General features: G+C 41.2%; 1 protein-coding gene across 1 annotated transcript; it reads left to right on the plus strand.

Moving 5' to 3' along the window:
• Positions 1 to 11,344: 11,344 nt before the first annotated feature.
• Positions 11,345 to 27,717, plus strand: LOC144285133 (uncharacterized). The gene is made up of 9 exons (XM_077850382.1): positions 11,345 to 11,414; positions 11,726 to 11,787; positions 16,220 to 16,396; positions 21,673 to 21,801; positions 24,210 to 24,297; positions 25,627 to 25,710; positions 25,946 to 26,145; positions 26,533 to 26,643; positions 27,241 to 27,717. The coding sequence occupies exons 1-9, from the start codon at positions 11,345 to 11,347 to the stop codon at positions 27,685 to 27,687; spliced, it is 1,368 nt and encodes a 455-aa protein (XP_077706508.1). The 3' UTR covers positions 27,688 to 27,717.
• The last annotated feature ends 44,372 nt before the right edge of the window (positions 27,718 to 72,089 follow it).

Raw genomic sequence — 72,089 nt, forward strand, 5'->3', positions numbered from 1 at the left:
TGCCTGTTTCTCTGCCTCTCTCTCTCTCTCTGTCTCTCATGATTGAAAACAAAAAATTAAAAAAAAAAAGACCACTGGGCTGAAACCATCCTAAAGGGAATATTCCCAAAAAATGTGACCTGCTCAATCAAAGAGACTCAGTAGTAAGTCATTTTTGGATACATTGCTTGGGTGGAGGGAAATTCATAAGATCAACTAGAAAGAACATCAACCATTCACGAAACTGTGCAATGCCATGAACCAACAGAAACCTTGTAAGAACACATAAATGTGCTCCCCCAAAGAGATCTACCTTGGAAGACTGCTGGACTCATTTATTTCACTGTGTCACAAGGTACCACAAAAGTTAGCTGCTTAAAACAGCACACACTCTCTCGCAGTTCTGTGGGTCCAAAGTCCAGGCATGGTGTATCTGGAGCCCCTGCTCAGGGTTTCAGGAGACTGGCAGCATGGGGTCAGCTGGGACTTTGATCTAATCTGAGGCAAGAGATCCCCTTGCATCCCCCTGGGGCTGTCGGGAAAAATTGTGTCACTTGTGGTTGTTGGCCTGCACTGGGTTGCTGTCTTCTTGCAGGATGTCGGCCAGGTATTATGCTGAGCACACAGAAGCTGCCTGGCATTCCCTGACCTGTGGCTCTTTCCATAAAATGGCAGCTTTCTCCTCAGGGCCACCCAGAGTGTCTCTCGTACTTCAAAACTCCTACTTCTGTCTAACAGCACAAAAGAAAGAGGAGAAAACCAAGCTACACAGAATAATGATTTTTTCGCCATTGGAATCTAGTTGTTTAAAATTAATTGCAAATTCATTTACAACATAAACATACATAGTGCCATAATTAATTTAAAAAGGGAAATATCAGTAGAGAACAAAAAATAGAAAAAAAATATTGCTATTGAAAGTTATAATACCTGAAAAAGATTCACTGAATAGATGTGAGAGTATAGAAAATATGACAGGATCAAGAGTCACTGATATTTGACAAGGAAATTCAAATGGTACCTCAGGAAATATCTGTTTAACACAAAAGAAGTCAGTAATGCAGGAAAGGTGGGTGGAGGAGAAATTTAGGAAACAAATAGCAGGGGCACCTGGTGGCTTAGCTGGTTAAGTTTCTGACTCTTGATTTTGGCTCAGGTCATGACTCAGGATTGTGAATCTGAGCCCAACACAGAGCCTTATTGGAATTCTCTCTCTCCCACTGTCCCTCCCCACCCTCCACTTTAGCTCTCTCTCTCTCTCCCGCCCCCCCCATAGATAAATAAATGCTTAATAATAAAAAGAAAAGTATAATAGCAAATGGCAGATGTAAATCCTACCTCATCAATTATGGTATTTTTTTTTAAATTTTTATTTTTTTATGATAGTCACAGAGCGAGAGAGAGAGAGAGAGGCAGAGACACAGGCAGAGGGAGAAGCAGGCTCCATGCACCGGGAGCCTGATGTGGGATTCGATCCCGGGTCTCCAGGATCGCACCCTGGGCCAAAGGCAGGTGCTAAACCGCTGCGCCACCCAGGGATCCCCTCAATTATGGTATTAAATGCAAATGAATTAAATATTCCAGGTAGAGTCTAGCAGAATGGTTTTTAAAAAAAGTTTTTAAAGATCCAACTATATGCTGTGTGCTTGTGTGAAAGGGACATGCTGGATTCAATGAAATGAAGAGGTCAAAAGTAGAAGGATGGAAAAAGATGGAGCGAGAGACAAGAGAACCCCGTATAGTGGTAGACACGTCAACCCCTTAAGAACACATGACCATTATAAGCGTGTATAAACCTAACAAGAGCCACGAAATACATGAAGTGGGAACTGACACACTGAAGAGAGAAATCAATAGTTCAACAAAAGTATATGTGTTTTATAGCCCAGCATGTGATCTGTGTTGATGAATGTGTCATATGTACTTGAAAAAGGTGTGTATGTGTGTTTTGCAGTCATTTTGGGTTGTATTCCATAAATACCAATTCACTCAACGTGGTGGTAGTGTTGTTTACATCAAACCCGTGTTTGTTAATTTTGGTTCTAGCCTTTGCTGGAAAGAATGACATCAAAATCTTCTGCTCTCATTGTAGAACTGTGTTTCCCCATTTTAATCCATCCAGTTATTGTGTAAAAGTGTTATGCAGCATCCCACTCTCCATTTGATAATATTCTTTTTTTATCTGAAAAGAATATTGGCACTCCAGCCTCCTTACTCTAGATATTTTCATAGTCTATGCTTTTCCATTCATGTGTTTTCAGCCTTTCTTTGTATTTTTATATTTAATGCTTTCTGTATAATTTGTGATCTGAGGTTACTCTGCCACTTTATTTCCTAGCTTTGACAATTCACAATTATGGACAATGTCCCCATTGCAGTAGGCTGGGTGATGGGTGCCTAAGACCTCTCTGTACCATTTTTGGAACTTATTGTGAGTCTATAATTATCTCAAAGGAAAAAAATGTTTGGAGAGAAGATTCCTTTATGAATAACATGTAGTTTTGTCTTCCTATTTAATCCATATGATTATCTCTGCTGTTTAAGGAGAATATTCAGTCCCTTAACATTTTTACGTAATTAATGATAGATTAGTAGGATGTTGGTCTATCAATTGACTATTTTTGACATGTTTGTTCTCCTTGATTTTGTTCCTCTGTTCTCTCTCTCTTATCTTCTTCAGATTACTGGGATATTTGTGTCAAAATTTGCATTATAATATATGTATTATAATTAATGGCTTCACTGGTATTATCAATACACATCCAACTTAGGGTTGATGTTAATTCATTTTCCTTAAAATTTGGAAGGCTTGTAATCATATAGGTAGACCTATTTCTTCCTATTCTCATAGTCTTTTTGCTATATTTTTTGTATGTATCACATCCACATACAGTATAAACCCACAAGGCAATGTTACAGATTTTGCTTTAAGAAGTTACATAAATTTCAAATAAATTAAAAGACAATGTATTTTTTAAGTACTTACACTGATATTTATCTTTTCTGATCTTTTTCATTTTCCTTGAAAACCACATTTCCTTCTGGTATTTCCCTTCAGCCTGAAGAATTTCCTTTTATAGTTACTGTAGGGAATCTCTCCTAGAGAAAAATGCTTTCAATTTTCTTTTCCCTGAATATACGTTTATTCTATCTTCCCCTTTTAAAGGAATCTTTCCTGCAGATAGAGTTTGGGGCTGTGGCAGTGGTGTGCTTGTTTTCCTTCAGCTGCTGCAAGGTGTGTGCACAGTCACCTGACCTCATTCAATTCTGAGGAGAAGCCAAATTCTATTTCCCTATCTCTGGTCACAGAGACACACACACATGCCCACGCTCATAGTGACTGAAGTGGTCTCATGAGGACATTCATTAGCATCCTCGCAGCTCCCTGCGTGATTGCTGCTCGCAGCTCCCACGGGAGTTTCTGCAGTGCGCTCCACCCACACCTCAGGAAGTCCACACTCTTGGCTTCATGCTGTCCAGGGAGGTCACCAGGGGGCATCGTGCAAGGAGCCCTTGGAGCACCAGGGGCGACGTGGGCAACCAGAGCCATTTCCTACACTTCCAGGAGGCTTTGACTCTGTGCAGGTGCCCAGGGAGGGAGGTCTGCACCTCCATGGCTTGGGCTGCAGTGTGAGCATTTCCTAGGGCCCTAAGGGGACAGTGGATAATTACAGAATATCTGGGGACCTCAAATTCCCCCCGGGGACGCTACTTTGAAAACTGTGGACCCTGGGCTCTGCGCTCAGGTGAAAGATTTGGAGGAAGCTCAGGCAATGGTATTACATTCTCGAGGTTTTCCAGGAAATTTTCTTCCCAAATGTATATGCAGCTCAGTCAAGGCTTTGGATAATACCAACACAATGACTGGCAGGGTGACCCTGGTTGTGGGCACACCAGAAGGTGCCCTCACATGGACCACTATTTGAGCAATTACTGATGCCAAGTCAGTGGATTTGGTCTTGCCCCTTGCAGTCATCCAAACACCCACATTTCTAAAGGAAATATTCACAGAAATAACACTTCTTTTTATAAGAGCATTGATGTGACTATGGTCAGACAATGTAACATCTCATTTAATATCATGAGTAGAAAAGATGCTTTTAGGGAAGGCAAGTATCTCCTTGTCCTTCGGTTTCCATCAAACTCATGGAGTCATGTTTGGAAGGATATGTTAAAATAGAACACTGTTCTTGCTGAAATTTGTCAAGAGAAAATGAAGAGTTATCAGATGAGTGTTAATATTGCTTCTCAAAAAAAAAAGATGTATTAACATGTCACATCATTTCTCTTTCCAGAGTAATCCACAGACACATCCAAGTAACTAACCACTTGTCCTCTTTTCTAATATGTGTTAGATATGAGTTGTTTGCTCCAAAATGTGGAACAACATTGTAGCAAAAAGTGATGGGATAAGAAAACGTCAGGAAAACTATTTGTCTTTCAAATTCAACAACATTATTATTATTTTTTTATGGTAAAAACTGATTTTATTTTTATTTTTTTTATTGGTGTTCAATTTACTAACATACAGAATAACACCCAGTGCCCGTCACCCATTCACTCCCACCCCCCGCCCTCCTCCCCTTCTACCACCCCTAGTTCGTTTCCCAGAGTTAGCAGTCTTTACGTTCTGTCTCCCTTTCTGATATTTCCCACACATTTCTTCTCCCTTCCCTTATATTCCCTTTCACTATTATTTATATTCCCCAAGTGAATGAGAACATATAATGTTTGTCCTTCTCCGACTGACTTACTTCACTCAGCATAATACCCTCCAGTTCCATCCACGTTGAAGCAAATGGTGGGTATTTGTCATTTCTAATAGCTGAGTAATATTCCATTGTATACATAAACCACATCTTCTTTATCCATTCATCTTTCGTTGGACACCGAGGCTCCTTCCACAGTTTGGCTATCGTGGCCATTGCTGCTATAAACATCGGGGTGCAGGTGTCCTGGCGTTTCATTGCATTTGTATCTTTGGGGTAAATCCCCAACAGTGCAATTGCTGGGTCGTAGGGCAGGTATATTTTTAACTGTTTGAGGAATCTCCACACAGTTTTCCAGAGTGGCTGCACCAGTTCACATTCCCACCAACAGTGTAAGAGGGTTCCCTTTTCTCTGCATCCTCTCCAACATTTGTTGTTTCCTGCCTTGTTAATTTTCCCCATTCTCACTGGTGTGAGGTGGTATCTCATTGTAGTTTTGATTTGTATTTCCCTGATGGCAAGTGATGCAGAGCATTTTCTCATATGCATGTTGGCCATGTCTATGTCTTCCTCTGTGAGATTTCTGTTCATGTCTTTTGCCCATTTCATGATTGGATTGTTTGTTTCTTTGGTGTTGAGTTTAATAAGTTCTTTATAGATCTTGGAAACTAGCCCTTTATCTGATATGTCATTTGCAAATATCGTCTCCCATTCTGTAGGTTGTCTTTGAGTTTTGTTGACTGTATCCTTTGCTGTGCAAAAGCTTCTTATCTTGATGAAGTCCCAATAGATCATTTTTGCTTTTGTTTCTTTTGCCTTCGTGGATGTATCTTGCAAGAAGTTACTATGGCCGAGTTCAAAAAGGGTGTTGCCTGTGTTCTTCTCTAGGATTTTGATGGAATCTTGTCTCACATTTAGATCTTTCATCCATTTTGAGTTTATCTTTCAACAATATTATTTTATTTGTGTGTGTGTGTGTGTGTGTTTGACTGTGAGTGTTTCCCAAGGAGGGAGGTCTGCATGGAAGAAGGTCGGAGGCAGAAGGTCTACATCTGGACTCCTGTTGTGATTCTGAGTCTAGGGTTATGGTTTTGCTGCCAAATGGGACCCTCTGTGCCCTGTGACCCTGGGTCAGGTGTTCAAAACTGCAGCTATTTCAGAAAACCTATCTTTTCCTCACCCTTCGATTCATGAGTTACACATCCAAGAAGACTGACTCCACACAAATTATTCCAAATTTAATGATATCTATGCTGACACGCATGTTAACTATCTCATGTGCTATTTAGATGAGTCCAGAAGGGGGTGGTTGTCCTATGTCTTCTGGAACGCTTGCTTTCACAGAACTGAAGCTCCAGTGCAGCTCGTGTGTGCTGACTGTCACAGCGATGGGGAAGGCTATGGGCCATGGGCCAAGCGCTCAGGAGGACAAAGGATCAGGCTCTGGGCCAGGCCATGTGCAGACATGTTCATGACCAGGTTAATGGAGGACATTGTGGTGTTTGTCCAAACGGGGGCTCCTGTATTCCATTTTTCTCTTCTCTTGGACATAGAGCTATTCACCAGGAAGCAGCAGCCTTGTAGGCAGGACTTTCAAGGAGAGAGAAGAGTTAACATGCCTGTGCCAATGTCATTTTTGCTAGATTTATTTAGAGGCTAAGTCATTTGAAAACACAAGACAGTTACGTTTAAAAACTACCGTGTACTGGGCCAAGAGAGTCTTGCCTTAGTAGTTTCTGTGAAATCAGGTGCAGAGCGGCAGGAAAGTCATCTCATCTCCTATTATGTGAAAGTGAATATGTGCATTGTGAGGAATGAGAAATTTCTAGGTGTATGATGTAGAGATGATGGAGGAGAGATGGATGACAGGGAGGCTCGTCAGCGATAGATGGACACACAGTTGATGGAGAAATAGATAGGGAGTAACATTGCTCGTGAGAGCTATTCCTCAGCCCTCCTTCCCTGCTTGGAAGGTCCTGGCCAGGGGTGAAGCAGGAGGAGCAATTGCTCGCAGGGCAATATTATCAGAAACTTCCTGGCACTTACAGGGTCACAAGATTATCTACTCTTTTCCAAACCAATATTGACCTTCCAGTAGGGTCTCCAGGCTTCCAATGAAAGCCATGGCTTCCCCAGGTGCAGGGGCTGCACAGGGGATGAGCAAGGACTGCAGAGCATTGGAAGCACAGCACAGGAAGGATTTTTCACCTTTCCTCAGCAGGCAGTGTCCAGCTGTGGCAACATTAGAGTTGCAAGGTGGGAACCACGTCCCCAGACCTTCTGTCAATACTCATCGTGCCTCTGCAGCTCTAGCAAATGCACACGCTGCAGCCCAAAGCGTGGAGCTGCACACCTGCCAGCCTGAGCAGCTGCACAAAGTGGGGTCCTCCTGGAAGCCTAGGAACAACTTGGGCTGGCCAGCGTCGCCCTTTGCTTGTCTAAGCTCACCGTGCAACGCTCCTTCCTGTGACCTCCCCTATGGAATGGAAACAGATGTGTGGACTTGCACAGGTGTGGGTAGCACAGGTGGGTGAAGGTCATCCAGGATACATGCCCTGTGAAGATAGGCCTTCCCACCCTTGGACCTCTGGGATCTTCATAGGCTTCCAAGAAGTAGGGAACATTTCTATTACTGCACACATCACATGAGAGCCCAGGAAGCTGCATTTTCCTCAGAGGCCATGAGATAACAATAGGACAGTGTTCATCGGATGAGGACAGGGCCCGAGGCTCAAGGAACCAGACTGTGATCCGGGTCACATAAGGATTGCATGAGTGGGAGTTCCTTAGGGCTTGGGGGTGGGAGAAGGATCCCACATCGTGGCTTCTGTACTGCCCTCTGACTTTTAAAAGCTCAGTGTGCTCATGGCAGAGCTCCTCTACCCTCCACCTACAGGCATCTGCACAGAGAGAGGGAACACCCTTAAACAGGTGCCCTGGAGTGAGGAAAGAGCAGTCAGTTGTTTCCCCTAAAAAAAGAAATTCTCTTATCATGACTATGGATGTGCTTTGGTTTGGTTTGGTTTGGTTTGGGGTCATTTGATTTGGTTTCATTTCGTTTGGTTTCACATGGTGTTGTATGGTTTTGTTTCCATGAGCCCACATCAGAGATATGCCTGAGTATGAGGGACAGAGAAAGAGAGAGAGTCAGAGGGAAGCAACCGGTCCTGGGTCTCATGCTATTGGACCACTACGTGCCCACTTGTCAAACACTGCCCCCTTGGGAAATCATCTGGAGGGTGAAAAATCTCCATGCCCAGGCCTCAGAAAGGACGTATCATGATCCAGCATTGAACTGGGTTCGGGATATGTATAGAGGGCAACCGTCAACTCATCCCATTGCAGACCATGTGCAACCGCGACCCCATGTGGGGCACATGGAACCCACACTGGATACTCAGGGATCGATGTTGCCTGGGTAGTACTTCATGCAGAACACTGGGTGTGCAGGAGACCCTCAATGTCTACGTATCCCCTGAACCTATCAAGCTGCTGTCTCCCATCAGGTAACTAAGGCTGGAGGAACTAATATAACTATGGAGAGGTTCAGAAATGCTGAGCAATAAAAACCCCACAAAACAAGATCAAAAGAGAGCCTTGCATGCTATTCATCGGTGCTAATATTTTATTAAGGAAATAAAACTCTACACACAATTCTAAATTAACACTAAACAATAAACGAACTGAAAGGGTTAAATATCAACAATCACAGTTCCCGCTAAGCTACTACCATTGATACAAAACAACTCATCTCAGGAGAAAAGACAATGTCCATTTGCAGGGCCCACAGGGGCTGTTCGAGCTGAAAACCCAAATGCAGACATGTGTACTCCAATGAGAGCTTAAAGTCTAAGTTTCTATTTCCATTGGAGTGACAAGTGCTCATTCGGAATTCCCTCCATTTCTAGGAGAATCTATTTGCAGAAGTGAAAATTGACATTCCAGAGGGAAGAGTAGCCTTTGCCACAGCACATGGATTTCCTTAAGGTAACTGCAAGGTGTGTCTTTGGGGTTCGGTGTCTGTGCACAGCCCCAGCAGCATGAGAGGCAGCAGGCTGTGGACCCAGGAATTCCCATGCAAAGCAGCAGAGCAAGTGCTGATTCCCCACATGAGTCCAGGAGGGGCCACGTCCTGAGGTCTGCAGTCAGCCCGTCAGGGTGCAGTGGGGTGGAGGACAATGTCTGAGGCCAGGAACTGGCTCATTCGCTCTCAGTGTCTTCTGAAGATGAGGACACCTGTAGGTCACCATGGAGGACACTCCAGGGGCCACAGACACAGGCTCTCTCTGACATGTGGGGGGCAGGAGGGCCCTGAGCAGGGCCTGGCTTCTCGGGAGGAAGGAATGAGGGAGCTGCGAGGAACCGGGAGCTCCAGCAGCTTCTGTTCAATCTGGTGAAGACCATTCTCAGGGGCTGAGTGGGGTCCCGTGCAGAGGGCGGCCGTGGGGGCTCGGTGCACAGCTGCAGTGTCTCCAGGTGAGGTGTGGCAGGTGTGGGCTGGGGGCCCTTGCTTGGACGGAGGGCAGGTGTCTTCCTGGTCTGCGGGGGCCCAGCTGTGCATCCACGGGCACGTCTGCTTCCTGGAGGACACAGACTCCCTGAAATCCCCAGAGGTGCTTCTGCAATGATCCCGGAGGTGTGCTGGCTGGGGCTCCATCACGGTTTCTTTCAGGGGTTCTGGGACCTGTCTAGGGGCATCTGGGTACATTTCTTGCCTGGAGTCTGGAGGGGCATTTGGGAATTGTCTGCCAATGCTTTGCTGACAGCGGGACGGGTGTTCTCCTCAGTATACTTGGGTGGTGCCTGGGTGTGTCCCAGCCCATGGCCCTGGGAGCTACCCTGGGAACCCTCGAGGGAGACTCTGCAGGGCCTCTTGGCTCTCTGCTGCACAACCAGGCTATCAGCCCTGTCACAGGGTTGGTGAGCCGGCTGAGGGGTGTCAGCGATCGGCACTTCCTGGGCACCAGGAGGTCCACCAGTTGGGCTGAGGCTAACTTGAGGGCTTCTGAGATGAGATGTGGAATGGGACCGGAGTCTCATGTCAGGGGTCTCAGTACGTGGCTGCATCAGCAGGGCAGGCTCAGGGATAGAAGGCCCCTGGTGGTGTAGACGGGCATCGGCATGTGTGGACGCTGTGGGAAAAGAAAAGACACAGGACACCATGAGTTTGGCCTCGGCACCAAAGCAAAATGAACATTTGTGCAAGAAAGAGATCAACAAATTCCCAAGACCTCCGCAACCTCCCTAGACCAGGGAAAGACAGAAATGGCAACTGTTCACCTAGGAGTGGGGAATCCGGCTCCAGGGTGGTTCCAGAACAAATGCATGACAGGATGTTGATGCACATTTGACATCAGACGGTCCGTCGACACATCTATGCTTACTCCGTTGGACCGGCTCTTCCATCCAATCTGCTCTGGAGGCGATGGGAGTCCTGCTTCTGGAGAGTCATAGTGGGAGCTCCTGAGTGAAGATGGGCTGGGGGTAACCTGTCATGAAGGACAGAGGCCTGTTCTTATCTGAGAATGGTATGTGCTCCAGGAGTGCCCGCCAATGACCTTCACACGTCAAACAGCCACTGTTCACACACATACAAAGCATTCTAGGCACCAAGGAAAAAAAGGGTGCAAAGACCACACTACTCAACTGCCACTGGTCAGCGAGAAAGTGGAGCCCCACCTCCCCCAGGAGGCCCTTGGAGCCCAGCGAGTCCCCAAGGGCACAGCCCGGGAAGCAGTGCACACTCACCCTCACATAGTCACAAGATTCTGTGTCTTCCTTCCAGGTGTGCTTCTGCCTATCCCGGGGTCTCCTGGGGAACCTGTGGAGCAGGGCCTTCCTCTGCTCGGCTTCTTGCCTGCACGAGAAATCAAAGCATGGAAAGGAGAAGGAACTCCCTTCCCTGGCTTCCAGCCGGACACTGGCTCGGGGCTTGGGCCAACCTGGTCCTTTCCTTCCGCAGCCACTCTACACACACCTCTGCCCCTCATCCTAACTACAGGGAGCTGAACAGGTCGTCCAGGCAGTTTCTTGCATGCAGAGTCAGAAAGGGTCTGCCTTGGCATGTGCCAAGCCCCATACATTCACTGGTGCAGGGACACGTGTCCAGCCACAAACCTCACACCAAATTAGCAGGGACAGCTCCATCACTGAAATGTGGACCCTCTTAGCCTGGGAGCTCCTCTGCCTGCCTCGCCCAGCCTGGCTCTGCCCACAGTCGCCCTGCACACTGTGCATGCACACGGACTCGGGGTCTGTCATATCAGCCCTGGCGTTCGGATCACAAGCCCCATTCCTCACCTTCGTCTCTCTGCCTTCTCTCTCTCAGCCTGGTCCAACAGCCCAGCCTGGTGCCGCTGGTCCCACGGACTCCCCGGCTCCACATTCACCCTCAGCCTCTTGGAAAGGAACCACAGGGAGGAGTATCACACCCCACTCTTTTCTGTGGCATCTGATTCTTGATGGCTTGTGTCCAAAGACCCCACAGTCCCTGCACTTTACCTTTGGAGGAAAGGGGAGTGGTCAGTGCATCCACTCAAATGCCAGTGAACCTGCCAAGCACATGAATGGGAGGCCATCCCCAGGAGTGGCACATGGGATGAGGACAGGGACATCCTATCTGGCTAGTGAGGTGCCAGCATAGTGAATACCTCAGGATGCATCCTCCCACAGCCAATGGGCTGGCAGCGCGGGAAGGAGGGATTGCAGATGTCAGGTTGAAGACAGGTAGAAACATCATTAAGATTTGGGACAAACACAAGCATGGATCTGATCTTGTGATGCTCTGGGGCTGATGCTCAGAACCTCTGAGTGTCCCAATGTGTAGACTGCTTGGATTCCAGCCCATGTCAGGATGGACAACAGGGTCTGGTCAATGATCTTCTGTGAGCCTAGCCTGTCTCAAGACTCCTGGCAGAGCTCCTGCTTCAAAACCCATGCCAGCCTCCCCACTCACCCTGGGGTCCTCCTCCTCTGGTCTGGGAACTCTCAGGGCCAGTTCTGCTGTCTGTGGCCTCTTCCCTTTCTGGGGTCTCAAGGGTCAGTCAAGCCCAAGCTGGGAGTGACAGGCCACCATCTGTCCCACGTCCTGGAGGGACAAGTCAGTCTGCTTCGGGGATGGGTTTCTGGTAGCCTGAGGGAAAAGAAACAAAAGAGTCCTATTCACCATGATATAGGGCTCCTCCCTGTACGGTCTTCCCAAGGAGGCCTTAGCGAGCCTAAGCCTCTCCACAGGACAGTGGTGCCAAACACTCGTTTCCCCCAGTCACTTCCCTTTCCTCCTTCCTGTCTATGCCCTCCTGGCCAAGCCACATCCCTGCTCTGATGGATGCCACCAAGAAGGACGGTTGTTCAGTCTGCCTTGAAGGACCCTTGCCAACACTATCATTAAGTTTCTCCAAAATCCCTTTGGAAGTAAAATCAGGGACAGCACCTCTTCTAATTGAGGTCCAGAGGGATCCACCATGGAGGACTCAAAGTGAACAGACTTCGAGAAAGTGGACTTCCCTCTCTAATATCTGAATGCCCCTCCGGGGCAAACCATGATTAAGTCCAAAGTCACTTGGGAAACACATTCTCCTCTACCCATGGGGAGCTGCCCACCTGAACCTATGAACACTTCCATTTCATGTGTTCTTGGCAATGTCCCCAATACAGCCCCACCATATTTGAGAAATATATATATTTTTTAGCTTGTGGGAACTAGGAAATTCTTGTTTTGAAAAATGTAAGTTATTTACGAGAGAGAGTGTGTGCATGTGTAATCAGAGTGATCATCTGAGCTGTAAGAAGGATAGAGGGAGAAGCAGAAACTCAGTTATCAGGATAACCAGTGAGGGCCTGGATCCATCTCCAGACCCTGAGATCAAGACCTGATCCAAGTCATTCCCTGAAAAAAGGGAGCTGCCCATGTGCCCTGATCCTTTGTCTTCTCTAGTCCAGCAGGGCCCACTGAGACATTTAGGGGCCTTCTGTCCCTGCTCGTCCACCACCCCACACTAATGTGACACCTGAGGCCCCATTCCATTGGTATTAGAACCTCCGGGTGTCCTGGGCATTCACAGCCATGCCTTGGCTCAGTCTCTTTTCTCAGAACATGTTAGACCAGAAAGAGTCCTTAACCCGTGGAGGAAGGGCCAATCCCTCCATCATTTCCTCACTGTCCCATTGCTCGGTCAGAGAAGGTAGGACCAGTGGCTCAAAAACTCACCTGGAGTGCAATTGTGGTCCTCACACCCATCAGGAGAGGCTGAGAAAGGTCCTGGACAGACTCCACTGCAGTAGAATGGGTGTCCCGTGGGAGAGAGGGATGGTCAGGAATGGCCAATTCCCTTGCTCCCAGACTTTTATACTGCCCCAAGGTCATGTGACATTTCAGCCACTTGAAAAACATCCACCTAATCCTCTTAGCTGCAGCAGGGATTGAGCCAATCAGCAGCTGCAAGGAGGCTAATGATGCCCTCATGAGAACGATTTTTATGACTGTGTGTTTGTGCCTGTGTGTGTGTGTCTCTGTGAATGGAGGTGTGAGTCCATGCGGATTTGGTGGAGATTGAAATTTCTGCAAGTGAAAAAATATTGGTACATTTCAGCATGGAAATTAACCTCAGGACTCATGTTTCCTGACTATTGGTATTTTACCAACACTTCTGCTGAATTTAGACCTAATGTTAATAAAAACGGGGTCAAAGTTTGAGGATAATCATGATGTAATATTCATTTTGTCAATTAAAACTTTCAGTTAAAAATGGAGATATCATACAGAGCATCCTACACATGTTTTTTAATTGGACTTTTGGGTACAGAATAAATATCCGAAAACATGGTGGCTTCAGAGATGACACTTTTATTCTCTTAGTGTCCAGGGACGACAAGTGAACATCAAGAATTCAGCAGGGCCCCAGGGCTTGTGAAGCCCAGTCACTGACCAAGGCCTGGCAAAATGTTCCTGTTTCTCTTGGCCTCTGGTCAGTAAAGAAGACACATAGACTTAGGTTTCCACCTTTCCTAAGACATACGATTTCCTAAACTTCATTATTCTTCACTATTCTATCCTGCACAAAGATGCCTCCTTTTCCAATGCAAAGGATCATGGTCACAAGTAGGAATGAATTGTCGTGTCGACTCAAAAATGTTTCAGCAGACACTACCAATTCTGTGGGCGGAAGAAGCCATAACGACACTTTCAAACCACAGGCTAACCCAGGGCCCTCCTACCTGCATCTACACCTGCCAAGCCCACAATGTGAAAAAAGGTACAAGCCTACAACATATTCCAACTGAATCAAGAGAATATAAAGGATATTGTGGTGGAATTCCCTGAGGAACAGTTAAAATGAGGCATATAAACACTGGATTGAGGATAGAGACTCTTGTAGGAAAGGGAGTTTCAAAGGAATGTTTCCCAAAAGCATAAAACCAGCCAGAGAATTTCTCTTGTGGAGGACCCGGACCACACCTAGGCAGAAACTGGTATTCATCAAAACCTTCACAATCTTTGTAGATTGGGATCATAGTCCAGAGAGATGGAAGTGTAGAAGCCAAGCAATGGATGCCATATTCCCAAATGATTGGTTACAGCTACAAACATTCTGGCTGGTGAGGAGAACCTGTTCCTATGTGATACCTGCGCACCTTTCGGAGAGTGATCTTCCTTGTCCTAGAGCACTGACGTCTAACACTCCTTGGCTCGCTTGAGGTTACTGAGGAAGAAAAAGGACATTCATAGAGATATCCATTGAACATAGAAACTGATCAAATTCTGTTCAGAAAGGAGCAGGGGCAGTTAGGGAGGTTGAGAAAGACCTGAAGGTGCTGTCTGATGAGAGAGCCACCATTAGGACCTGGAATGGACTGAAAGGTCTCTATGAGAAAGGGACCACACCCAAATCCCTTAATCCAATCAAGCAATTATAGCCGATTGGAAGATCTTGCTCTTCATGATATTTCAGTTTTTAACTGAAAGTTAGTTGACAAAATGGATATAACATCTTGAATAACCTCAAACCCTGACCCCATTTTTAATACCATTAGGTCTAAATTCAGCAGAAGTGTTGGTAAAATACCAATGGTTCAGGAAACATGAGTCCTGAGGCTAATTCCCACGCTAAAATATACCAATATAATTTCACTTGCAGAAATTTCAATCTCCACCAAATCCTCATGGACTCACACCTCCATTCACAGAGACACACACACATAGGCACACACACGGAGTCATAGAAATCGCTCTCATGAGGGAATCATTAGTCTGTTGAAGCAGCTGAGTGGCTCAATCCCTGCAGAAGCTAAGAGGATTGAGTGGATGTCTTTCAAGTGGCTGAAATGTCACGTGACCTTGGGGCAGTATAAAAGTCCGGAAGCAAGGGAAGTGGCCATTCCTGACCATCCCTCTCTCCCACGGGACACCCATTCTACTGCAGTGGAGTTTGTCCAGGACCTTTCTCAGCCTCTCCTGATGGGTCTGAGGACCACAATTGCACTTTAGGTGAGTTTTCGGGCCACTGGTCCTACCTTCCCTGACCGAGCAATGGGACAGTGAGGAAATGATGGAGGGATTGGCCCTTCCTCCACGAGTTAAGGACTCTTTCTGGTCTAACATGTTCTGAGAAAAGAGACTGAGCCAAGGCATGGCTGTGAATGCCCAGGACACCTGGAGGTTCTAATACCAATGGAATGGGGCCTCAGGTGTCACATTGGTGTGGGGTGGTGGACGAGCAGGGACAGAAGGCCCCTAAATATTTCAGTGGGCCGAGCAGACCTAGAGAAGACACAGGATCAGGGCGCCTGGGCAGCTCCATTGTTTCAGGGACTGACTTGGGTCGGGTCTTGATCTCAGGCTCTGGAGATGGATCCAGGCCCTCACTGGGTTTCTGATAACTGGAGTGTCTCCATCTCCCTCTGTCCTTCCTGCAGCTCAGGTGATCACATTCCTTCATACACACACACACACTCTCTCCCATAAATAATTAGCCTTTTTTTTCAATAGAAGAATCACCTGGTTCCCAAGGTGAAAAGAAATTCACCTCCCAAACCTTCGATGGCAGTTAATTGGGGGCACTGCCACGAACACATGGAATGGAAGTGTTCAGATGGGCAGCTTCCCATCGAGAAGAGGAGAATGTGTTTTCCCAATGAATTTGGACTTAACTATGGCCTCCTTTGCTGTCACAAGGGGCATTCAGATATGAGAGAGGGAAGCCCACTTTCCTGACGCTTTTGCCCCTGCGTGCTCCATGGTGCATTCCACTGGACCTAAATCGGGAGAGGTCCTGTCCCTGCTTTTGGTCCCACAGGGGATTTGGAGAGACTTAATGATAGTGTCAACAAGAGTCCTTCCTTAAGGGCGGCCTTCCTCAGAGCGGGGATGTGGCTTGGCCAGGAGAGCATAGGCAGGAAGGAGGAAAGAGAAGTGACAGGGGGAAATGTGTTTGGCACCACTGTCCTGAAGCTCACTAAGGCCTCTTGGTAAGATGGTATAGGGAGGACACCTAGGTCAGGTGAATAGGACTCTCTTTTTTCTTTTCCCTCAGGCTACCCGAAACCCATCCCCGAAGCAGACTGACTTGTCCCTCCAGAACGTGGGACTGATGGCGGCCAGTCATGACCAGCTTGGGCCCGACACTCCCTTGAGACCCCAGAAAGGCAAGAAGCCAAAGACAGCAGGACTGGCCCTCAGAGTACCCAGACCAGAGGAGGAGGATCGCAGGGTGAGTGGGGAGGCTGGCATGGGTTTTGAAGCAGGAGCTCTGCCAGGAGTCTTGAGACAGGCTTGGCTCCCATAAGATCGTGGCCCGGACTCAGTTGTCCATCGTGACATGGGCAGGAAATCCCCCAGGCTACACACTGGGACACTCAGAGGCTCTGAGCATCAGCCCCAGGGTAACATAAGATCAGATCGAGCCTTGTGTTTGTCCCGAATCTTAATGATGTTTCCACCTGTCTTCAACCTTACACCACCAATCCCTCTTCACCTTCCCTCCCTTCCATGAGATGGGGAGCAAGCATCCAGAGGTCTTCACTGTACTGACACCTCACTAGCCAGATAGGATGTCCCCTGTCCTCATCCCATGTGCTACTCCATGAGGATGGCCTCCAATTCGTGTGCTTGGCAGGTTCACTGGCATTTGAGAAGATGCACTGACCCCTGCCCCTTCCTCCCCCAGGTAAAGTGCAGGGACTGTGGGGCCTTTGGACACAAGGCATCAAGCACCAGATGCCCCATAAAACACTGGGGCATGACCCTCGTTCCCGTGGCCTTGGGCTCCAGGAGGCTGAAGGAGAATGTGGAGCCATGGAGTCAGTGGGACCAGTGGCACCAGGCTGGGCTGTTGGACCAGGCTGAGAGGGAGAAGGCAGAGAGATGAAAGTGAAGAACGGGGCTTGTGACCCAATCGCCATGGCTGATATGACAGACCCCGAGTTCGTGTGCATCCACAGTGTGCAGGGCGGCTGTGGGCAGAGCCAGGCTGGGTGAGGCAGGCAGAGGAGCTCCCAGGCTAACAGGGTCCACATTTGGGTGATGGAGCTGTCCCTGCTGATTTGGTGTGGGGTTTGTGGCTGGACAAGTGTCCCTGCACCAGTGAATGTAATGGAGCTTGGCACATGCCAAGGCAGACCCTTTCAGACTCTGCGTGTAAGAAACTGTCTGGACGACCTGGTGGGCCACTGTAATCAAGGTGGGGCAGAGGTGGGCGTAGAGTGGCTGAGGAGGGAAAGGACCAGGTTGGCCCAAGCCCAGAGCAGGTGTCCGCCTGGAAGCCAGGGAACGGAGTTCCTTCTCCTTTCCCTGCTGATATTTCTCGTGCAGGCAAGAAGCCGAGCAGAGGAAGGGCCTGCTCCACAGGTTCCCCAGGAGACCCCAGGAGGGGCAGAAGCGCACCTGGAAGGAAGACACGGAATCTTGTGACTATGTGAGGGTGAGTGTGCACTGCGTCCCAGGCTGTGCCCTTGGAGACTAGCTGGGCTCCATGGACCTCCTGGGGGAGGCGGGGCTCCACTTCCTTTCTGACCAGTGGCAGTTGAGCAGTGTGGATTTGAACGCAGTTTTCCCTTGGTGCCCATGATGTTGCGTTATGCCTGTTATTTGTGCGAACACTGGCTGTTTGACGTGTGAAGGTCATTGGCGGGCACTCCTGGACCACATACCAACCTCAGAGAAGAACAGGCCGCTGTCCTTTGTGACACATCATCCCACACTGCCCATCCCCACTCAGGAGCTCCCACCATGACTCTCCAGCTGCAGGACTCCTATCTCCTCATGAGCAGAGAGGATGGAAGCGCTGGTCCAATGGAGGAAGCATCGCTGTGAGGCAGGACTTTGCGTGTCCCCCCCATGTCTCAAGGGTATCAACAGCATCCTGTCAGGCCTTTGTTTGGACGAGCCCTGCAGCCAGATTCCCTACTCCTAGGTCAACAGATCCCAACTATTTCTTTCCCTGTTCCGGGGGAGGGGGTGGTTACTAAGGTCGTGGCCTTTTGTTGGTTTCTTTCTTTCCTGAATGTTCATTTTGTCTTGGTGCCGGGGCCAAACTCATGGAGTCCCATGTGTTCTCTTTTCCCACAGCGTCCACACATGCCGATACCCGTCTACACCACCAGGAGGCCTTCTATCCCTGAGCCTGCCCTGCCGATGGAACCACGTACTCAGCCCCCTGACATAAGACTCTGGTCCCATTCCACATCTCATCTCAGAAGCCTTCAAGTTAGCCTCAGCCGAGCTGGTGGACCTCCTGGTGCCCAGGAAGTGCCAATCGCTGACACCCCTCAGCCGGCTCGCCAACCCTGTGTCAGGGCTGATAGCCTGGTTGTGCAGCAGAGAGCCAAGAGGCCCTGCAGAGTCTCCCTCGAGGGTCCCCAGGCTGGCTCCAAGGGCCATGGGCTGGGACACACCCAGGCACCACCCAAGTATCCTGAGGAGAACACCCGTCCCGCTGTCAGCAACGCATTGCCAGACAATTCCCAAATGTTCCTCCAGACTCCAGGCAAGAAATGTACCCAGATGCCCCTAGACATTTCCCAGAACCCCTGAAAGAAACCGTGATGGAGCCCCAGCCAGCACACCTCCGGGATCATCGAGGAAGCCCCTGTGGGGATTTCGGGGAGTCTGTGTCCTCCAGGAAGCAGATGTGCCCATGGATGCACAGCCGGGCCCTGGCAGCCCAGGAAGACACCTGCCCTCCGTCCAAGCAAGGGCCCCCAGCCCACACCTGTCACACCTCACCTGGAGACACTGCAGCTGTGCACCGAGCCCCCACGGCTGCCCTCTGCGTGGTCCCCCACTCAGCCCCTGAGAATGGTCTTCACCAGATTGGACAGAAGCTGCTGGAGCTCCCGGTTCCTTGCAGCTCCCTCATTCCTTACTCCCGAGAAGCCAGGCCCTGCTCAGGGCCCTCTTGCCCCCCACATGTCAGACGGAGCCTGTGTCTGTGGCCCCTGGAGTGTCCTCCACGGTGACCTACAGGTGTCCTCATCCTCAGAAGACAGTGAGAGCGAATGAGCCAGCTCCTGGCCTCGGACATTATCCTCCACCCCAAGCACCCTGAGGGGGTGACTGCGGACCTGAGGACGTGGCCCCTCCTGGACTCATATGGGGAATCAGCACTTGCTCAGCTCCTTTGCATGGGAATCCTGGGTCCACAGCCTGCTGCCTTTCATGCTCCTGGGGCAGTGCACAGACACCAAACCCCAAAACACACCTTGCATTTTCCTTACGGAAATCCATGCACTATGGCAAAGGCCACTCTTCCCTCTGGGATGTCAATTTTCTCTTCTGCAAATAGATTCTCCAAGAAATGGAGGGAATTTCGAATGAGCACTTGTCACTCCAATGGAAATAGAACTCAGACTTTAAGCTCTCATTGGCGTACACAAGTCTGCGTTTGGGTTATCAGCTTTGAATAGCTGCTCTGGGCCCTGCAAATGGACACTGTGTTTTCTCCTGAGATGAGTTTTTCTTGACTCAGTGGTGGTAGCTTTGCCGAAACTGTGATTGTCGATATTTAACCCAGTCTGTTCATTTATTCTTTAGTGTTATTTAGAATTGTGTGTAGTGTTTTTCTGTTAATAAAATATTAGCACAAATGAATAGTGTGCATGTTATTCTTTTGATCTTGTTTTGTGGGGTTTTTATTGCTCAGCATTTCTGAACCTCTCCATAGTTATATTAATTCCTCCAGCCATAATTACTTGAGAGGAGACAGCAGCTTGATAGGTTCAGGGGACACGTAGACATTGAGGGTCTCCTGCACACCCAGTGTTCTGCATGAAGTACTACCCAGGCAACGTGGATCCCTGAGCATCCAGTGTGGGAACCATGTGCTCCACATGGTGCCTCGGTCACATGTGGTCTGTAATGGGATGAGTTGACAGTTTCATTCTTTATATATTCTGAAACCCACTTCCATGTTGGATCATGATGCTTCCTTTCAGAGGCCTGACCATGGAGATTTATTTCCCTCCAGATGATTTCCTAAGAAGGCAATGTTTGACTAGTGGGCATGTAATGGTCCAAATAGCACGAGACCCAGGACTGGGTACTTCCCTCTGACTGTCTCTCTTTCTCTCTCTGTCCCTCATTCTCAGGCATATCTCTGAAGTGGGCTAAAGGAAACAAAACAATACAACACCATGTGATACCAAACCAAATGAAACTCAGCAAAACCAAACCAACCCAAACGAAACCAAACCAAAGCACATCCATAGTTGTGTCGTGAGGATTTGTTTTTTAGGAAAAACAACTGACTGCTCTTTCCTCACCCCAGAACTCCTGTTCAAGGGTGTTCCCTCTCTCTGTGCATATGGAGGGTAGAGGAGCTCCTCGATGTGCACACTAGGCTCCTAAAGTCAGAGGGCAGTAGAGAAGCCACGGTGTGGGATCCTTCTCCCACCCTCAAGCCCTAAGTAACTCCCATTCATGCAATCATTATGTGACCCGGGTCAGAGTCTGATCCGTGGAGCCTCAGGCCCCTGTCTCATTCCATGAAAGCTGCCCTATTGCTACCTCATGGCTTCTGAGGAAAATGCAGCTTCCTGGGCACTCAAGGGATGCATGCCACAACAGAAATATGAGGATCCCAGAGGTCCAAGGGTAGGAAGGCCTATCCTCACAGGTGATATCAGGAGTGGAGCTAGTGAAGTAGCCTAAGGATTCTTGGTCCTGCAGGTATATAGGGCACAGGGGTGAGGAGGCAGGCAGGCTTGAGCAAAGGGCCTTCAGGCTGGGCTCTCCAGCAGAACTGGCACTTCATGTCCTTGGAGGGGATTTAGTCCATGTGCCCAAGGAGACCAGGGAGAAAGGCTAGCGGAAGAAGGTCTGAGCAGGCCTGTGCTCTCCCCTCTAGTCACTTCACGTGTCTTTTGCTTCCCTGCCATCAAAACACCAAACCAAAGCAAAGCAGACCAAATCTATCTTCCCAATGGAAAATCCACTCTCATCCAGATATGGAGGAAGACAGAGTTATCTGGACAAGCTGGCATAGGTTATGGATATACCATGAGCCTGAGACACTAAATCTCAAATTGTCAAGAAGCAAAACTTATATATGGAGAACAATAAAATTCATTCCAGTGACAAGAAGCCAAACATAAAGAATGTATCTATAAAATATGAGTGTAAAAAATTGAAGTTACCAAATGTTTTAAAATCAAAGAGTTGAGAAAACACGAAACCAGTGGAAAAGGGGAAAAAGACAAAAAAGCATCACGGAATTTTAAACTGCAGATATAGGAATCATTAGATGAACAGTCAAATTCTCTATACTGTGTTGTCCCACACCTGGAATATGCAGCCCTTTGATGTCCATACACATGGTGTTCATGGCATCTTGGGAGTTGATCTCCCGGGGAGGGGCCTGCTGCACTGATGCTCAGGGTCTGTTCCTGGTCCGGTTTACACGTCCCGTTGCCTCGGGGCTGGGCTCACTGTGAGCTCTTTCTGGTTTTCCTGTGTGGCTTTGTTCCCTGAAAGCCCCCTGTGCCCCTTTAGGAGACCAACACGAAATGGCTGGAATCTGATCTCCAGCCTGAGAGCAGAAAGATCAGGTCTCGCTCTTCAGTAAGCACTCAGGGCCAAGCAGGAGTCACTGGGGTGTGCCAGATGCTGCAGATGCCTGTGGTGGGCGCCCAGACCAGTCTGCCAGGAGAAGAGAGAGGGTTGCCCTGTTACTGTTCCTTCCAGGGTCTCTGCACTGAGACCTGTCCCCCGGGGGTGCACCTACACTCTCTGCCTCTCCCACGGGAAGGGGCAGTGTCCCCACTTCCCTGTCCTTTGCAGGATTCCCATGTGGAGAGTGGTCAGCCGATTAGGCAAAGTGGTTCCAGTTTTAGGGCCAACTGAGCTGAGAGGCCCCTCGCACTCTTGTTGGCCATGACCAGTGTCCACACCCCAAGGCTTGGGAACTCCACCCCCGTGGGCACCCCCATTCTTTCTGGGGCTCTGAGAATTCTTAGACACTGTGTCCAGAGTAGTGTCTGCCCATTTCACCACCTGAGCTCATTTCAGGCAAGGTTGTGTCTCACCGGATCAGATATCCAAAGCAGATGGCAATGTGGGCTCTGTGGCCCTTCCCTTTCCCAATTCTGGGGTGCGTAAACTGCCTGCCCTGCCATTCACCTAATATATCACTTTGGATTCACGTCTCGAATCTCCCACCTTGCAGAGGGTGGTCGCTTTCTACTGAAGAGTTCCAGCAATTCTTTTATTAAATATCAGGTGGGATTCCTAGCTGTTCACAACGATCAGATAGCATCTACCTACCATCAAGGATCCAGCTGAGCGGAGGTCCCTAGTTTTTGGCAATCTTGCCCCTTCACTATCTTATTTCTTTGCAATTGTAATTTTGCCAGTGTTTTGCACAGTTGACCTCACTGAATTTTTAAATATATTTATTCTTGCGATAACAATAATCAATTATCTCAGGTTCCTCGGGGAGTTGGTACATACACAATGCCTAATATATTCAGTAAGTTAATATGAAAATACAAGTATTGTGATGAATCAATTTTGAGTTTATGATGTGCATAGGAACAGGGTTAGAGGATGACAATACCTTAGTTCAAATTCAACAGTAGATACGGATGCATTTATGGGAAGCCGGAATGCCCACTGTCCTCCTAATTTCTGTCAAATGCACCGAGTCCTATTTGGGAATTTTCAAATCGGATATAGAATACGCTTCTTGCTCAAATGTTGTTTAACTGATGTAGCAGGATCTGATGACTCTACCTTTGCTTATTTAATAGAGGATGCTCAGGCATAGCTGGTGGTTTTCCTATCCTGAGGAATCCACACACATGTAGAGAAAGTATCCTCTTCTCTTTTATAACATAAAATAAATATGTGTCATTTGCCTCAAAAAGTTAAAATACATTGGAACCAGATCTAATGAGGTATGAATACATGTGGAAAACCATTTGACTTTCTAAGACAGCATTTATAATCATTCCTTTATGTATGGATGTGTGTATTCTTTGAATATCTGCATGTGTTGGGAGTTTGTTTCAGGAAAGAGGGTCTACCTGGAGGAAGAGCAGACCTTGCCCATCCCACACCCCTGTCCTCCAAAGCCCCAACTGCCCTGAAAATTCTAGTGATGAGTGACCTGTCACTCTTCCTGAAATTTTCTCTCTCCGATAACAATCATGTCTAAGTCGAGTTGTGACTCAGCCCGGGCTGTGGATCTCCTCCTAAATAGTTCCCTCTGTGCCCTGAAATCCTGTGTCAGTCATTATGGCTAGAGCCACTTTGGAAAACCAACCATCCTCTACAGCTCTGTATCCAGGAATTCTAGATGAATGAAGACTGACAAGTATTTTTGGAATTAAAGGGTTTAAATTCACAAAGTGGAGTTAGATTTTGAATGACTACATCCAATGAAGTGTCTTTTATTGTTTATTTTATCTAAACTGACAAGAATCTTAAGTGAAATATCAATAGGGCAGGACACATGAATGATGATGGAAAAAGCCACAGAAAAATCCACATATGCAAGTCAATCTGTGCAAATTTCGGTATCCAAACCCATGCTGGATTAACATCTGCATTCAGACACACACACACACACACACACACACACACACACACACTATCACACTCACACTATGAACACCCACAGAATCATCCATTCAGCTCCATGCACGCTGTGGCCAGCATCTCCTGCATGACCTTCTCCCACCTGTGCTACCCACACCTGAGCAAGTCCACCCACCTATTCCCATTCCATAGGGGAGGTCACAGGAAGGAGCCTTGCACCGTGAGCTCAGACCAGCAGAGGGCGACGCTGGCCAGCCCAAGTTGTTCCTAGGCTTCCAGGAGGACCCCACTTTGTGCAGCTGCTCAGGCTGGCAGGTGTGCAGCTCCACACTTTGTGCTGCAGCGTGTGCATTTGCTAGAGCTGCAGAGGCACGATGAGTATTGACAGAAGGTCTGGGGACGTGGTTCCCACCTTACAACTCTAGTGTTGCCACAGCTGGACACTGCCTGCTGAGGAAAGGTGAAAAATCCTTCCTGTGCTGTGCTTCCAGTGCTCCGCAGTCCTTGCTCATCCCCTTGCAGCCCCTGCACCTGGGGAAACCATGGCTTTCATTGGAAGCCTGGAGGCCCTACTGGGAGGTAAATATTGGTTTAGAAAAGAGTAGATAAGCTTGTGACCCTGTAAGTGCCAGGAAGTTTCTGATAATATTGCCCTGCGAGTAAGGGGTCCTCCTGCTTCACCCCCGGCCAGGACCTTCCAAGCAGGGAAGGAGGGCTGAGGAATAGCTCTCAAGAGCAATGTTACTCCGTATCTATTTCTCCATCGACTGTGTGTCCATCTATCGCTGATGAGCCTCCCTGTCATCCATCTCTCCTCCATCATCTCTCCATCCTACACCTAGAAATTTCTCATTCCTCACAATTCATAAATTCACTTTCACATAATAGGAGATGAGATGACTTTCCTGCCGCTCTGCACCTGATTTCACAGAAACTACTAAGGCAGGACTGTCTTGGCCCAGTACATGGTAGTTTTTAAACGTAACTGTCTTGTGTTTTCAAATGACTTAGCCTGTGAATAAATCCAGCAAAAATGACATTGGCACAGGCATGTTGACTCCTCTCTCTCCTAGAAAGTCCTGCTTGCAAGGCTGCTGCTTCCTGGTGAATAGCTCCATGTCCAAGAGAAGAGAAAAAGGAAACACAGGAGCCCCCATTTGGACAAACACCACAATGTCCTCCATTAACCTGGTCATGAATATGTCTGCACGTGGCCTGGCCCAGAGCCTGATCCTTTGTCCTCCTGAGCGCTTGCCCCATGGCCCATAGCCTTCCCCATCACTGTGACAGTCAGCACACACGAGCTGCACTGGAGCTTCAGTTCTGTGAAAGCAAGCGTTCCAGAAGACAGGACAACCACCCCCTTCTGGACTCATCTAAATAGCACATGAGATAGTGAACATGCGTGTCAACATAAATATCATTTAATTTGGAAAAATGTGTGTGGTGTCAGTCTTCTTGGATGTGTAACTCATGAATCGAAGGGTGAGGAAAAGATCGGTTTTCTGAAATAGCTGCAGTTTTGAACACCTGACCCAGGGTCACAGGGCACAGAGGGTCCCATTCGGGAGCAAATCCACAACCCCAGACTCAGAATCACAACAGGAGACCAGACGACACCTTCTGCAGGGTTTGCCTTGGATTCAGGAGCCTAGGATCCTGGGAAGCTGTTGTCCATCCCTGCCCGGGGGGACTGTCATTTTCTGGGCCTCCAGAATGAGGGTACCGGTGCCCACGTGTGTGCACAGAAGACCTCGTGGACCTGGACGCATGTACACACCAAGGAAGAACGTGTGGGTGGAGGTATGTCCTGCAGGTGACACCCACCTCCAAGTTCATAGATATGAGGCCAGAGTGGCCTGGGGACATCTGGGGGAAGCACCTGCTAGGATATTCCCTGTCCCACAGGCAAGACGCAGACCATCCCCGACAGGCACAACGGCTTCTCTGGGGTCAAACCGGGGAAGACTGGAGTTTCGTGTCTGAACCCAGGTGTGTGTCCAGGCTGGGGCCCTGGGGGCACAGAGTCCTTCCCTGGGGCCTGTCGATAGGGGTGCGGTTGTGTCCCTGTGTACAAAGGCCATTGCCTGCGGGGAAGGGGGAAGCATTGGCAGCATGATCGCTGCCCCTGCAGCTTCCTCCAGGAGTGGGTCAGGGAGGTGGTCCCAGGCAGTGAGCTCACTTCCGTGTCACAGAGCCCGACAGAACTCGGAACCCCCATAACCAGGCACCCGCATCCAGTGCAGCCCCAGCTCAGGCTCACTTGGCTGGAGACATCTGCTACTGGAGGATGTTCTCTTGCTGCCGGCCCACCTCTGGGGGCTCTGGCTCCCAGGAACCCCAGGGGTGCGGCTTGACCATTGCTGTAGGCATTGGTTCCAACATAGATACCAAGGCATCAGGGCGGTGATCAGGAGGCGCCGTCAGGTAACACAGTGCAGGCCAGGCCAGGCCCCCTGTGCCACCATCCTGCGAGCCCCATTCCTTCCTCCTCAGTTTCAGGGAACCAGGGATGTGTGGGCAGGTCCCATGCAGGCTGGGGGATGCTGCAGGGCGGCAGGTTCCCCGGGGATCCCTTCAGGGTCACCCTGATGTCAAGGTGGGCAGGGGGGAAACAGGGTTCCTGAGGTCCTCTACCCGCCCCAGAGTCACTCCGAGGCCCTGCAGCCGCATCCCTTTGCTGTCCCCGGGGACGGTGGTTGCCACCTGCGCTGTGGTGTGTCTGGGTGGAGGCAGCTGGGGATGCGGCCCAGCCGAGGGGGCCAGACCGGGCGCTGAGGCCTCCTGCCTGGCTGCCGGGCACTGTCTCCACAGAGCTCCACCCGGGACGTGGGGCGCGAGCGGGAGGAAGGGGTCATCTGCTCCACCGCCTCCAGGAGCAGGGAGGTGCCCTGCACAGCTAATGGAGGCCAGCGCGTGCTCAAGGTGAGTGCAGGGGCTGGGACCCTTGACACCCGGGCCCCGATGCGGCAGGAAGGGCACCGGGTCCCAGAAGCCAGCCTGCTACCCCCTGGGGCCCCCGACACTCCTGCTCCCACAGGAGTCTGATCCCCCCTCCCCACACCTGCCCCCATGGCCCTGCCCCAGCCTGGGCCAGATGCAGAGTCCCTGCGCACAGATGTGTGGGAACATCAGAATAGAGCCCTCAGGGGAGGCCTGGTCGCCCGGGGGTTAGCGCCTGCCTTCCCCCAGGCCTGATCTCCGAGGCCCAGGATCGAGCCCCGCCTGGGCTCACTGCAAGGTGCTGCTTCTCCCTCTGTGTGGCTGCCTCTCTTGGTCTCTCTCTCTGTGTCTCTTGAGGTCCTTGTATTGATCCAAATATTTTGAACATTTATCCTCTGAGATTGTTTCTTTATTGCATAGTTGGTCCTGTTTGTGTAAGAGACAGGCAGGGAGCTTGAGTGGGAGAGGGAGCCCCAGCTCCTCAAGCCCACGGGGCCCCAGCGCAGGGCCTACCGGGGCGGGATCCCAGGCCTCCCGGCGGCTCCCTGCAGGCTACACGTCCCCTCTGTCCCACCTCAGGGTTCAGGGGCCTCGGCCTGGAGGGGGCATCGGATCGTCCCGAAGAAGCTCAGCCAGACGGAGCTGCTGGAGTACAAAGTCCGACAACTGCTGCTCGCCTTGCAGTGCAGGGATGTCACCTACATCTTTAGCTTTTTGGAAGATTACCATGAATTCGCCACCACGGACGAGGTGCTGGACCTGCTGTTCACCGAGAGAGCACCTGCCCCTCCGCAGCCCAGGGCTGTGCCACCTGCTGCTGGGGAGGCTGGGGATGGTGTGAGCTTCCCGGCCTCGGGCTGCTCCCCCGCCTGGAGCAGGGTCCCCCAGGGCCTAGGGGGGTCCTGGAGGGCAGCCCTGGGGCCTGCCTGTGGCGGGTCAGCCAGAGGGGCTGTGCCTGTGCTCAGCAGCCATCCTCCTCCCCGTGACCAGGCCTTTGCCTCCTCCCCCCCGTCACCAGAGTCCTGAGCGGCCTGTTTCCCCATTGAAAGGGAGGTTTCAGAGTCCATCAGGGGTCTGTGTCCTGGGGCAACCAGACCCGGTGACCCCGGGGCGCCCCGGGCCCACTTGGATATGGGCCATGGGCCTGGCCGGAGCCCTTTCATGCTCAAGCCTTCAGGAGGCCCCAGCAGGTGCGGGGCCACACGCACAAAGCTGACGGCCCCCAGGGCTCTGGCCTAGTCGGGGTCAGAGGGTGACAGCCCCCATGATGAGAGGTCACGTCCACAGGACGATTCATGGGATGCCCCCGCCCTCCTATAGGTATGGGTGCATCATAGATGCGTGGGGTAACAATGACGTGGTCCTGCAATGATGGAAACTGTGAGTGACTCCGGCTCCTGCAGGAGGGCCTTCCCTCTCCAGGAGGGCAGCGAGGGTGCTGTGGGGTGGGGGGGGCTGCACCGTCACCCCACACATCTGCAATTCCTGTGACAGGGTAAAGGTCTAAGGCCCCTTCTGGAAAAGAGCGAAGGAGAGCGGTAGATGGGGTGCAGGCTTGGTGGGAGGCACTGGGACCCCTAAGGAGACCTTCTCCATGCACCCCCAACCCTCTCTCTGCCCCACACCTGGGACAAAGAGCAGAAGGGGTGGGTAGCATCGCACTTCCCAATCTGGTGGCACCTGCACCCGGGGGCACAGCAGGGGCTCAGGACGGCCGGTGATGGCTCCCGGACCAGGTGGCCCCCGCCCCGTGGGACATGGGATATTAGAGTCAGTAGAGGGACACCCCCGGGGGGCCCCTCATGAGGGAGGCAGCCCAGAGCCACAGGAGGGAAGGTGGAGGTCCCGGGCGGCTCCTGGCAAGGCCTGGCAGGACACAGAGCCCGAGCCCTCCTGCCTTGGAGCTTCCAGAGCGACAGTGTGTGCAGTGAGGGCAATGACAGGCCAGATGCCCCCCGTCCCCGGACGCCTGCCGGTGGACTCAAGGGGCAGGTGGGCAGGGACCAGGCTGAGGAGGGAGCCCTGCTTCTCCAGGAGAGATGCTGATGGTCACCCCGCTGGGCCTGGGCTCCCCGCACAGAGGCTGTGTGCCAGCCCCTCCTCGGGGAGCAGGCCTGTGGCAGGCAGGACCGCCAGGTGGCAGGGGCACGAGGAGCAAGACTGGCTTCTGACACCCCGCGTGGGAGGCCGGGGCCCCGGGTCCTGCAGGGCTTCCCTGGGACACCTGCATGTGACAGAGCCCTGTCTTCTGATGCCTGTGCCCACCTGTCCCTCCCCATGGCCATCTCCTGCATGCTGGAAATATGGCTGGATTATTATGGGGACGACTTTTGTCAGTTCCCAGAATTTCCGTCCCTTATGAAACTTCTGCAATTGCTAAGACAGCACATGCCAGGCACAGATGTGCATCTCCGGGCCCTGCGTTACCTGAGGCAATTCAGACACCTCCAGGCCCATCCTTCTCTGTTGGTAACCAATGTATGTCCTTCTGGTCAACCTCTGCATGCAGAGGTGAAGAGACCCTCTTTGTGTGCTTCCTTTAAGTATAATGAGTTCTTCTGAAGAATGTGATGAGTTGAAATTGTATTTTCAAATCATGAAGCCAGAGCCTGTGCCAGACCTTCTGCTACCTCTGAAAGATTTGCTCTAATTCTAAATGTAAAATTAGGAGAAGTGGAAAAGGATAAGATAATCCATTGCCTTTTTACCTCTGAGAATTGGATGCTATTTCTATGTAATTTTCTTCTGAGACAGCCATTGAGTTGGTTAGAAAAAGGCTTTTACTGATGAGATATTGTTAAGCATTCTTGTATCAATATTCTCAATTTAGCAACCAGAAAATTTTTCCTCAGGAAAGGAGTACTATGTGATGAAAACCCAGTAATCAGCATATTTTCCCCCATTTTTTGGAAGTGACATTTCACACTCAGGTGCCAAAAGTGAATTGGGGTGGGAGAGTGAGAAACTTTCAAATTTATAGTTATTACAGAAATTGTGGAAATTATGATCTGACTGGAAAGCAATCTTGTATCACCTCCCAAAGAATCATGGTCTTTTTTTTAATAAAAAGCAGACAAAAAAATTGTTTCCTGCCTTGTTAATGTTCTCCATTCTCACTGGTGTGAGGTGGGATCTCATGGTGGTTTTGATTTGTATTTCCCTGATGGCCAGTGATGTGGAGCATTTTCTCGTGTGCTTGGTGGGCAGGTCTATGTCTTCCTCTGTGAGATTTCTGTTCATGTCTTTTGCTCATTTCATGATTGAATTGTTTGTTTCTTTGGTGTTGAGTTTAATAAGTTCTTTATAGATCTTGGAAACTAGCCCTTTATCTGATAGGTCATTTGCAAATATCTTCTCCCGTTCTGCAGGTTGTCTTTCAGTTTTGCTGTGCAGAAGCTTCTTATCTTGATGAAGTCCCAACAGTTCATTTTTGCTTCTCTTTCCCTTGCCTTCATGGATGTATCTTGCAAGAAGTTACTGTGGCCAAGTTCAAAAAGGGTGTTGCCTGTGTTCTCCTCTAGGATTTTGATGGAATCTTGTCTCACTTTTAGATCTTTCATCATTTTGAGTTTATCTTTGTGTATGATGTAAGAGAATGATCCAGTTTCATTCTTCTGCATGTGGATGTCCAGTGTTCCCAGCACCATTTATTGAAGAGACTGTCTTTTTTTCCAGTGGGTAGGCTTTCCTGCTTTGTAGAATGTTAGTTGACCATAAAGTTGAGGGTCCACTTCTGGATTCTCTATTCTGTTCCATTGATCTATGTGTCTGTTTTTGTGTCAGGACCACACTGTCTTGATGACCACAGCTTTGTAGTACAACCTGAAATCTGGCATTGTGATGCCCCCAGCTCTGGTTTTCTTTTTCAATATTCCCCTGGCTATTCGGGGTCTTTTCTGATTCCACACAAATCTTAAGATGATTTGTACCAACTCTCTGAAGAAATTCCATGTTATTTCGATAGGGATTGCATTGAACGTGTAAATTGCCCTGGGGAGCATTGGCATTTTCACAATATTAATTCTTCCAATCCATGAGCATGGAATATTTTTCCATCTCTTTGTGTCTTCCTCCATTTCTTTCAGAAGCGTTCTGTAGTTTTTAGGGTATAGATCCTTTACCTCTTTGTTTAGGTTGATTCCTAGGTATCTTATGCTTTTGGGTGCAATTGTAAATGGGATTGACTCCTTAATTTCTCTTTCTTCAGTCTCGTTGTTAGTGTACAGAAATGCCACTGACTTCTGGGCATTGATTTTGTATCCTGCCACACTGCCAAATTGCTGTATGAGTTCTAGCAATCTTGGGGTGGACTCTTTTGGGTTTTCTATGTAAAGTATCATGTCATCTGCGAAGAGGGGAGTTTGATTTTTTCTTTGCCAATTTGAACACCTTTTATCCTTTTTGTTGCCTGATGGCTGAGGCTAGGACTTCTAGTGCTATGTTGAATAGCAGTGGTGAGAGTGGACATCCCTGTCCTGTTCCTGATCTTAGGGGAAAGGCTCCCAGTGCTTCCCCATTGAGAAAGTTGCTGTGGGCTTCTCATAGATGGTTTTTAAGATGCTGAAGAATATTCCCTCTCTCCCTACACTCTGAAGAGTTTTGATCAGGAACGGATGCTCTATTTTGTCAAATGCTTTCTCTGTCTCTATTGAGAGGGTCAGATGGTTCTTGTTTTCTTCTCTTGCTGATATGTTTAGTCACATTGATTGTTTACGTGTGTTGAACCAGCTTTGCATCCCAGGCATAAATCCCACTTAGTCATTTTGAATAATCTTCTTAATATATTGTTGGCTTCTATTGGCTAGTATCCTGTTGAGAATTTTTGCATCCATGTTCATCAGGGATATTGGTCTCTAATTCTCCTTCTGGGTGGGGTCTTTGTTGGGTTTTGGAATTAAGGTGATGCTGGCCTCATAGAAGAAGTTTGGAAGTACTCCATCTCTTTCTACCTTTAAACAGCTGTAATGGAATAGGTACGTTTTCTTCATTAAGCGTCTGATAGAATTCTCCAGGGAAGCCATCTGGCCCTGGACTTTTGTGTCTTTGGAGGTTTTTGATGACTGCTTCAATTTTCTCCCTGGTTATTGGCCAGTTAAGGTTTTCTATTTCTTCCTGTTCCAGTTTTGGTAGTTCGTGGTTTTCCAGAAATCTGTCCATTTCTTCTGGATTGCCTAATTTAATGGCGTATGGCTACCCATAATAAGTTTTTAAAATCGTTTGTATTTCCTTGGTGTTGGTAGTGATCTCCCCTTTGTCATTCATGATTTTATTGATTTGAGTCTTTTCTCTCCTTTTTAATAAGGCTGGCTAATGTTTCATCTTATTAATTCTTTCAAAGAACCAACTCCTGGTTTCGTTGATCAGTTGCACAGTTCTTCTGGTGTCTATTTCATTGAGTTCTGCTCAAATCGTTTTTAACCGTCTTCTTCTGCTGGGTGTAGGATCTATTTGCTGTCTTTTCTCCAGCTCTCTGACCATTGGCTTTCTGACATTGAATTGTAATCCAGATTTTGTAACTCTGTGGGAGAGAGGACTGTTTCTCTTTCTTTTGAGGTGAGTTTTTCCTTCTAGTCATTTTGCTCAGTGCAGAGTGGCCAAAAACAAGTTGTATTGGGAAAAGGAGAAAAAGAGAGGAGAGAAAGAAGGAAAGAAAAGAGAAAAAGAAAAAAGAAAAAAGGAAGAAAAAAGAAAAAAGAGAAAGAAAAAGGAATAAAGGGAAAAAAAAGGTGGGGGAAGCAAACAGAAATCAAAAAGCAAAATAAAACGAAACAAAAAAAAAAACAAAAACAAAAACAAAACCACGGGGGAGTATCTTCTGATTCTACTTTAAGTCCCTTGACTTACCCTGGAACTTGTCTGTCTAGCTGGTGTTCTGGGGAGGGGACTGTTGTGCTGATTCTCAGGTGTTAGCACTTGGGGGAGCTGCTCTGCCCCTGCCTGGTGCTCAGTGGGGGTTGTTTACCCCGTGAGGCCCCAGGAGCAACAACCCCAGTGGCAGCGGCCGGTCTGGAGCCCTGGAGTCAGCTCCTGCAATAACTACAAAGCTCTCGGTCTGCAGGGCCTGGAGGCTCCGGGGCGTGGCCGCTGATCTGCTCAGCTCGGGGCAGGAGCGTCCTTGCTGTCCTGGGCCCTCCCGGCCTCTGCCTGTCCCGGGGGGAGGTCGGATCCTGGGCTGTGTCCCGGCGCCCTGTGCTCCCGGTCTGCGCTGTTGGATTCGCGCTCCCGCCCCGCAGCCCCCTCCGCGGAGCCGCCCCCGAGCCCCCCCGAGCTGCTCCCGCCCTGCAGCCCCCTCAACGGAGCCGCCCCCGAGCCCCCCGAGCTGCTCCGGGTCCCCCCGTGCGCGCTGCAGCCCTTAGGGAGTTCGGCGCACTCTCCCGGGGCGCAGGTGTCTGTTAGTGTCCCCGGGAACCCGAGGGCATCCCTGCCCTCCTGGGTCCTGCTCCAACTCCCTGCGAGGCCCTTTCCGCCCGGGAAGGTCGGTGCAGCTCCTGCTCCTCCGGGACGGGGCTCTCCTGTCCTGGGCACACTCGCCCCGGCCTCAGCCCGGCTCCTCGCGGGGCCCCTCCCCCTTGGAGGCCTTTTGTTTCTTTATTTCTTTTCCCCCGTCTTCCTACCTTGATAGAAGCATGAACTCTTCTCACTGTATCATTCCAGCTGGTCTCTCTTTAAATCTCAGGCCGAATTCGTAGATTTTCAGGATGATTTGAAGGTTATCTAGGTAATTTGGTGGAGACAGGTGATTTGGGGATCCTACTCTTCCGACATCTTGCCCCTCTACTCGCACTTTACAATTTTAAAAATATACTTAGATTCTTGAATGTAGAAAATCATAATATTCATTAATATATGAGAGCCCACTATCTAAATATGCCTCAATTACATGCTGATGAACATTTACTTATTTCCTGGTTATCACAATTACAATGTTCATACACACTTCTACAGGTTAAATACCAAGAAATATAATCTATGAGCCATACGTCATATATATATTCACTTTTATTGAAAATTTATATTTTTATTATTGAAATTTATATTTTATAAATGCTTTTGAAACACATTGCCACCAGCAGGATATTAGAGTTCTCTTTTCTTGGTATTCTCACCATCATTGATAGTACCTGACATACTAGTTTTTGTCTATTTTTTTGTCAAAAAAGTTTGCCTATTTTGGGGATATGTAGTCTTCACAGCTTCTTGCATTCCCATGATTAGTAAGGTGAGAACTAATATTTTTTTTTTTTAAATTTTATTTATTTATGATAGTCACATAGAGAGAGAGAGAGAGAGAGAGAGAGGCAGAGACACAGGCAGAGGGAGAAGCAGGCTCCATGCACCGGGAGCCCGACGTGGGATTCGATCCCGGGTCTCCAGGATCGCGCCCTGGGCCAAAGGCAGGCGCCAAACCGCTGCGCCACCCAGGGATCCCTGAGAACTAATATTTACATATTTTTTACCACTTTGATTCCTTCTGTTTAAATTATTTTTTTAATTTTATTGACTTGATGGAGAGTTTTGTTTTCTAGATACATACAAGACATTTTCCTCTCTTTAATAATATTTTTTTAACAATTGGAAAACCAGAATTTTCAAGACAGGTATAGTGTAAAAGGAAAGTGATAACCTCAAGCTAATATATTCAAGGCATATTATAATGGACATGGCACCAGGACCTATGAATTTCTGATCTGAATGTCAAAGTAGGCAATATCATCTGGTGACATGGGCTTGAAATCTGGGGGTTTTAGTTGGAGAGAGAGACTATGGTACATAAGTTGTAATGAAGAGTAAAGAATACACCTATTCATCACCATTCCCAGTGATTTGCAGAGAATTTGAAAGGAAGGGTCAGAGCCTAACAGTCATAGAAAAGATTCAGGTTTCATGTGGGACAAGAATATGGAAGGAGTCATCATAATAAATTGACGAGATGTGGGTTCCAGAAAGTGTAGAGAAAAATTTTCCATATTTGGAGAGAGAGAGAGAATATAGGTTTGTGCTAGTGCTATGTCAGGATGGTATCCATAAGAGCATGAGAAGCTGAGATTTTCAAGAAAGCCTAGGATTTGGGGATTTTTGTTGTTGTTGTTATTGATACAAATAGGCAAAAAAGGCATGGGAAGATGAGTTCTGGTCTCTTGAGATAATTTTTCTGAAAGTTTGAGTAGTGGGATAATTTGATACTGATGTAGGAAGGAGTTAGGGGCAGACAGGACTAGGCAGGGAAAGATAAGAAAGGTCCCAGAGTTAGACTCCTACCCATCCCAAGAAAACAGAGATAAGACAGTAAAAACAGAAAAAATAAACCTGGCTCCCTAGCTCCAAAATGTGAGGGAGTACCTCCCTTGAGTGGCTATTAAGTAATCACAGAAACCAGGCCACGAAGAAATATGTCATTAAGGGGTTATCAATAGTCCCTGCTCAAACCAAGATGCACAAGAATCTCAAGGCCATGGGCTACCTGACTAGGCTCACAGAAATCCCTGGTGTAGAGAAATATTATGTAACAGATAGTCACCAGAAAGCAGGGAACACCTTGTTTGGGATCATGATATTTATAAGAACATCTTGTCAGTTATTATGATGGTTACCAGTCGAGGATGTTTGTTCTAAATATCCACCTTGATATTGACAAGAAATTCACCAAGTTCCCTGATCAGTTTCCTATAAAAGACAGACCCTAAAAGCCCTCAGGGGCAACCCTGTCAGGACCCCTCTCACTCCTGAGAGCTCTCTGTTCTCTGCTTAATAAACTACCGCTTTGCCCACTCTCTGTCACCTCTGAGATTCATGCTTCGATTCCATGAGACAAGAACCAGGCTCTCTCATATCAATAGGGAGGAGGAAAATTTTCAGGAGTAAGGAGAATGCTGTGAATCCCTCCTTTCTAGATAATAGCAATACAAGACCCAATGGACGGTTTTGTGAAGACAACACAAGAGCTTAGCCCCCCTTCTTCATTCCTATTGTGAAAAAGGAAGTTACGAAACTAGATCCTAAGTGAAACACATTTATATACAAGAATTGTTGATAAAAAAGTATTACAAAGAGATTTTCTTTTTTTTTTATTTTTTTTTTATTGGTGTTCAATTTACTAACATACAGAATAACACCCAGTGCCCGTCACCCATTCACTCCCACCCCCCACCCTCCTCCCCTTCTACCACCCCTAGTTCGTTTCCCAGAGTTATCTATAAATGATTACAGTGGAGAAGATATTGAGAACACCCTAGATATAATTTTGTTTACTAGATAGTTATGATCTGGGAACCAACCCAGGAAATAGCGCCTCAGGTTTGGTGCATTTTGGAGGTGCAACCAGTCCAAATATCTTTCAACCAATCACCCCACATCTTTGTAAATCAAGCCAGTCTGGAGGATTGTTCTCTTCTGTTGACTTTTTGCCAAATGAAATAATGCACTGCAGGAATGAATCAGGTAATGCATATTTTCTCAGGATTAATAAAGCATGTAGTAGTATGTCCTGCTTTGTGTCACTGTTTATTTGGGGTGCAATATCAGGAAAAAATCTTACAAATACTATCAGTAATCAATTTTAAAGGTTTTCTTGTATCTAAACAGAAACACTGATGGAAATCTTTCAACCAGCATACACACACGCACACAAACTGTAATAGACTAACAACATGATTTGGATGGAATCTTACAAATCTGATGAAGACACCACCAGGGATATCTTTTCAGCCCTTCTTGACTTTCAGGTAAGAAATAAAATTCCACTATTATATGGATCTTCCATGTCATTAAAGCAAAGGCAAAAAGGCGGTGAATCAGGTGATTCTCTACCCAGTTAGAAAATGCAGGCAGCAGAAGCACAGTGGTTTGTGGTCTCGAAGAACAAGATGGAGCAAATATAAATCCCAGACTTCAGCTGCTTCAGTTAATTTAGAATTGCACTTTTCTGATGTTTTCTTTCTTCCTTCTCTCTTTTCTGTTTGTCTCATCTCCCTGTCTTAATCTCGTTCACAATTTACACACACACAAAGACGTATAAAGACACATGGAACTCATCACAGTTTTTGTTACCGTTCACAACACAGATGCTTTATAGATTTGGGTGCTAAACTAGGTAAAGTCACAGAAATCTATATATTCTATCTATATCTGATAGAATAGATATCTATTCATATCATAGATAGATATGAATCTATCTATTCATTAAGGATACTTAATGAATTAAGCCTGGAAAGATAACAAGCACAAGTATTTGGGTTTTCCAAAACATCCCAGAAAGAAATTTATTTTATTTCTCCTCTTTTTAAAATCTGTATAAAATCCATCAGTTTTCTTTTAAGTGGCACTCTGTCAGTGAGTTATGAATGCTTTATTAGAGTCCATTTTATGTCGAACCAATGGTAAATGTGGAAGATTGCTAATAGAGAAAAATTGATCAAAATATCTGAAGTCTTAGGATCTAATTTGGTTAATATTTTTAATCAAATGGGGGTATTAACTATAAGCCTTTTTGAACATAAAATTAAGACCATAAAACCAGTCTCTTATAATCTAGATTATGATAAAGTGTAAATGTGAGGGGTGTTAAATTTTACCTTTCATATAAAAATATACGAATGTCATATATTTTATGTGGTTTAAAAACCCAGAAGGAACAGCATTACCTAGAAGCTACCAAAACGTATTTCGGGGATCCCTGGGTGGCGCAGCGGTTTGGCCCCTGCCTTTGGCCCAGGGCGCAATCCTGGAGACCCGGGATCGAATCCCATATCGGGCTCCCGGTGCATGGAGCCTGCTTCTCCCTCTGCCTGCTTCTCCCTCTGCCTGTGTCTCTGCCTCTCTCTCTCTCTGTGTGTGTGTTTGTGTGTGACTGTCATAAAAAAAAACGTATTTCGAGGAAACAACAGAATTAATATTACCTCAGAATTTGCTAGACATCCAGCCTTGGGATCTAACCCAGCTGTACTGAATAAGATCTGCATTTTAATAAGATACCCAGGTGATTTGTTTTCACATTACCGTTTGAGAAGCACTGTCCTAGAACATGCAGAAGAACACCTGAATTGCATTAGAGAGAAATAAATGGAGTATTTCAATGATGCTTTCTAAGTATATCGTTACTTTCTTGTGTTTTTAATGAAACTGAACAGTTGCTTTTTTTCTGTCAAGATCATATCCCTGAGAAACTATGATACTACTGACCTCATAGTACAAAATAACGTACAAAAGTGTCTAAGGAAAATGTGACTCAATTTGTTCTTATAACCATTCAGCCATATGCATGTTAACCAAACTGCCTCCCCCCTTATGAATAGAAAATGACAATCAAGATAAATTGTCACTTCCTCAGAATGAACACTAATAAAAGTTTCTTAAAAGTCTGACTTGGAAGAAGACTATACTTTCTAGGTCCTCAAAGTCTTTCTTGTAGTAATAACTCACCACACTGTCTTCATTTTTTTTTCTTTAAGCACACTATATTTAAATGGCTAGAAAGATTTAATTTAATCCTTAAAAACTTCGTGTACAAATTTTTAGAGAGAAATCAAGGTCCAGATAAAATGAGTAGAGTTGCTATATATTTGAAGGCTTGAAAATATTGATTGTTACAGTCAAATGTAGAGTGTATACACACACACTGTAAGAGTAATATTCATTTCACTTATATTATTTATTTCATTTATATTATGACCTATTAGGTAAGAGTACTGAAATCCAGTGATTTGAGGAATGTAGTTTCAATATTTCATTACCAATTATGTTAAAAAGTTAATGGATATGGAGTATAAATATAAATATAGCTGTAACAGGCTCTTTTTACAATTTTAATGGTCCTTATCTAATTAACCATTTGCATTATATTTTCCTTATCTATATCACAACTCTGTAATTTATGAGAGTTTCTGTTATGCCAATAGAACAACTACCTAACAACTTTATCATGCCTCCCTAAACATGTTATGATGCCTTAATTCAATATCCCTGCTGTACCCAGTCATTGTCAGTTAAGGATGACATGCTACTTTATACCTCTGATGAAATTTCAGACTAACAGAACTTTGCCACAGAGAGAAAAATAAAAGATGTCATTTCTAAATTTAGGTGGCAGTATAAACCTTGGTTGAGGTTTGCAAGATCATGGCAAAGAAGGCAATTTGTCACAATAATCAGTAAAGTTAGGAGAAAAAGTTGTCTGTGCTATTAAAAACAAAAATAAAAACAAATAAAAATATCTGGCAGTATTTGCAATGAATTTATTGATATATTTATCTGGGATCTCTCTGAAAGCTTTGTTTCACATTCCCTAAAGTGCATACATTATCAGTTACTCTAGTGTTCTTAATTTTATACTCTCAGAAAAAAAATACTCTCAGGCTTATCTCTGATAATCAGTAAGATTTCAAAAATTTTTTAAAATTTTTATTTATTTATGATAGAGAGAGAGAGAAAGAGAGGCAGAGACACAGGCAGAGGGAGAAGCAGGCTCCATGCACCGGGAGCCCGACGTGGGATTCAATCCCGGGTCTCCAGGATCGCGCCCTGGGCCAAAGGCAGGCGCCAAACCGCTGTGCCACCCAGGGATCCCAGATTTCAAAATTTTTGTTCAAAATTTTAAACCATGATTATTTGAAGATATTTTTCATATATGGGAAAAACTTATAGCTGAAGTTTTAAAAATATATCTTTGATGATGTACCTTAAAGTTCAGTTAGAATTATTGCAATGACTTAAAAGCAAAGAAATGTTGATTTACAGTTATGCAATAGACATACCTCTTTTCTAAAATTTAAGTTATATAAGTTTATTATAGGCATTTACTTATTCACATTCAAGCTTATATTCTTATAAAATGGAAAATGTAGATTTAAAAAATAATCAAACAGAATTTTGAGTGATAAACTAAGCTCCAGTTTTCAAACTAAGATCTTAATTTAAATAAGCTGGTTTAGTAGGGTAAAATAGTGTTAAAACTTAATTATTCTAAAAATGTTGTTAGATGGCAGGTGTTAAAAATCACTTATTCTCTCAGTAGGAATTTTTTTAAATGGTTGTATTTCGGAAGAAATAGTCGTTACTAAATATGTATTTATATGTTAGAAAGGAAAAACTTACACATAGAAGACAGTTATTATGGGTTACATAATATTCTTATAAACTTAGATGAACTAATTTATCTATAAGGGGTTTTTGGTTTATTTATTTCTATAATGTAAGTGAACACTAGATTATTTGCCTTCTGAAACTTGTCTAAGTAAGCAACAATCACAGACACCTATATAGCAGTGTGATTTTACTTCACATCCAGCATGTTCCTACATCGCCTGGAAGCAAGGGTTTTGACAGAGTAAATGGAGTAGTAACTTTCTGAGAAAGAGAAAAATCGATGAATCTGTATTCAGCAGGAGCACCCTGCTGGTCTCAGCTGTCCAATGCTGAGCTATAAGTTTCCTTATTGATACACAGGGGCGACTCCATTTACTTTTTTAAAAAGTGCTCCCTCTAGATAACAATAAAAGAAAGATAATAAGTATTGATATTGTAGGAAGTTCCCTGTACAAGCTCTCTGGTAAACAGAAAAAAAAAAAATAGATCAAGTTCTTCTGGAGTTCAGTGTTTGTACAGAATGAGTTCAGGATGATACACTCAGTGCCGTAACTCTATTAGCCATATCTATGAAATTTTCCTGAGTGCCACTTTAAGTATATTGTGTTCTTTATTTCTGGCACTTACGGTTAACATAAAATCTGAATGTAGCCTTCCGCAGTTTCATCTTACATTTTTTTTTCCTACACAGATAGGTTAATACATGATATAACCAAGGCTGTATGAGATTAAAATAATTTCTACTTCAGCTTTAATAGAGGAAACAACATCATGTAGAAAATCTTTGGGGATATTTCTAGAGGGAAATAAGAACATGCATATCAATTTTGATCCAGGTTTGCCACAATATTCCCTACTCACAGAATAAATATTTATATAGTCACTATTAGAAGATAACACATAAAGAAGGTATCTCTAACTACTCCTATATCTCCACTTGCAGTCTTGGGCCACTCTATCTTCTGATTATTCTGTTGGGACTATGCATGTTATACTTGCTCATCCCAGCTTTATTTGCAATGCCTCTTATCTCTTGCCAAGCATAGCTCTGATTTCTGCGCACCTTCCTATTTGGGCAAGACATTAAAGGTTCTTATCATTTCCATTTCAAAGTGATCTTAGGGAAGTAGAAGAACTCAGAGTTCAGCTCTTAACAGGATGATACCCTTTGAAATAACCATTCCAATATTGTCCTTGAAATAACATCTGTAGCTTGCCATCAATGTTTTCTTTTCCCAATTCTGCTGTGGCTTTTACTCCTGCTAAATCATATGAAAAATAACTAACAGTTTTTTGTTTCCTCTAGAATATGTCCGTTAAGCTAATTGAAGAATTGTCTTAATGTTGCCTGCAGGCATTCATAAATGTTATATAAAATATACCATCATCATTTGCTAAATGACTGAGAGTACACAGGATTGGCAAAATAGCTTTGCAGTCACACATTGGTTTCATTTGATGTTTTCTAATCACACATTTGTTTTTTAACATTCTGCATTACTTTAATCTTTAATACCAAATCTACAAATGTGAATTCATGGAGACCCTCCACTATACTATGTTTTGGCAAATAATTATTGTTTTCAATGCCTAATAGCATTATGGGCTAAAAGATCACTATATTTTACCTGTTAGAAATTACAGTTTAATAGACAATGTGCATGAAAAGCAGCATTAATTTTTAGCAATTCTATGATTGTTCGATTAAACACTAAAACTTAAATTTTCAAATAAACACTTAGCTCTAGATTCTTCCTTCAATATAGCAAAAAATTAATAATATTGCAGGGACTTTTGGAACCAACTCTTTATTCAAGATATAAATCTCTCAAAAAGAATTTATTAAGAAATGTCTTTGCTAGGTGATTAAAAAGTAAATTAGAAAAATAAAAAAGCAAAATTATTTCAAGTGGACAATACCAATATTCTTGTCATCAAATGCCTATTCTCCTTTTCTTACTTAGAGATACAATTCCTGATATCTAGCATGACACCTAGCCACTTGTGCAATAGAGGTAAGTGGATTTGAAGGGAGGGATTATTGTCATTATCCCAAAATGAAAGCATCGATAGTTAAAGGACATTGTCCTTAGCCTGGAGTTTGGGGGATGGACGGGTGGGAGACAACAGAAACAATAAGCCAAAACAATAGCTATAAGAAAAATTCCCAATATTGTAAATAAAACGATCAACCTATAAAAGCATTTTTTTCTAATGGTCAACTAGTAAAAGGAACAAGAGCTAAGATATTATTAATGATTAACAGCAAACCAAAAGAGGAACTAAATAGCTGGAAAGTCTGGAGAAAGTGGCTGCAGCAAAGATGCTTGTCATTTATGCTTCGTGGCATTCAGATAATATTATACAAGGTCAAGATTCCAAGCTACAAAACAAATTCAATATTAATAAAAATCCAGAAACCTTCTTAGGCAAATTGCTGAACCTTATAATATTTATGTATTTATAAATTTATGTATTTATAACATTTATAAACATGTGTATGTTATAGGATATCTTATACTAAAGATCTTGAAGGTGAATCAGGCTGTAAAAACAAAGAATGGGGGAAAGTCTTTCCCTGGGTGTTATGAAGACATTATTATAGTCATAGTAATAAAAATAAAAATAGTGTGGAATTTTCACAAGAACAGACAATCTGACCCATCTGCAAAATGGGAAAATTCAGAGATAGAATCAACTATGGAATTAGGTACCATAAAGAAAGAGAGAAAAGATAGTCTAGTAAAAGAGGGAAAAACTGTCAAACCATTTGAAAAAAAATAATAATACTGCTTCCCTACCTAAAATGATATAATTTACAGAGAAAAAAAAATTAAATGTAGTAAATGTGTGATGAGATACTCAACATCATTGGTCATCAGGAACATTAACAATAAAACAATAATTAAGTATTATTCTCCTCCTGTTAGTTTGGGACAAATTGGGAAGCTCGTTGGTGTCAAGTGTTGGCCCTGCTCTAGTGAAATGGAAACCTTCTGCACTACTGTTTAATTCTGTAGACTGATTATTCTAGAAAGCAATCTCTCTTATCTCATAGTTATGGAAATTCATAATTCATTTCATCATCATAATTTTCTACTAAGTTTTGCTATGGTCATGAACTGCCTTTGAATTTCAGTGGCTCACAGTAACAGACCTATCCTTTTAGGCTTCCTTCCTTTCTTGGATATGTACTACATACCTATATAAATTAATTATAAATTTTAAAGGAATTATTTATTTATGGGGCACCAGGGTAGCTCAGTTAAGTGTCTGCCTTCAGCTCAGGTCATGATCCCAGGGTCCTGGGATCCAGCCCATGCCAGGCTCCTTGCTCAGTACAGAGTCTGCTTCTTCTGCCCCTCCTCCTACTCATGCTCTCTCTCTCTCTTTCTAAAATAAATCTATTTATTTATTTGAGAGAGAGAGCACAAGCAAGAAGTCCAGAGGAAGAGAGAGAGAGAATCTCACACCTCACTCAGTGTACAGCCCAACGTGAGGCCTAATCTCATGACTCTAATATCATAACCTGAGCTGAAACCAAGAGTCAGATGCCTGACTGAGCCATCCGTGTGCCTCAAATTCTCACTTCTTAATTAGGGTTGTAAAATTACTACAATTTCCACTCTGATCTGTGTTTGATACATGCTTTATTTCATTTATTTTCTTCTAATTAGCAGTATCTTCTCCCCCACAAGTCATTTTTGAGTCTGTTTCACAAAATTATGTTTTTCACTTCATTAGCACTTTCCTAAATCACACCAACAAAAATTCAGGCCCAGAAGCTGTTACTAACCATTTTGTTTTTTCCTATTTCAATGTACCTTATAGGCTGCTCTTAATTTTGTTCTAATAGAAAGCAGATCTCACCATCTGACTCAAATACAGACCAACATGTGCTCAATGAAGTTAAAAGTATCTTGCCCAATAATCAAAGCACTTTATCCAATACTAAATTCACTTTTACATTTTTTTTGACTCACCAGCCAGATCTGGCTTTGAATTTCAGGTCTATAACTCACTAGATGTATACACTTATAAAGTTACTTAATCTCACTTGTCCTCTGAAAATGAGAATAATAATATAACCTACTTTACACAATTGTATAAGAATTAATATATGTAAAGTGTTAATCGTATCTATCACAAAGCAAGTATTAAATGGATTATCTACCACTAATAATACATATTGCTAATATTATTATTCTATCCTATTATGTGCTGCAGCCAAATAAAGCATTTCTTCCCCCAGAACATCTCCTGAAAAGTCGTTTTCTTGTGTATTTGTCCATGGATATTCTTACAGATAATATCTTCATGTCCTTGTTTGCTTAACCATGATCTGACCTTTACTCAATGAGAACCTCTTCCCAGGAAAATTCTCAACACCTTGGGTCAGAAATAATCTCTACCTCCAAATTTCCCATTGAAAGCCACACATTTAATAGGACAATCATTTATCTGCTTTTGTTTTTTTTTTTTTTTGTAGAGACCATATTTATTTGTGTCCCTCAGTAGAATGTAAATTTCTGTATTTGGAGAATATGTCAGCAGTTTGATATTTTTAATTCCCAGTGTTTAGTACAGTGCTTCGAACAACATAAATGCTCAAAAAATACTTACTGATTTAAATTTCAATTATACAAATAAGATGTAGCAATGATCAATCTCAAATTAGTTTCAAACTTTCTTTATATCTTATTATAATGATGAAATGCTCCTATGTGTGTGTATTTGCAACCTTACCAATATTCTAAGAAATGTGATTTTTCCTATTATTAGTCATAATTTCAATATGCCACATTTTCCATTTTTACATGTCAGGTAGGTGACAGTTTCCTTCACTCATGACTCTTCCTTTACAATTCCTTTATCTCATATAGTGAATTATTCATAAATATGAAAATCTGATCAATAAAATTTAGTGCTAAAGTATGGTAAGAGGCAGTATTTTTCAATGTTCAAACTAGTAATAAAATGATTATTTCATAACCACCTAAAATGTAACCAAAAGTAGATTTCTTTCCCCAAACTTATAGGAAAAAAAATACATTGGCAGAAGAGTGTTAGTCTTACCAAAAAAACCTGTTTACATTTCCTTGTTCCTGTGTTTAAATGAGGTCCCTTAATTACTCTTGACAGTGGACATTTAGCCAACCTATTTGCTACTTTTGAGCCAAGGCAACTATATGAGTTAAGGACAAATGGGGCTAGGCAGGGCTAGGTAGGGGGCCATGGAAGTAGGCTCACAAAAATCCCCAAAATGCTGAGGTATAAGGAAACCAGAGATAAAGGAACAAGCCAGACCACCCTGCCCTAGGTGTGGGTGAGGAGGGTATCTTTTTATGACAGTCATCTGTGACCAACAAAGGATAACCGGACCCCAAAGAAGAAGTAAGGCATCAAAGACGTTATCACTAGTCCTTACTCAGTGGTGATATCAGTAGACAATGTTAAAAGATTTAAGTTCCCTGGTTGGCTTCCAGTAAAAGACCAACCCTACAAGCCCGCAGTGGCAACCCAGTAGGGACATCTCTCACTTCTGAGAACTTTCTCTGTGTTTACTAAACTTTTATTCCTTTACTCACTCTCCTTTGTCTGCAAGATTCATTCTTTGACTCTGTGAGATAAGAGCCAAGCTCTCCCGTATCATAGATAGTTTGATTGTTTATAACTATTTTTTCCAAATTCTCTCATCTGAGTAGTTAATAGATGATAGAATTAGAACATCCAAACAGCCCAAATTTTAAAGAGTATCATGCTATAAAGGAGAGTCACTCAACTCTCATCTATCTCCCTACTTATCTATAACATTACATATTTTTTCTCAAATCATCAAGGTATGAAATACATACACACAAAGTTGTTCTTGGCTTAAGCACTAAGGTCTTCAGGGTTTATTTAATATTGCATTAACCCAGCCTATTCTGACTAATAATACTGACTTAAAAAAGGAAAGGACAAAAAGCCATTCACGGGCCCTTATTTTAAGGAATGAAAACACTGTAAATAAAATCTTTCCTTTTGTTCTAGCTATTTCTACTTGGTTGGTTAATAGAAAATATTTTTCATAAATAGTTACAGATTTCATTTGTATTCAGATATTTTTCTTTTTGTTGACGTTCATTTTTGGTAGTGAAGCCATCTTTTCCCAAAGCAGGTTCCACAAAGCATTAGGTCTATAGTATATGAAAAAAGAAATTTATAAGGAGAGAAATATCCTACAGTATTAGCTAATTTAATTTATAAGGCATCTGTTAAGTTACAATTTTTATTTTCATACATAAAGCTCAATTTTTTAAAAAAGAGTAATTTCTAAAATGACAGATCTCAATTAACCCTGATACCAACTGAAATATTTTTCCTCCAGCTTTTCACCTGACATGCCACGCATTCGCAAAGATGTGAATATAAGCTCTTCCCCTCTCTGAGTTCAATCCATCTTAAAATTTTCCTACAATAAGAAGCACTGGTAAGCAATATGTACTTTACTAAAATTTGATAAAGTTTAAGAAGAGTGTATGTATCTCAGGCATCACATAGCAAAAATATTCTTTCCTCAAGAAACTTTTTCATCCATGATGCTCTTGGTTTTCTATCTTTTCTTTTCTTGCATTTTTTGGATCTCCTCTGCCCTCCTTCAAACAGTCCTCAGCTTTTCATCCTTTCTTACTCAATGGATCAAATTTATCTTTTTTGTTGTACAGAGAATTTCAAAAAATTTCTCTAAAATCTGGGTTCCAGCAGTATATACTGAGTGTAGGCCAAGTACTGAACAAATTGCTGCTTCTTTTTAAATGAGTGGCTCCCCACTCTAAAGAATGCTGAGAAATATAATATCCTCAATCTTGTTATTCTTAGATGGCCTGAACTCACCAACCAGTTTATTGGATTCTTTCACAACCTTAAATGTCAGTCTAAATGTTGCTTCTTTTTAAAATACACCTCTGAATCTTTACACCTTTCTCTGTCCATAAGGTTTCACTGTGCATCTCTCTAAATAGCAATTATTCTGCAGAGTGGCAAATATTTTTCTACTCCATTGGAAACTGAAAAGCCATCAAGTCAGTTAAGGGAATTTTCATCCTGTGAGATCATAAGAGAGGAAGGGAAAAAAAGTGGCTGCATTCAAAATTAAAGGAGGATCAAGCATATATCTATCTCTCTATATATACACATTTGTTTCTGTTATTGTTTTTTAGTGTTACTATTTTTGCCCTGTTCTTATTTTTGTCTTCCACTCTTTTTCTGTGTTTTGTGGTTTTAACTGGACAGTTACAGTTACATTTTTCTCCTTTTTTTAATAGCATATCAATACTTGATTTGTTTGTTTTTAACATTTTTTCTCCTAGTTGCCCTGCAGTTTGCAATATACATTTACAACTAATCCATGACCACTTTGAAACAACGGTATGTCATTTAACAGATACTGTGAGTACTTTATAATAACACCACAATCCTAGTCCCCTCCTATTGTCTCTTGTCCTGTGTCTTTCAATTTACTTGTATATGGACATCCACAAGCATGTATATATTCATAATATATATATATATATATATATATATATATATATATATATATATATATTAAAGCATGTATAATCAAATTCATTGTTGGTATTATTTTGAACAAACTGTTCTCGGTTAGATCAATTAACAATAGGAACAGTTTAAATTTTCCTTCCCTTACTTCGTTAATGCTCTCTCTTTATGTGGAAATTAGTTTCCAATCTGTATCATTTCTATTTACTCTAAAGAAACTCTCAAAATTTTGTGCACATCTACTGGCAACTAATTCCCTCAATTTTATTTGTCTAAAATAGCCTTTATTTCTCCTTCACTTTTGAAGCATAATTTTGTAGGGTACAAAATTCTATGTTGATGTTATTTTTCTCTCAATGTTTTAAATATGTAGTTCACTTTTTTCTTGCTTGCATAGTTTCTTAGAAGTAGGATGTAATTCTAAGTTCTGTTTTTCTATCGGTAAAGTGTTTTTCCTCAACTTCTGGTTTCTTTCAGGAGTTTATCTTTTGCTTTATTTTCCGGGTAGTTTGAAAATTATGTGCCCAGGTGTCATTTTTTAGCATTTATCCTACTAGTGTCCTCTGACTCAGAAAAGAAACAAACAACAATGAGCCACCACTTGAGTGAACTTCAAGGAAAACACTAACTTTAAGGGAAGGCCAAATTCACAACAGAGCAAAATGTTGAGAAGAATGTTCAAAGAAGACATTGAGGATCTGGGCAACTTCCAATTATAAGGGAACACTGAAGAGTCTTCAAGAGTGTGGGGGAGTAATAGGGAAGAGAAACTGATAGAAACCTGAAAAACTTATAAAACTTAGAGTCTGGGAGTTAAGATTGACCTGTGATTCCTATTGTCACTGATATGGAAGAAATTTAATTCCTAATCATCCTGGTGGCTTGTTGCATAGAATTATGGAGAAACAGGGTGAAAGGATGGAGAGAAGAATGGGTATCTAAGATTTCTCTTAATCTCTGTTTAAAGAAACATGTGGGCTGGGGAAGGTAGGTTCTTATTTCAATCACATTGTTACTTTTTTGATCTGTGATGCTGATGCTCAGTGTCCTAGTTGGGATATGTATGTCTAGCAAGGATGAAGGGGTTATTCTACTCTGTTAGGAAGGGGCAAGTTGCACATAGGTCATAGGTCTTCTCTTAATTCCTATTGATGGAATTGAGCACCTTCAGGAAATAGGATGTTTTTCTGATGTTGAAACTTTTTATCCCCTAATAAAAGGAAAAGAAACCATAAGAAAATTTGGCTTAAGTCGTTTGTGTGAATGTCTTTCTTATACTCTTGTAAGTAGGTAGACATCCTGGAAACTATGATCTTACTCTAAGGATGTTGGCTCTGTTTGGGGACATCAAAAATGAATTGTGAATGTGTTGACTTTTTTTATTGCATGAATAGAGGGAAAATTAATTGGGTAATGGAAAAATTATAGTTTTACTAAAATAACCAATTAATTGTTTTGAATTGAAATAAATGGAAAGAAAAAAACTACTTTTTCTATTCAACATTCTCATTCATAGGACAAGCAAGATTTTTTTTAAGGCTTGAAATTCAATATGAGTATAAGAAAAATTTATGCTTTATGCATATCTTTCCAAAAACTGACATTAAAATAAGCTCTACACCTACTGTTATTACAATAGGGCAGAAATGAAGTTTATCAGAAGTATTAGTGCCAAGGCTAGGCAAAGGAATATGAAAGAGTTGCAGAGATATTTGTAAAAGGTATATTGAAGCAGTGCTGGTGAAGAATTTTACTGTTGGCTGAGATGAGCAAAGAATAATGTATAAGGTGACACTAATTCACTGTATTATATTGAGAAGATGAATGATGTGGTTTAAAGATTTTTATCTCAGTTTAATTCAATAGTTCAGAATCACTCAGCATTAAATTCAGACTCCTGTTAAGACTATATATCAGGGTCTAAGTAATACAATTTTAACTTTGTTTTGATCTTCTCCAAGCTTTCTCTCTTACTTCCCATGCTTTCTTGTTTTATCATTCCTGACATTAATCTTCACATATATGTTTTGTTTTATCTGTATCTTACACTTCCACAATGTAGGGCTTCTAAAATAACTCACTATCATTCTTATCAATTAAATTTCTAACAAATTTAGAAAAAAAATTAGTCGTCTAAATTTAACTTACAACTCCTCTTCTTATTTTCAGCTTGTCTGGGAACTATGATAGATTAAATTATAGAAGAGTATGACTTTCACACCTGTGAACTTTCATAAAACTTGATAAAAATCAAGACAGTAATCCTGCCTGATGATACGGAATTAAAGAAAGAAATATTTCTTTTTTTCATTATGAAATATGAAAAGTACTACCGACTCTTTCTCATGTGTTTCTCAAATATTTTTCTGGTCATATTTTTCATACATTAAAAGAAGCAGCAATAGTACCATCTCTCTGACACATGAGATATCGTTAAAATGCAATAAATACAAAACTAAAAGAGTTATATTTTAATTTTCATTTTAAGTTTAAAACATTAATAAAAACAATGACAGAAAAATATATGTACATAGAGATATAGTTATATATGTGTACATAGAGCTATAATATCATACCAGATATTATAACAACATGAAAAATACTTTCATGAAATATTACAATGGCCAGACAAAAAGAACTTCAGTCATTCCCTTTTTATGAAGTCACTAAACACAATAATTATCTAAGATATTCAAAATTTGAGGTAATTCTAATATTAATAAAACTTCATTGCAGTTTTGAATAAAGTTTTTGTTAAAATAAGCCAACAAAAATATTTTAAAGAGTTCCAAAATTACAGACTTGGAAACAGAATCAGGCTAGGTACCTGACATCCAGTGATAAAATAAAAAATAAGTGTTACACTCCTAAGTATAATAAAGTGATGTGTTTCAATTGCTCTCATGTGAATTCCCTACTGTCATGTAAAATTCCACCTCAGCATAGTTATTCAAATTGTAATGTTTACTGTATACAAAGATTATGTGCCTTCTATCAGTGTCTTTAAAAATGAATAAAGAAAGAAAGATTAACAGGAACACAGAATGAAAACCATGCCAAGTAAAGACTACTGTTGTGGTAACAGAAACAGACACTGCATTGCTTAGCCTTGTTGTCAGTATAATCCATTCCAATGTGATGTGTGAAAGAGTCTCATAAAGGAGGAGAATGCACAGATTATATTGTGGTATCTTTACTAAGCAGTTTTTCAAAGAATAAACCCTTCATATGCATAACAATCTTTATCTGCTCTTGCAGGTTTGTAGTTTTTTGTATTTATCAATAGGTTTTCAAAAATACATGCACATTTATTGTTGACATTATAGTATTTTATTCTTTCTAATACATATCACAGTAATTACGTGACACAGGGAAGCACAACAACGTTTTATCTAGCTATTTTATCTAATTGTTATATCATCCATAATTGATTTTGTATTACATCTCGATATAGCAATCATTGATTTGAAATTTAGGAAGTATTATGAAATCTATTACTATCAAGAGAGTACAAGTAGTAGAAAACAACTTAATTAACAAAAATAAATGCATTTTTAGAGTTGATACCAAAAGCAAAGACAACAAAACCGAAAATAAACAAGTGGAACTACACCAAACTAAAAATCCGCACAGCAAAAGAAACCATCAAAAACAAGAAATAGTAACCTATGGAGTGGAAGAAAATATTTGCTAATGATGTATGTGATATGTGGTTACTATCCTAAGGAGAGAAAGAGCTCATATAACTCAATGACAACAACAACAACAATGATTCAAAAATGGTCAGAGGAATTGAATAAACATTTTTTCCAAAGAAGGGTCATAGACAATTAACAAGTATAGGAAAAGTGCTCAATACCACTTAATTATCAGAGAGCTGCAAAACAAAACCACAATGAGATGTGATCTCGTACTATTAGAATGACCTACATCAAAAATATAAGACATAATGTATTGACAAGGATAAATGAAATGGAACCCTTATGCACTGTTGGTGGGAATGTGAACTGGTGCAGCCACTATGGAAAACAGTATGGAGGTTCCTCAAAAAGTTAAAATTGGACTACCATATGACACAGCAATTCCATTTCTTGGTATATGTCCAAAGGACACAAAGTCACTATGTCAAGGAGATATCTACAGCACTGTGTATCCTGTAGCATTATTTAAATAACCAAGACATGGAAACAATCTAAGTGCCCATCAGTGAATAAATGGATAAAGAAAATGTAATATATCATGATAACATGGATGAATTTGAGAGCCATTATAATACATGAAATAAGTCAGGTTGTTGAGAAAGGACACTTATATATTATCTAACTTATATGTGGAATCTCAAAAAAAAAATCCTTCATAGAAATGTAAAACAAATTGTTGGTTTCCAAAGTCAAGGGCACTTGGAGGGAATGGGTAAAGGCGATCAGAAGATATAAACTGCTACTAATAAGATAAATAAATTCTGGCGATATAATGTACAACATCGTGACTTGGTTACTAATACTGTAATGCATATCGGAAAGTTGCTAAGAGAGTAGATCTTAAAAGTTTTTAGCTTCATTTGTATTGAAACTCTACTGTTTGGTATGTACACATCTCAATCATTATATCTTCCTGATTGGTCCTTTTATCCTCACTTTGTCTCTAGTAATTTTCTTTACTATCATCTGTATGTTTTCCTTTTGTTTTGTTTTTATTTATTTTCTTAACTTATCTCCCACCCCCACCTCCCTTCTGATAACATCAGTTTGCTTTCTATAGCCTGTTTCTTGGTTTGCCTCTTTTTTTGTTTGTTTTTTACTTTCCATGTACCCATGTCATTTAATTTGACTTTGATATGAATTTCTTATAAAGAGCACAGAGTTGGGGGGCGCCTGGATGGCTCAGTCAGTTGTGCACCTGACCCTTGTGTTTGGCTCAGGTCATGATCTCAGAGTCCTGCAATAGAGTCCAGCTTCACTCCATGTTCAGCAGGGAGTCTGCTTGAGATTCTCTTTCTCTGCCCCTCTTACACTCAAATAAATCTTTGAAGAGGACAAAGTTGGGTCTTATTTTTTAATCCACGCTATCAGTCTTTCTTTTTTGGGGGAGGTATATTAGTATCACTTATATTTAATATAACTTCTGAGATGGTAAAGCTCTATCATTTTTTATTTTTTTTATTTTATTTTTTTAAGATGTTATTTATTCATTCATGAGAGACAGAGAGAGAGAGGCAGAGACACAGGCAGAGGGAGCCCGATGTGGGACTCGATCCTGGGTCTCCAGGATCAGGCCCTGGGCTGAAGGCGGCGCTAAACCGCTGAGCCACCTGGGCTGCCCCTCTATCATTTTTTTAAAATGTTTCCTCTGTTTGTTGTCCCTTTGTTTTTTATCTTGCCTTCCTGTGGGTCATTTGAACATATTTTTTTTCTTCTCTCTATATTTAATTATAGTGTTTATGAATGTATCTCTTACAGTTTTTAAAATCTTTTTTTAAACTCTTAATAAGGGCAGCCCAGGTGGCTCAGTGGCTTAGCACTGCCTTTAGCCCAGGGCGTGATCCTAGAGAACCTGGATGGAGTCCAACATCAGGCTCCCTGCATGGAGCCTGCTTCTCCATCTGCCTGTGTCTCTGCCTCTCTCTCTCTCTGTGTCTCTATGAATAAATAAATAAAATATTAAAAAAAACTCTCAATAAATAATTCAAGAGTTGTAAACCACATTTCTAAGTCATGCTTGCTAATATGGAGAAATAGTTCAATAACCTCAAGAAATTGAGAATCTAGTTCATAAAGGTTAGCTCATTCTTTTTTAAACCAATGGATTATTATTAAGCACATCCCTCATTTTTCAAATGAAATCTTACAGAAATGATGGTAGATACTTATAGTTACCCAGGACTCCTGCAGACCTCTGACTAAATGAAGAATAAGACATGACCCTTTCAGATATGTAAAGATAGCATCCATTTTCCTCTTTTATATGTAAAATTAAAAAAGCAATATGATGCAACTCTTTTCTTTAGTGGTATATAATAACTTTCTTTCCCATTCCTTTTCAGTTGCCTAATATTATCATCATACTGTAGATATTGATACCACTAAAATGTCAGCCACTAAATATTTTCTGAATAAAGACTCCTATTCATCCTTCTTCAATTGTTTCTACTGTCCTATAATTAATGGCAATGCTACTTCCAATCTGCTGTTTTGAATCACCACTGCTTTGCAGTTATACTACAAAGAATTTATAAGATACTTTAGAACATACAGGAAGAAAAAAATGCATTCTTAGGTAAATCCAAAAGTTGACATTTTCTGTAACTGCTGCTAAAACTATGGATAGCATCACACTTCAAAAGGGGCTTTGGATTGTCCAGACATCTAACATCCTTAAGGAATTTATCCTCTATCTAAAAAATGATTAACCCACCAAGTCCAGCCATATGATTTAGAATGCTTACTACTGAATTACCAGAATTCTGCGTGAGTTATATACTGATAAAGCACATAGGAACATTTTAGGATTTGCTGATTCAATTACTCAGCAATCTCATAAAGGAATTAAGTTATTTCTATTGTGATATGTTGTATCTTTTTTCCTAAAAATTTTATTTATTTAATTATTTATTTAATTCATTATTTATTTACTTATTTATGAGAGACAGAGAGAGAAAGTAATAGAGATGGAGAGTACAAGTGGGAGAGGGACAAGTAGACTCAACACTGAGCACAGAACTGGATGTGAGTTCATCCCATGACCTTGAAGTCATTACCTGAGTTCAAATCAAGAGTCAGATGCTTAACCAACAGAGCCACTTAGGCACCCCAGTATGTCATACTGATACTACCTTCCTTCACTATCATGAGATGGCCTCAGCAATTCCAAGTGCTGCATGAATACAGGATGATATCCACCCAATAAAAGGGGTGTTTCCCTCTATGCAAGGACTTGCTTTGGCATAGAAAACCTTTCCCAGAAGCCAACAAGCACACCCCTTAAATTCCAGAGGGTATATTGACAAATGTGTATATCTGCACACTAAACATTAGCAAGTAGAATAAGATCACCGATATCTTTTAGATGATTCAAGATTATTTGTATTGACATAGGGGGGCAAATACTTTCCCTAAGTAAATATAATGGTGATTGTCTCCATAACACTGAAGACTAATTAGCAAAATAATGAAAGATATGACTTTTGCTAGGCAACCAACAACAGGAAAATGTTGTCACATAACTTAAGGAAGCAACAGTTTGAAGAGGGAAATCGGATAACCAAATACAATGGTTCTGATATAAAGTGAGATTGAGAAATAAAAAGAAAATTGCGTTATCAACAGTAAGGTCATTCATGACCTTTGTAAAATACTTTTGGTGAAGTAGTGAGATCATGCAGACTTGGAAAGAATGGTTAGAATGTCTCAAAAACAACTCTCCTTTATTTTTTTATTTTATTTTTTTTACAACTCTCCTTTAAAATAAGATTATCCAAGGCTGAATATGCTTGACTATAACATCATATGTTTTAAGTCTGCAAAGAGGATGAAAAGATAAAGGAAATAGAGCTTAGTGATTTTAAATGATAATATTCATGTCTTGACCTTAAATAGAAAGACTTAGTGTGGGCTTCTCATGAGCTACTCTAGTGGAGTTCAGGAAAATAACATAAAAATAATTCACTGAAGAGAAACCTGAGAAATAATGGTTGTTTTTGCTTTGGATGGAAATGCAATTTATATGGCATCCTGTGGAATTTGCTAATGTTTCACATTTATCCTAAAAGACAGATCCTTCTTCTACAAGACAACAGATGAATTCCCTTGAGGTTATTCAGCACTTTCTGTGTAGTGATACACAGAGAATACTTTAAGAACTGATGTGAGGGAGGGAGTTAGTTCTAGGGAAGGTCTAGTGTTGAATGGCATCTTAGATAAAAAGAAAGTAATTTAAGAAACGTTGTGAATATTCTTAATATCCCATTAACACATATAATAATTTTCAGCTCTATAGCTAAGCATGCTGTTATCTCTCTTTTTAGCACAGTTAATATTTCATAAAATGTTCTGATACACTGCAGGGTTACCAACACTGTCTTTAATGTGACATTTTTCTTTGAAGGACTGAAACCAAGTGGTCTCTCCAGGGCATCATAAATCTTAGTTTTCATTTAGAATATAGAAACCATAAAGAACATAAAACAATATTTAAGCCTCAGAGAAGACCAATTTCCAATACAAAATGGGATTGTTATGACAGTAAAGGAATGAGCAGATGAGAATAGGAACACTCCAATTTACACAAGGCTGCCAGAAACAAAATAAAGGAGGCATAGGAGCCCCAGGGATGGTACATGATAAAGCAGTGACCAGAAAACTGAAATGGTCCACGTGGACTATTCCATTTTTCAGCCATCTGTAACAAAAGACTATAGAATATCAAGATTTAAATGATATTGCTAAAGACAGATGCTCAAATGATTTAAACATATATATTTTACATTTACATATATTCATTTATAGTATACGAATAAAGTTAAGAATACCTTTTTTTAAGTAAATTTATAAAGAAACATGATCTGAGAAACTTTTAAGGTAAAATAATTGCATGGAATTAAGCCATAATACATTATAATTCCCTAATTACATACACCATCTTTAAACTTTTGAAGCCATTAAAGCATAGCAGGAATTTAATGGGATATCTAATTTTGTCTACATCTATTGCATGATTCATTTCTTAGAAGTTTTTGTGAGTCTACGTGTGGGTAGGAAACTTTCAGATTGTTTATATCCCAACAGTATATTATTGTTCTATTTCTAAATATACCCTGGGGTTTGCAAAAATAATATAAATAGAGTTTCTACAAACATCAACGACTTCCATTAAAATGTTTAAAAAGAAGGTTTATTGTAAACTATTTAACTTAAAATTAACTATTTTAAGTTACTTAAACTATTAACTTAAAATAAAAAATGTTAATGATTGACAAAATAATAGGTAGTCAATCATCTAATAAGCATTTATTATTTTTTTAATAAGCATTTATGATACATTCTTCTGAATGTTTTAAATGCTTAACCCATGTCATTTTCACATTAAATTTATCAAATACAATTTTTAAAGTAATTTTATAGACTTGTTAACCAGATTTCTGACAGCTTACATCACTGAGTCCATTGAGTTGCTAAGACTTGACCCTAGGTATTCTGGCTACAAAACCTGTACCTATAATGAATATGTTATTTAGCAAACTTTCTTATGAATTGTTTTATTATATATACCAGTAAGTCAAGTTACTATCTTTATCTAAAATTAGTTTGTAGACTGTACTGGCATAATATGCAGAAAATGATATGAAAGTATTAATAAGATACAATTTAGAGCTTTCCCACAAAAAGACTCTTGCTTCCTCTCATTATTTTTATTCTCAATACATTTTAAATGACTATTTCCCATTGCTTAAAATACTACAGTAAAAAATAAAAAAAAATTTTATTTATTCATATGAGACCCAGAGAGAGGCAGAGACACAGGCAGCGGGAGAAGCAGGCTCCATCCAGGGAGCCTGATGTGGGACTCGATCCCAGGACCCCAGGATCATGACCTGAGCCAAAGGCATATGCTCAACCACTGAACCACCCTGGTGCCCAGTAAAATAAAAATTCTTATGGGTGGTAAATAGTTCATGCTGTAATTAATCACCTAATATTTTGTATGACGTTCCTAAAACATGATCTGAGGACACCTGGAATCAGAATTACTATGTTTGACAATTATTTAAATACTTCTAGACATATATTGTATTTCTGCTAGTGAAGACTGAAATTAGTTATTAAACAAGCTTTCAAGTAATATATATGTAGAGTAAAATTTCAAAGTTGGACTAAATATGAATGAATTATACATTTTTTTTTTGTTTTTTAATCCTAAAAGTAAGACTTGGGGTGAACATGAAAATATTGGATCTTGTATATTGTTGAGCTACAATGCTACTAAAAATGGGAAACCATATATATAGAAGATATGGTAAATGGTAATAAATTCTTGCATACTTTAAAATACCACTGAGTGATGTCAGTGACTGACTGTGGTTGATTTCAAATCATTAAATTTTTATATTTTTTTAAGATTTTATTTTTTAAAATTTTTATTTATTTATGATAGTCACACAGAGAGAGAGAGAGAGAGAGAGAGGCAGAGACATAGGCAGAGGGAGAAGCAGGCTCCATGCACCGGGAGCCCGATGTGGGATTCGATCCAGGGTCTCCCGGATCGCGCGCCCTGGGCCAAAGGCAGGCGCCAAACCGCTGCGCCACCCAGGGATCCCGATTGATTGGAATTTTAAAATCTTTGACATATACAGTTTCTTATTTTAAATTATTGTTGGAAAGACAATTGCTTGTATTTTGAGAATTTTCAAAAGCCAAACCAAGGCTCACACATTTGAGTTGCTTAACATTACACACTGAAATAAGAAATTTCTATTTACAATAGTATAAAGTTGTATGGGAAGGAGGTAAAAGAAGTTAAAGAAAGAAGCAACAGATTTTAAAATTCCTTTTTTACTCAAATGATCCAATTTGAGCTGGAATACAACTCAAGCAATCTGTAGGGTGTCAGTAAGAAACAGAGCAGCAGATGAGTAGGAACTGACATTTGTGGCTTGGGAAAAAATTTGGCAAGGAGAGCAAAAAACAAGTAGTTACAGTGCTCTAAATGGCCATAAAAGTATAGTCTTCTGAAAAACATAGGGCAGTTTAAATTCGTATTTTTATTTTCTTCCTCTATTAAGTGATACATATTTGGCAGTAGGGCTATAAGTGAGAAGTCAAAATATTCTTCCTAAAAACAATACAAGCAAGCATTTTATGAAGAATAGGAATGCAGAAAAGCATATTTTTATATTTGGTAGATATTTAAAATATTTAATGTAAATCTGCAATACTTGGAAAATACATCTCAGGTTCCATCCATAACAATCTTGCAAAAATCATAGGATTTTATTGTTCAAAACCTCCTGAGGTTTGCATAATTATCCCCTCAAAAGACAAAACCTATGAGAACAGTTGAATGTGTTGCCTTTATGCTGATCTCTATGAGTTACAATACCTAATAAATTATCAAGATGAACTAGGGATCAGAGATATTAAGTCTACACAGGGTCTATGGCCATTGATATAATTTCAGATCTTCAATTAAAATAAAATTGACAATGCACAGATTCATTGTCAAAAACCAAGAGTCATATTGTCAGGTCAAAATCAAATGCTAGAGAATATATGCATTTATGGTAAAGAAATAAACAAAAAAAATGCTAATGCAAAATCCTTTTCTTCTGTGATATTAAGTCAGTCTTCTCTTTATGACTTTTAGAAATATCTTAAATGCAGTAAGCCCCATGATAATAATACCCCTTACCATAATAACCGATATTTGAATATAATGTGAATTTTTAATTGACTCATAGTGTCCAATAAAGTTCACATTTACATGTTTTTTAAAAATTAATAAAGTAGCAGGGGAAGTGCCATGTAGAGCAATAGCTGGTCCTCAACAAATACTTGTTAATTGACAGGCTGAATGAATGAATGGACTGGCCTTCCTCATTTATTGGTAATTATTGCTACAGATTCCCATATTATTAGAAGGGCATGTATTGGTTCCGGTTTTAATTTGCATATATATATATATTTAATTAAGTATAGTTTGCATCAGAGCATAGTTTTCATCCTACTGGGCCTTATGGTTTCTGTTTGGTAGGACTCTACACTGCTACAGGCATTTAAAAAATATTACCTAGGGCACTTGGGTGGCTCAGTCAGTTAAGCGTCTCCCTTTGGTTCAGGTCTCCGGTCCTGGGATTGAGTCTCACATTGGGCTCCCATGGAGTTTGCCTCTCCTTCTGTCCTTCTTCCTGGCTCATTCTCTCTCTCTCTCTCTCTCTCTCTCTCTCAAAAATTAATAAAATCTTAAAAAAGTTTTGACTGAATCCCTACTATGCATAAAGTAGAATTATTTATTGCTAGTTTGGAAAAAAAATCTCCATACTTAGCTCCAGGGATGACTGGAGATTCTGGTGTCAATTCTTGACAAGATAAGGAGGAATGAGTCAAATAATGATTTTTGAAACATTCTTTAGTTTGACCCCTCCTTGGGTAGGGCCGACTTGTTTACTGGTGGCTTTTACCTGGTATAATCTGAGAGGCAGCTTGACTTGGCTACATAACCTGAGGAAAAAGGCCCCATGGAAAACTTCCGTGGAAGTTCTCCTAAAATGAAGATTTCTTGCACGTATCTTGGTGGTTCATACTCCAAAGACCAAGTACATTCTATATAATTGAGAAAAATCCCAGGTATATATATATATATGTTCACTGCTTGGTTGGGTCTTCAGAAGCCTTTAAAAGTCTTACATGAAAATGTTCTGTGGCATTTTGAGAGTACTTTCAATTGCTGAAAATGTATAAACTTTGCAGTCAATTATGAAATGAATTGATGGAAATTCAATATTGTACAGGTAGGTATTACACTGTCATGGCGTGCACAGTACCCTCTTTATAGCTCATTCTTTTTTCTTTACAGATAATCTCAATCTTCTCTCATACTTCCAGGTACCATACATTAGCCTTTTTCAAAAGCAAGCTAATAAAATAGTACTTTAAGCTGTTCTATATTTTGTTTCAAGTGTTTAATTCTTTCATAATTTGTGGTGTGACAAAAATGTTCAGGAAACTAAATATTTTGTGCAGAATAGCAAGATAACATGAAAAATATCTCAGAAAAGACTATTAAACATGGCTCACACCTTACTTAAAACATACTATAAGCATCTTTTGCCTCTAAAAATGATTTAGGTTCAGTGATTTCTTTAATGGAGACTCAGATTTGATCATGATTATTGGAAATAAATTTAGGACTAGGATATAGGTATTTATAGTTGTATTTTGTGATTATAGCTGAGATCTCAGTTAATGCCTGGGAAATTCATATTTATTTACAGAGAGGGACACAGGACTTTGAGGACATTCTATTTTCTTTATTTCAATTAATATTGACTCTAATACACTAATAAACTGTTAAACACCATGGTCCATACTTTTTCAAATATTATGTTAATTTTTATTAGAGTAATAGAAGTGTATCTTATAAAAAACTAGTGCTGAAGTTTAAAATGTTGGCAATCCTATTGATATCTACAGTTATCATTCTATATAAAAATGTTTATATCATTTTTGATTGATCAATTTTTATGACTAAATAAATCCTTTAATAGAAAAACATGGTTTTAAAAAATCCACTGCTATCTTTCTACCAGTAAATATGATTCTTTAAAGTTAAATCCTCAGTTAATAATATTATCATTATAATAATGCTTAATGATGAGTCAAAAATACCATCATGATTCCTTTTTTGAAAACATTTGTATTATCTGAACTTAATAACTGAATTTTATTTTACATTTTCATAAATTTCTACAAGCTTATTATAAATTTCTATTCTCAAAATTTTATACAGATCTTTAAAATGCTAAACAAAATATTTCTTTCCAAATACTCCAACTCAGCCTACACTTTCATATTTTTCTTGTAGAAATATCTTCCAAATGGGATGCCTGGGTGGCTCAGCAGTTCAGCATCTGCCTTTGACTCAGAGCGTGATCCCAAAGTCCCGGGATTGGGATCAAGTCTCGCATCAAGCTCCCTGCAGGGAGCCTGCTTCTCCCTCTGCCTGTGTGTCTGCCTTTCTCTCTGTGTGTTTCTCATGAATAAATAAATAAAATCTTAAAAAAAGGAAATATCTTCCAAAGCATCCAAATTTCTGTTAAAATGGTCAAATTGATCTTTAAGCCTACTGCATATGTATTATAATGTTCCCAATGTCTGTTGATGTATATGACCTACTCTAGGCTTAATAACCATCAGTAGATACTTCGATAGTGAAACTGTAATTTCAGTAGCAATTGGCAAGCATAACTTGTTTTTGCTACACATGTTGTCAGCTGAGGTGATTGGCATGCTGAGGATGATTAGACAGGCGGATGCTGGCATACATGAAGATTTGCTCCTTCATATGTGTGTTGATTGATTCAGGCTACAGGCTAGATCTTGGTCTGTAGACTAGAGCAGCTATAAGGGGCTACTATATGGCTTCCTCACAGCATGATGTCTGTGTTTCAAGAGCAAGATTCTTAAAAGAACAAGGCAGGATTTCATGATTTTTTTTATGCCTGCCTTTGGAAAACACATAGCTTTACTTACGCCATCTTCTTTGGGGATACAGAAACAATCATTCAACAAAGTGGAGAGGAATGGAACCCTTCAGCCAATGGTAAGACTATCTGTCATATTGTAACGGCATGTGGGGTGGGATATGTCATAGTGGCCCTATTTGGAAAGTGTAAGTAGTCATACACCACATGACTCTTCTCTGTTAAATTCTCAACTCCACGTTCCTCTTAGATAAGTGAAGTACAGCTCTCAACCTCTGTGAAACGGTTTATGGATAATAATGCACGTTCAAATAGATAGATGATGATGATGAAGATAGGTAGACAGATAAATAGATAGATGATAAAATAAACATTGGAAAGAAAACATTTAACTAGTGGTTTAAAAAAGAAAAAATGTAATAAAAGTAAGGAAGGAATTACCATATATAAAAATAAAATTATATGAAGTTATATGGCTAATTGCACTATACACTGTGACTAATTGCAACTATATATAATTATATATATATTTTTACTTTATTGTACTTAACTATTTTTATCTTTTAAAATATTTTTAAAATTTTATATTTTAGGGTAATTTTAGGTTCAGAGCCAAATTGAAAAGTTATGGCAAAATCTCTATACCTTTTTCTCACTTTGCTGTGAAACTAAAATTGTGACAGAGGTACAGAGAATTCCTATATACTCCCTGCACTCAGCTCCACATGGATAGCTATCTACAGTATCAACATCCCCCGCTGGTGTGGTATATTTATTACAATCGGTGAACCTATGCTGACACATCATAACCACTCCAAAATCCACAGTTTCCATTAGGATTCAATCTCGGTATTATTTTACATTCTATGGGTGTGGATAAATATATGATGACATGTATCTAACATTATGATATTGTGCACATCATTTTAAAATAATCCTTAAAAATCCCCTCTGCTCTGCCAATTATCCCTTCTTCTCTCAACCCCTGGCAACTGCTTGTTATTTTTATCATCTACATAGTTTTGTCTTTTCCAGAAAGTCATATCTTTGGAAACATAGGGTACATAGCTTTTTCAGATTCCTTGATGTCTTCACATGGCTTGGTAGCTCATTTCTTTTTAGCACTAAATAATATTCCATTGTCTGAATGTACCACATTTTATATTTATCCATTTACCTACAGAAGGACATCTTGGTTGCTTCCAAGTTTTGGTAGTTATGATAAAGCTGCAAAAAACATTCATGTGCCAGTTTTGTGTGTATATAAGTTTTCTATTACTTTGGGTAAATACTAATAAATATGGATCATATGGTAAAAGTATGCTGATTTTGTTTTTTTTGTGTGTTTTTTTTAATTTTTTAAATTTATTTATGATAGTCATACAGAGAGAGAGAGAGAGAGGCAGAGACACAGGCAGAGGGAGAAGCAGGCTCCATGCACAGGGAGCCCGACGTGGGACTCGATCCCGGGTCTCCAGGATCGCGCCCTGGGCCAAAGGCAGGCGCCAAACCGCTGCGCCACCCAGGGATCCCCAAGTATGCTGATTTTGTAAGAAACTGCCAAAATACTTTCCAAAGTGTCTATACCATTTTACATGCCTGGCAGTACTGGTGTTGTCAGTGTTCTGGATTTGGGGCATTTTAATAGATGTGTAGTGATAACTCATTGTTGTTTTCATTTATAATTTCCTGATGGCATATGATATGGAGCATCTTTTCATTTGTTTATTTTGCATTCGTATCTTCCTCGGTGAGGTCTTCTTTGGCCTAATTTTTAATCAAATTGTTTTTTTATTGTTGGGTTTTAAGAGTTTGTTCTCTATTTTGAAGAACAGTCTTTTACAAACATTTTCTCACAGTCAATGGTTTTTCTTCTCTTAACATTGTTTTTCACAGGGCATAAGTCTTTTAATTTTAATGAAATACGGTTTACCAATTATTTCTTTCATGGATCATGATTTTGACTCTAAAAAGTCATTGCCAAACCCAAGGTAATCTGGATTTTTTTCTATGTTCTTCCAGGAATTTTATATTTTTGTGTTTTATATTTAGGTCTATGATTCATTTTGAGTTAATTTTGTCAAGGCTGCAAGGTCTACATCTAGATTCATTCTTTGGCATGTAGATTCAGTGTTCCCAGTTGTACCATTTGTTGAAGCAACTCTATTGTTATACTATATTGCCTTTGTTACTTTGTCAATGATCAGTCGTCTATATATGGGTCTATTTCTGGGCTCTCTATTCTGTTCAACTGATCTATTTGGCTGTTCTTTCACCAAAATCTCACTGTCTTGATTATTGTCATTTTATAATGTCTTAACGTCAGTATCAGTCCTCCAATTCTGTTCTTCTGCCTTAATAATATATTGGATTTTCAGGGACTTTTGAATCACTTTATCAATATGCATAAAATAAATTTCTGGGATTGTAAATTAGGATTGCACTGAATCTATATATTAAGTTGAGAAGAACTGATACATTGACAATAACAAGTCTCCCCATATCCATGCACATGGAATATCTCTTCTTCATTCATTTAGTTATTCTTCGATTTCGTTCATCAGTGTTTTTGTAGTTTTCCTCATATAGATCTTGTACATATTTTATTAGAGTTATACCTGAGAATTTTATTTTTGGGAGTTCTAATGTAAATAGCACTCTATGTAAATAGCACCGTGTTTTTTTTTATTTCAAATTCTACTCATTCATTGCTGATATATAGGAAAGCAATTGACTTTTGTATATTTACCTGCAACCTACAATCTTGCTATAATTGCTTATTAGTTTCAGGAGTATTGTCACTGTTGTTTTGTTAATTACTCTGATATGTTCTCTGAAATTTGAGAAAAGTATTTTAAAATCCTTAAAGTGTGCTAAAATTCTTGCCATTCTTGCAATACACATGGATTTCATTGATTTTTTTAAAATTTTTATTTATTTATGATAGTCACAGAGAGAGAGAGAGAAAGGCAGAGACCTAGGCAGAGGGAGAAGCAGGCTCCATGCAGGGAGCCCGACGTGGAATTCGATCCCGGGTCTCCAGGATCGCGCCCTGGGCCAAAGGCAGGTGCTAAACCGCTGCGCTACCCAGGGATCCCGATTTCATTGATTTTATCATCTTTCTCTTTATAATTATGTTCCCAAGTGCTTTATATATTTTTTGAAGAACTATATCTTTAATAAGGAATCTATATAACTCAAATTAAACAAATACGTATTGTAATAATGTACAAATATTTATCTGAGAGGTAACATTTAAATATAAACCCTTACTCTGGATCTGCATGTAGATTCCATGAAATTATTAAATTGTAAAAGTTGCAGGTAAATCTTAGTAAGAAGATGTACACTGCAGGGTAGGCATATATCAGATAATTTTATGAAGACCAATTGTTTAAACGTACTTTGCATTTTCACTATAATATTCCTGAAATAATTAAGGGAAAATGACTTCAATGAAAGTAAAATCTTTGTGAGGAAAAGAAGTGGTCCTAACAGGCCTAAAATTTACATAGGTTACAAGAAATTTAGAAGTTATAAAATATACCGAGAACATAAAACTATAAAATATATAATCTGGTGATTCACGTGCCCTAAATAAATGTAAGGCTTAATATTGTTAAGATTGACAATACTTTCCAGATTGCTGTGATTATGTATAGCATTTTTTTTCATAATTACTCCCAAAGTGCCTTAACTGCTAACAACCTAAATATCCTTCAACTGATAAATGTTGGCACATCCATATGATATTCTACTGAGCTATGAAAAAGAATAAACTTGTGATACATGCAACCACATTAATGAATACAAACTGTAAAATGCTAAGTGAACAAAGACCGGCTCGAAGTCTACTTGACTCTATATGCCTGAATTCATTGATTTATTACTGAGTAAAAGACATAATTATTGGAAGGAAGCAGTGTCATTGGGGGTTAAAGGCTGGCAGTGGGCTGTCTTCAGACAAAAGGGTCTGAGAAAATTTTTAAATGATAGAAATTTTTTATGTTCTCTGTTTGACAGTGATTACATGACTGCATGTGTCTGTCAAAAATCACAAAAGTGGACACTAAAAAATGGGTAAATTTTATGGTCTAGGTCATCTAAGTTATATTTATGTAAATTATTCCTCAATAAATCTGAAAAAGAGATAAAATAAAATTTGAAAGAATTAGATTAAAAATGGTAATTACTTGCAAACACTGAGATTATATATACAGGAAATAGTGAAAAATGACTATATTATAATCATGAATTTTTAGTATGATGATTGTACTTTTTAGTATATTTGTTGTATATGTAATATATACAAAGAAAATAAATTTTATTATTTTGTTTCTATATAGTCTGCTAATCAGAAAATGAGATTTTAAAAGCTACCATTTAAAATTACATAAAAATAGGGATCCCTGGGTGGCACAGTGGTTTGGCGCCTGCCTTCGGCCCAGGGTGTGATCCTGGAGACTCGGGATCGAGTCCCACGTCGGGCTCCCGGTGCAAGGAGCCTGCTTCTCCCTCTGCCTGTGTCTCTGCCTCTCTCTCTCTCTCTCTCTCTGTCTATCATAAATAAATAAAAAATTTAAAAAAATAAAATTACATAAAAATACATGAAATGTTTAGAATATATGCAATCATATATGAGAAATATCATTACAGAATGTTTTAAATGTAATTAAAATATATTAAAGAAAACAGTAATGAATAGTCAGGACTTTCAATAGTGTCATTATTGATATGGAAAATGTAAAATTAGAACTGTACTTGTACACTAAATAAATTATAAGAAAGAGAAAAAAAGAAACCAAGAAACTTATGAGCTATAAAATTTCTAATTTATTGCTAGTTGGAATGTCAATTGATAAGAATCACTTTAGAAAACATTTTGGTACCTCTTACACTGTTGGTGGGAATGTGAACTGGTGCAGCCACTCTGGAAAACTGTGTGGAGGTTCCTCAAACAGTTAAAAATATACCTGCCCTACGACCCAGCAATTGCACTGTTGGGGATTTACCCCAAAGATACAAATGCAATGAAACGCCGGGACACCTGCACGCCGATGTTTATAGCAACAATGGCCACTATAGCCAAACTGTGGAAGGAGCCTCGGTGTCCAACGAAAGATGAATGGATAAAGAAGATGTGGTCTATGTATACAATGGAATATTCCTCAGCTATTAGAAATGACAAATACCCACCATTTGCTTCAACGTGGATGGAACTGGAGGGTATTATGCTGAGTGAAGTAAGTCAGTCGGAGAAGGACAAACATTATATGTTCTCATTCATGTGGGGAATATAAATAATAGTGAAAGGGAATATAAGGGAAGGGAGAAGAAATGTGTGGGAAATATCAGAAAGGGAGACAGAATGTAAAGACTGCTAACTCTGGGAAACGAACTAGGGGTGGTAGAAGGGGAGGAGGGCGGGGGGTGGGAGTGAATGGGTGACGGGCACTGGGTGTTATTCTGTATGTTAGTAAATTGAACACCAATAAAAAATAAATTAAAAAAAAAAGAAAACATTTTGGTATTATTCAATAACATTTAAATAATACATGTCCTATAAAACAATAATGATTCTCTTTTTTCTATATAAAATTTTGTCCATATAGACTGTGACACATGTACAAGAATGTTCATTAGCACCATTGTTAATTATCATAAAAATCTAGAACTTGAATATCCATCAGGAATGTAATAGATGAGTAAATTGCTGCATATTTATGTAATTAAATATAATGCACTTGTAAAAATGAGTAAACTGTAGCAGTGTGCAGAAACATGGATATATTTTACAAATAAAATACTGTAGGAAATAAGCTAGTCAAAAAATTATGGAAAGCATGAGTACATGAATATAAGTTAAAAATATGACAAAGCTAAATTATGATTTGGGAATAAACTTAAGTGATAAATTTATGAAGAGAATCAAATACAGAAGAAATTTGAGTCAGGAGAGTAGATACCTGAGAGGAATGGGACTTAGAATTCAGAAAAAGAATCCAGGGATCTACTAAGGTACTAGTAATGTTCTAATTCCTGGCCACAGTGGTGTTCACACAGTTGCTTACTATATAATTATTTCTCTAAATGTATTCAAATGCTTTATGCATGTTTCTTAATGCAAGTTACATTTAATAATTTAAAAAATACATTTCTGCTTAACAAATAGAAAAATAAGTAATGAAATTAATTGGTTTCTTTGAAAAGAGAAGACTAGAGAAGATTTTAACAAAAAAAGATAACCAGGGTTAACTACAGAACCTAGTTGTCAGTGGGGATGAGGCAGTAGGCATTGTAGCTGATGGGAGAACACAGATTTCAGTAAAGGTATAAATATGCAGGAACAATGGAGGTAAGATGGCGAGAAAGTGGCTTTGAAGAAGTAAGACTTCAATAAGTAACAGGTACCTGGGATCCCTGGGGCTCAGTGGTTTAGTGTCTGCCTTCGGCCCAGGCAGTGATCCTGGAGTCCTGGGATCGAGTCCCACCTCAGGCTCCCTGCATGGAGCCTGCTTCTCCCTCTGCCTGTGTCTTTGCCTCTCTCTCTCTCTCTCTCTCTCTCTCTGTCTCTCAAGAATAAATAAAATCTTTAAAAAAAATGTAACAGGTACCCGATACTTTAAAATACAAGAACGATATGTAGAAGCCTGAGAAATGGGTGAATAAAATATACATTATGTTTATTAATTGATAAATTAGATGTTGTTTATCACTTGGTATAGTCCCTTGTAACTGCTTTTTGTACAAAGTGGATCCAAACATTTGAAGGAATGTATTTGGTGTAACTAACAATGGGACTCAGGGAAAGCAATTCTCCTTTCAGGAATGTTTTTTTGGAAAAGAATAGTGGATTTTCTCAGCTATTGTGTTCTACAGTCTTTTTGATGCTCTTCTTTTTACATGTGAGACCTACCTGAAGTCCCCAAATCAATCCTGACTGGAATCTACTGCATCCATTCCAGTAGTATCTGACATTATAAGTCACCAGTATCTTTTCAGCCAGATCCAGCAAACACTCTCTGGGAATTGATGCTATGGGAATCCAGAAATGGAAAAGGGCCCCCCTGGAGATAAGAGGTGGACTTCTGGCAGGATTGTCACAGCCTCCTTCTGTGACCCTGTGAACTTGGAGACCTTTCTCTCCGTGGAACAGGGATATGGACCTTTGAGGAGAGAGCACTTTCAAGGACATCCTGGTAACTCTTCACCTCTGAGGAAGCATGACTGAACTAGTTCTACAAGGTCAAAAAAAGAAGGTAGCGACCAGAACCAAATGGTGCCAGAGACAACTGCTGCTTTTATCTAACAGTTTGCCAGGGAGTAATGTGATGTGCAGTCTCAGCATTACAAAACCGGGTAGACGAGATGCTTCTCACAGAGAGAGCAGCTTAATAACTGGCCCCCTCAACTACTCAATTTTTTCAATTTCAAACTCAGCAGTAAAATCAACTCTGTAGTATCTTTCTGAACTTTACGAATACGTGTGGCAGAGACAGTTATTTGCCCATCAAAAATATATAGTTCTCTGCCATAATATTGCATTTGTGCTGGATAAAAGCTTACCAGCCAAGGGAACATTTTGCATCCCTCTTACAACTAGATTGGAACTCATATAATTGGTGAGTTCTGGACAAGGAATTTTGGTGGAAGAAGTTATATATTTTCTTGTCCTTGTGCCAGTTAAATGTCAGAGGACAGACACCTTTGAGAGATGTGTAATCGTATTTTCTCCTGTATCACCTCTACCTTGCCTGTGGTTGGATTTTATGTGAGAATATATATATATATTAAATGAAAAATTTTTTCATTATGCAAATCCACTGAGATTTAGTTTTCTCTCGTAAAGTAGCTATTGGTTTTCTAATATAGGAGTCTAGAATTTTTTTTAATATTTTATTTATTTATTCATGAGAGACAGAAAGAGAGTGAGAGAGAGGCAGAAACACAGGCAAAGGGAGAAGCAGGCTCCACAGGGAGCCTGACGCGGGACTCCATTCCGGGTCTCCATGATCAGGCCCCGGGCAGAAGGCAGTACTAAACCACTGAGCCACCCAGCCTGCCCTAGAAATTTTTTTTTCTATAAAAGTCAAGGTCCAGATAGCAAGTATTTTTGGCTTTGTGAGCAATAGTGTCTCTGTCTTAACTACTCAATACTGTGATTATACTGTGAGAGGAACTATAGACAACATAAATGAATGAGCATTGCTGTGTTCCAATAAAATGTATTTACAAAATTAAGGGTTGGGCCAGATTTGACCCACAGGCTACAGTTTCTGCAATACAATAGGCAGATGTAATGTCTTAGCCTTATTTTATGTCTCCCATTAAGGATGAGTGTTGTTAATGGGTATAATAGGATAAATTTTTATGTGGGATCAAGGTTAAGGGAAGATGCCATTTTCAAATAAACTAAATTAAACGTGTAGAGAAAAGAAATAACAAAATAAGCACATGTAAAGTGTATATAAAAGAGGAAGAATACATTCAATTGATTAAACAAAGACTTAGAAGAAAGGAAGAGCACATGATATGTGGAAACTAACTGTGGAAAACATGAGACACTACTTGCTATTCAGGCAGCTGAAGAAAGGAAAAATCTTAAATAAGATAGAGAAAAATGGTTACTGAGGAGTAGAAGCTGAGACAATAAATATCATTGGATATCCCAAGAAAGTTGTTAGAAGAAATTTTAGGACATAAAATTTTAGAAATTTTTATAATACATATTAAATTTTTTTAATTGAGGTAAAATTCATGTGATATTAATCACTGATCTCTTTAAATTGTACAATTTAGTGGCATTTGGTACCTTCAACAGTATTGTGCAACCATCACCTCTGTAGCTCCCAAATATTTTCATCATGCTAAATAAAAGAAAACACCATGAGAGAAGACCCATTAAGCCATCACTACCTCTCCCCCTGTTCCCTTGCCCCTGATAACTACTAGTATGCTTTGAGTCTCCATGCATTTCTATCTTCTGGAAGATTTTGTGTTTTTTGTTTTTTGTATGTGTTTTGTTTTTGTTTTTGTTTTTGAGAGAGAGAGAACTTGAGCAGGGGGTAAGGAGCAGAATCCCAGGAAGTCTCCACACTCAGCACAGAGCTTGACATGGGGCTCGATCTCACAACTCTGAGATCATGACTTGAGCCAAAACACAAAGTCAGATGCTTAACTGACTGAGCTACCCAGGTGCTCCTCTCCTCTCCTCTCCTCTCCTCTCCTCTCCTCTCCTCTCCTCTCCTCTCCTCTCCTCTTTTCTTTTCTTTCTTTCTTTTTCTTATTCTTTCTTTCTTTCTTTCTTTCTTTCTTTCTTTCTTTCTTTCTTCTTTCTTTCTTTCTTTCTCTCTTTCTTTCTTTTCCTTCCTTCCTTCCTTCCTTCCTTCCTTCCTTCCTTCCTTTCTTTTTCTTTCAATTTAAGTGTAATTAACATATGTGTCCCTGTTTAGGTGCCCTGGCTAGTTCAAACGGTTAAGTGTCTGACTTTGGCTCAGGTCATGACCTCAGGGTCCTTGAGTAGAGTCCCAGGTCAAGCTGCCTGCTCAGTGGGGAGTCTGCTTATTTCTCTCTCCTTGCTCATTCTCTCTCTCTCTTTCCCCCCTTCTCTCAAATAGATAAATATATTAAAGAAAAAGATATATGTGTTACAACAGTTTCAGATGTACCATATAATGGTTCAACAACACATTATTCAATGCTCATCAAGATTCATATATTCTGAATCTTGTCTATTTCAACAATCTTCCACCCACATCAATCCCCCCACAACCACCAGTTTGTGCTCTGAATTTAAGAGTCTGATTTGTCTCTTGTTTTGTTTCTTAAATTCCACATATGCATCAAATCATATGGAATATGTCTTTCTCTGACATTTTGCTTAGCATTATACTCTCTAGGTTCATCCATGTACTGGCAAATGGAAGATCTCATTCTTTTTTATAGCTGAATAATAGCTTATATATACATAAGAAGTGGATGCTACTTCTTTATCCATTCATTTATCCATGGACATGGATTGCCTCATTATCTTGGCTACTATAAATAATGCTGCAATAAACACAGGAGTGTATCTATTCAAATTAGTGTTTTCATTTTCTTTGGGTAAATACCTTATAGTGGAATTGCTGGATCATATGATAATTCTATTTTTAATTTTGAGGAACCTCCGTAATAGCTAAACCAGTTTACATTCCCTCCAACAGTGCACAAGGATTCCCTTTTTCTCCACATCTTTGCCAACACTTGTTATTTCTTTTTTTTTCCATTTTAGGCATTCTGATAGGTGTGAGGTGATACGTCATCATGGTTTTAAATTCCATTTCCCTGATGATTAGTAATGTTAAGCAACTTTTCATGTGTCTCTTAACCATCTGTATGTGTTTTTCAGAAAAATGTCTGTTCAGGTCCTCTACCCACTCTAGACACAACAATTAAAGAAACAAACAAAAAAGAAATAAAAGGCATCCAAACTGATAAGAAGTAAAATTTTCATTATTTAAAATGACATAATACCATATTAGATAAAACCAATGACCCCATCAAAAAACTACTAGAACTGATAAATGAATTAAGTAAAGTCAGAGGATACAACATTAATATACAGAAATCT

Source organism: Canis aureus, chromosome 15, assembly GCF_053574225.1.
Source record: "Canis aureus isolate CA01 chromosome 15, VMU_Caureus_v.1.0, whole genome shotgun sequence".
NCBI classification, from domain to species: domain Eukaryota; kingdom Metazoa; phylum Chordata; class Mammalia; order Carnivora; family Canidae; genus Canis; species Canis aureus.

Coding starts and splice junctions, on each gene's coding strand:
- LOC144285133 (XM_077850382.1), top strand. CDS start 11,345: ATGCATCCTCCCACAGCCAATGGGCTGGCAGCGCGGGAAGGAGGGATT. Junction 11,415..11,725: donor AGATGTCAGGTTGAAGACAG/GTAGAAACATCA, acceptor TGGGGTCTCAAG/GGTCAGTCAAGCCCAAGCTG. Junction 26,146..26,532: donor TGATCAGGAGGCGCCGTCAG/GTAACACAGTGC, acceptor CTGTCTCCACAG/AGCTCCACCCGGGACGTGGG.